At 38.6% G+C, this 72,089-nt stretch overlaps 1 protein-coding gene and 2 long non-coding RNA genes across 4 annotated transcripts; 2 read left to right on the top strand and 1 right to left on the bottom strand.

Moving 5' to 3' along the window:
- Positions 1–14,170: 14,170 nt before the first annotated feature.
- LOC121253876 lies at positions 14,171–16,222 on the top strand. 2 transcript variants are annotated; one of them, XR_005938516.1, is made up of 2 exons: positions 14,171–15,445; positions 16,071–16,222. It is a non-coding gene; the product is annotated as an uncharacterized LOC121253876 (long non-coding RNA). The 2 variants fall into 2 exon arrangements; XR_005938517.1 differs by lacking the exon at positions 16,071–16,222 and adding an exon at positions 15,546–15,794.
- A 24,229-nt stretch (positions 16,223–40,451) lies between these two features.
- LOC121254876 (IAA-alanine resistance protein 1) lies at positions 40,452–66,501 on the top strand. Its single transcript, XM_041155065.1, has 11 exons — positions 40,452–41,140; positions 51,305–51,388; positions 51,508–51,557; positions 57,654–57,705; positions 58,210–58,326; positions 59,305–59,582; positions 59,981–60,130; positions 60,248–60,355; positions 65,754–65,855; positions 65,946–65,990; positions 66,076–66,501. The coding sequence occupies exons 1-11, from the start codon at positions 40,831–40,833 to the stop codon at positions 66,229–66,231; spliced, it is 1,452 nt and encodes a 483-aa protein (XP_041010999.1). The 5' UTR covers positions 40,452–40,830; the 3' UTR covers positions 66,232–66,501.
- Positions 46,637–61,831, bottom strand: LOC121254877. Its single transcript, XR_005938736.1, has 4 exons — positions 61,711–61,831; positions 53,438–53,444; positions 53,252–53,258; positions 46,637–46,648 (listed from the first exon to the last, which is right to left on the bottom strand). It is a non-coding gene; the product is annotated as an uncharacterized LOC121254877 (long non-coding RNA).
- Positions 66,502–72,089: the final 5,588 nt, after the last annotated feature.

Below are 72,089 nucleotides of genomic sequence, written 5' to 3'. Positions count from 1 at the left end.
TGTACTAAGTTAGGATTTGAACTACTACGGAAGATGTTCATAATCAAAAGGGTTCAAAAACTAGTATTTACAAAAATACCCCTAAACTTTCAAAAATTGCCACTAAGGCCTTAATTCTTTCACTATTTGCAAAAGAACTCTAAATTCCACCAAAATTCATAAACCTCATATATTCTATACTCTAAAATCATCTATGCCCTTAGAATTATAAAAATCAAAGTGGAACTAGTCCAAATACACTCAACCCATGGCATGCACTATAGTTGATGTCTAAGTGCACTTTCAACTATTGACCCTTATGAATGCTTGCATATTCAATTTCTTTAACTGCAGTTAACTACTATACTCCTTAAAGGCATGTTAAAAGCTTTATATTAGGTGAAAAAATTCATCATAATACTTAATCATGACTAAAAACCTTAATCTCTATTAAACTAGTCCTTAAGCATGCATGATATCTCTTAGTCTTTTTTTTTTATAAAGAAAAGTTTCAAAAACTGGAAGTAAATCATGCATTTCCCTTCTTATCCCAATAAAAAGGTTTTTAAAATGCTCATATTTCAAGTCTAGGTGAAATAAATCAAAACTTCATAAGTTATGCACAAATTAATCAAAATCGTACATGCTTGGATGATCAACACAAGATAGAATTAAAACCTATCATGACATGCTTTCAACATCAAATTTAAACCCTCCAAAATCATTATAATATATTTATAAATCATAAAATCATACCAACTAATTCCATGGCTAAAAGTTCAACCCAACATAATTAATTCGAACAAAACTTCGAATTTGACCCGGTTTTGAACTTAGCATGCTAAACCATATTTAAAGTTAATCAAAATTCATTCTCATGGCATAAATTAAAACCTAACATGTTGTTCTAATACTTAGCAAGAGATTAAGCAAGAATACTTACAAAAGCATGGCCTAAAATGTAATACCCTGCTCCTTCCTTCTTACGTACATTCTTTCTTTCTGACGTACGTTCCGTCTTTATGACGTAAGCAAATCCCGAGGATAGAGATTATGTGATCGTCTACCCTTCTCACTAGCAACTGCAAGCCTCGTCATGTGTGCCGAACCTTGATGGCGTATCTCTCAAGATATTAGGTGACTTCTAAGGCACGTCCAGTGTTTTAAATGTACTAGAAATATTTATAAGGAGTATTTTCAGTGTTATTGAACTAAGCTTGATTTTAAATATGACAATTATAATATTCTTGAAGAGCTCCAAAAATATTATAATTGTCAGAAATCATTCTAATATCATTATTAAAATGATTTCAACTATTTAAAATATTATGGGATTTAAATTATGTTGAAAGCTTTAATTAATTAAATGGTTTTATTCTCTTAAATATGTTAAGTGAGGCTTCATCATTTTATTAATGATGAAGAATATTATTTTATAAACTAAAGTTAATTTAAATGATATTCTACCTTAATTCCTCTAAGTTCTTTTAATTAAGTTAATGTTTACGCATTTTCAAATCAGTGTTTAAACTCTCATCGTTAGATCATTTTGAGGATCCCCAGACGAAGGGACTGGATTAAATACCCAAACCCCCTCTCTCTTTCCCTCACTTTTCCCCAGCCCTCTCTCTCTCCTCCCTCTCCCCAGCATACGTGATATGCGGCCTCTCTCCCTCGCCGAATGCTCCATGCCTCAGCCCGGCGCCGCTGTGCGTTGGCAACCCTTACCGCCGGCACCAGCTCACTCCGGCGAGCTCAACCAACCCAGCCCCTCTCTCATGCTCTCCCTTTCTCCCTTGGGGAAGTGCAAAGCCCAAATGGGCATGATGCTCGTTGTGCCGCCGTGCTTCACCCAAAGACACCACCACTTCCACGGCAGCTTCTCCTCCCACTGGCCATCACCCTCCAGCGAGCTTGGCCCCTTCCATGCAGCCACCTCCCCTGTCGCATGCATGAAGAGACCCACGCATGGCTTCACCGTGCGTAGCCTCTAGCGCCACCGTACGCGGCCTCCACTACCACCAAGCGCCACCATGAACTCCATCTTCCCTCATCTTCCTCCTCCACGTGACCCATGGCCTGTAGCCCCTCCTCCATCTTACGGCTTCTCCCTCTCTCTAACGCACGGGTTCCCTCACTCCCACCACTGTGCACCACCACCCACGGCATGAAACCGCCACCTCCAGCCTCCTCAGGCCACCACCAAGCCATCCCGACCACCCTTGGCCCCGATCTATCACCCATGCATGCACCCTCTTTCTCACTCTCCCATGGCCTCTCATCCACTTCACAGCCTTGAACCGCTGCAGTGAGCCACCGTGGCTCCACCCCAATGCCACCACCAGTTCCACCGCACCTCCCTTAGTCCAACAAGAGGTCTAAACCACCACTTTGTGTGGTGGCTAACCACTACATGTGATGGACCGTCATTGTGCGTGACTGACCACCACTGCACACTGCCAGATCCGTCGTGTTACGCTCCTTACCACCATCACAAGGCCCACATGAGCCCTTCCAAGACCACACCTAGCTATCCAAACACCCAAACAGTCACTGTACGTGGGTTAACCGCCACGTACGACACTTCCGACATCATCGGCCGTGACGATCAGTGAGCAATGCACGAGTTATCCCGTCGATGGTATAACCCTCTATCCCTTGTTAATTATGTTAGATATTGGTTAGTTGATTAGGTTGTGGATTGTGCTGTTAGTATTGTGGAGTTCACTGTATTGTGATGTGTTGTGTAGTGAAGTGTTGGGCATTCTGTGTAGTGAAGTGTTGGGCATATCTGCGTAGTGTGGTGATGTGATGTGATGTGCCGTGTATGTGAAGTGTTGGACTTATCTATGAGTGCACTGTGATGTGTGGAGCGTAGTTGGGAATTGTGTTGTGTAGTGTTGTGGACTGTGCTGTGTAGTGTGGTTGTGGAGTATGTGCTGGATTGGTGACGTGACAGGTGGAATGGGAACAGTACATGCTGAGTGTACTGTGTGTGGCGTAATGTAGGATAAGGAGAGTATATGTACAATATACCTTCCTGGCTTATGTGGAATGGGAACAGTACATGCTGAGTGTACTCTGTGTGTGGCGTGGTGTAGGATAAGGAGAGTATATATAGAATATACCCTCCTGGCATATTGTGGAATGGGAAGAGTGCACGTGAAGTTTACTCTATGTGGTGAAGTGATGCACCATATGGCAGGAATGCCATAATGGTGATGTGGCATGTATGAAGAGAGTACACGAGAAGTGTACTCTATGTGGTGGAGAGATGCACCATATGGCAAGTATGCCATAAGCCATAATGGTGATGGGTCTTAGTGTGTGTGAAGGGAGTACACGAGAAGTGTACTCCATGTGGTGGAGTGATGCACCATATGGCGTGTATGCCATAGTGGTGATGTGGTGTATGTGAAGGGATTACATGTGGAATGTACTCCATGTGGTGGAGTGATGCACCATATGGCGGGTATGCCATAGTGGTGATATGGCGTAGTGTATGAAGGGAGTACACGTGGAGTGTACTCCATGTGGTGGATTGATGCACCGTATGGCGGATATGCCATAATGGTGATGTGGCGTAGTGCATGTAAATGGAGGACATGCGGAGTGTACTCCATGTGGTGGAATGATGCACCATATGGTGGGTATGTCATAGTGGTGATGTGGCATGTATGAAGAGAGTACACGAGGAGTGTACTCCATGTGGTGGAGTGATGCACCATATGGCGAGTATGCCATAATGGTGATGTGGCGTAGTGTTTGAAGGGAGTATACGCGGAGTGTACTCCATATGGCAGAGTGGTGCATTGTATGGCGGGTATGCCATATTGATGACAGGTTGTAGCGTGTAGAAAGTGAGTATACGTGGAGTGTACTCTATGTGGTGGAGTGATGCACCATACGGCAGGTATGCCATAGTGGTGATGTGACATAGTGTGTATGAAAAGAGTATACATGGAGTGTACTCCATGTGGTAGAGTGATACATCGTATGGCGGGTATACCATATTGATGACAGGTTGTAGCGTGTGGAAAGGGAGTATACGTGGAGTGTACTCCATGAGGCAGCGACACTCCGTGTGGCGTGTCGCAGAGATAAGGATGGTTGTGTGATTGATGGGCGTGGAACATGATGAGTAGTGTCGGGAACTGTGGAACAGTATCTCGAAGTAGTTATGGCGTAGCCTGTAGTCTGAGGTGACAAGTGTCACCGTGATGGACTTATGGCTAGGAGTATGCGTGAAGTAGCAGAACAAGTATAAGAGTACGCAGCGGAACATGACTGGGCAATGTCACGAAGTGACGTGGTTCCTGACAACCAGGCTTATGATGGGTGAAAAGTTATTGTAGAAATGGCGTAGCAGGATCGTGACGAGATGTCACGATATAACAAGAGTACGTGAGGAACCGTACTCGTGATGAGTTAAGGGTTGATATAAGAAATGACATAGCGGGGTGTCAGGTGACGTGACAAGGTCATGGTGTAACTTGGATGTAATCTCGAGCTATATGACATGATATGAGGCGTGGTTGTGAATGGAGCCTTGTCATGTTAAGTGTTAGGATGAACTGTTAAAAAGGATGGATAGCATGAAGAGTCATGCTAACCAGGTTAAGAGAAGGTTGGTATCGGAGTATGACCCTTGTCCCTCCGAGCAGGTGATCAACGTGTCATATGTTGATCTTAGGTGATAAAGGGTGTAAGGTATATGTGTAATCTAGTTAGACGCATGTGCCAGACGGATTCACCATATGTAATGGGTAATCTGTCATGAGCAAAGTTACACAGTGCTTAAGCCTCAGAGTTGGCTTAGAGCCGTGTAGCTTGTATGGATGGGAATAAAGATTTAGTATGGGCTAGGATGCATGGAGGTAGTGACGGGTGTATTGTCTAGGATTGGGATGCGTGGCTTAGTTGGTCTGAGTCATGCATCAAGATGAGTTCAATAAGAAGAATAAGACAAATGTTTTAGTGTCTTAATCCTAAGGTGAATCATGGGTTCACTTTAGTGGATGAGCACTCGAGGCAAGACGTTGAGTTGGAAGATGTGGTGACCGTAAGTGGTCCCCAATGGTTTTAACATAGTAAAGGGCACGTAAGTGCACAGGATAGAAGGAGAGTGTTCCAAGTATAGCGTAATTCTATTTATAGTTTAAATTGCTTATGTACTAGATAGAGAATGACGTTAAGGTTATGTATGCATGTAGGTTGCCAGCTGACACGTGCATGAATGGACTGCATGGTATGAAAGTAGCATGGAGTCCAGGTAAGTGTTACGTTCATACTCTTCTAGAGTCTTCTTAAAATATAAAGAAACGAAACGAAACGCTTTTCTTCACGATGCTTTAAGAAAAGACACGAAAGACGTTTTACAAAAGAAAATGCTAATTGTTTAAAGGTATACGTATGTACGGCCCCTCCTTGGCAGCCCCTTTTTACGCAACAAAAGTATTAATTGTACGCATGTGAATGGATGACTATACACTGTATCTATTATATGTATTTTCTAAGAAAATCCACGAACTGATGAAAATGCACGAAAAGCATGAAACTAATGCTTTTATGGATCCTATGAACCGATGCTTTCATGTGCGCCATGAGGTGATGCTCATGGGTGCCATGAAAGACGACGTTCAAGGTGATGCTTATGGATGCCACGAAAGCTGATGTTTAAGCCATGCATGTTTTTAAATGAAGTTTTCCACGAACGAACTGTTAAATGAAGGATAGGACTGAAAGGAACTGAAAAAAGGAAAGACGATTTTCAGGCTTACGCCCCAAATGATGTTTTCTCATGAAAATGAATGTTTTCTCATGAAAGGACTGTTAAATGAAAGAAAGAACTGAATGAAAGCTCCAGCTCTTTAGAGCTGGCATGAATGAATGAAAGCTCCAACTCTTTAGAGCTGACATGAATGAAAGAATGAAAAGCAAAGAAAGGCATGAAATGTATGAAGATACATAACGGCCACATGAATGAACGAAAAGGGTACCAATGAATGGGCAGATTGCAATGCCGAGTAAGTAGTACTGGTAGTGCACCTAGTGTTGCCACCTGACTGAAAAGGGACTCCCAACCCGTGGCCACGGGCGGAGTCTGGGTCAAAAGGAAGACAGCTAACCCCAGCACACGGGGCGTAACAGTGTGTATTGTCCTATGAAAGTGATAAGAAAGAATGCATGTATGTATGTATGTATGTATGTATGAACACATGTATGCACGTAACGCACGAATGCATGAACTTTTAAGAAATGAAGGCACTGACGGGGGAAACGTTTTACTGAAAGAAAACCCCGTCCAGTGATGTTTTCGAATGAACGCACTTACACAAGAATGCACCGCATTCTTGCAGAAATGAAGGTACTGACGGGGGAAACGTTTTATGAAAAAAAAGTCCCTTTTTAAAAGGAAAATCCCGTCCAGTGACGTTTTCAAAAGAACGCACGTATGTACGTAAGCATGCACGTATAGTATGTACAAATGATGAATGCATGAATGAAAACCTATGTTGTTATATTTTAACCGTATGAAGTAATACTTACGAGTCTTCGACTCATTTTAGTTTTTATGCATGTCCCTCCTCCCTTCACAAGGACGGAATGAGAGGTACGCATCAGGACAGACACGGCCATGGGGAAGAGCACGGAAGTCTAAACACAGGTTTTAATCGTACGAGAGACCCTTTTATTGTAAGATTAATGTTTTCCGATGTAAACCTCTTTTATTGTAAAAGCACTTTTTATTTTATAAACGTAGAGTCTTGCACCCTGGGAAGAAAGTAAAAAGTTTTAAATCGAACGGTAATTCTCGTCGTCCTTTCTGAAAATATTTTATAAAAAATCTCACCACAAGGACAGGCGTTACATCAAAAGCTCTCAAACTCACTCACTTCAAGATCACTCTTACAACCCACTCGACTTCAACTCTCTTGCACACAAGGAGGAGAAGAGCTCTCAAGAATTCAAGAGAAAGCTTGGAGAAGATGTGTGGAGAAATGAGGGAGTGGAGGGGTTTTTATAGGCTTCAAGAGGGGAGGGGGATGCCGGCCTTGGCTGGAGGAGAGCTTTGTGATTGGTGGAGTGAGGTGGTGAAGTTTCCAGCTTTGTGTCATCACTTGTCCAGGTGAATAGTGCCCTATCCCTCGTGATTTGGTTCAGACCAGGTGCTACAATGAGGCAATGGGTGCAAGGGCTAATTTGGTTCAGCATTTCAAAATAAAATGCAATGGATTGTTAGGTGATGTCATGTTAGATGCCGTCAGGTAGGGATCTTCAAGGTTGGCCAGTTTTCAATACTTGCTTGTTTTATTTCCATGGCTTATTTGTGTAGGTTCAATGACACCTCTTGATGGCCTTTCAAGTGGTGGAAGGTATATAGATTGATTGCGAAGATGATGAGTGTGGAGTCCATGGAAGAGGGTGAAGTGGGGGGTTGCCAAGTGATGCTTTGCACCAAAGCCAATAAGCTTTTGGCTCTATTTAGGGTGGCTTGAGTCAAGGTTCACCATGATGACTGGAAGGGCTATTAGGGATTGGAGGAGGAAGGAGGTGGCATGTGGTGGCGGCTCAACCATGAACAGAAGTGCAACCAAACACAAGCCATTCAGTTTGACTTCAACTAGGCCTCCAATGGAATCGATTGGCTTCTTGTGGATTGGTTCCTTGGAGCCAAAATGACCAACACTCCAACTAAACTAAGGGGGCTATTGTGAGGGTTTAAAAGACAAAAAATTCCTTGGGAAAATGGTGTAATTGGCGTGGACTAGGGGCTGACTTGGTCTAATGCACCAAGTAATGTGTGCCGATTGTGATGTTTTGGGCATTGACATGTCTTTACCTCTAATGACACGTGTTGGATCAAGACTAATCTTATAGATTTAGTATAGAATGATGAAAAATAAATAAAAAGAATAAATTCTAGATCAAAAAGATGAGAAATAATTAAAAATGAAATTAAGGTTAAAACATGGTTTAGAGATTGCTAAGGAAGTTAATTAATGCTCTTAACCCAAGTTCCAAACTTAATTTGGGTCCAAGGAAATCCTTAGGGGTGTGGGGTAAAATATGAGCTTGAGGAAACCATTGGTATGATATATGTAGATTTCAAAATGAAGGGTGAAACTGCAAGACAAGGCTTTTGGGCCTTGTTGGGCATAAAAAGGCCATGAGAGGGAGTTGCATGGTTTATGGGGATTTGGGTGTGGATTGATGGGAGACCTTGGGTTCAGATTTTAAGAGGCCATGAGAGGCCGCAAGACCCACAAAAATGGGACTTGAAAGGCTTGCCTTATCATAAATGGGTCATGGGTCAAAGCTAACACCAAGTTAGGCCCAAAAGGCCTTATGCCTTTCTCACACTTAAGCCAAATCTTTCTAAGGCTATCCCACAAACTCTTATAAGGGTTGGTTCAAGACTTCTAAGTCTTAGCCCATAACATTATAAAGATTTAAGGACCTTAAGTGTAGCACTAATGGGCTTGTTTACTAAACCACCCATACTTAACCCTTAAGCTTAACTACAAATGACACTTAAGTGCTATAGTTTAATGGGTAAAACAAATCTAACTAACTCCCTTAAATAAAATAATAATAATAATAATAATAAAACAAATCTAACTAACTCCCTTAACTAACTCCTTTAAACAAAACACAAGTGCCCGGGTTCAAGATCGGGCTAGGAAAAAATCCAGCTCGGATGAACAGTCCTATCTATATTTGAAATTTATAAAAATGTTATTGAAATTAAAAAACAAAATTATGAATTTTCCATTAAAATAATTTGGAATGGATGTAGTCTAAAATGTAAATTCCAAACGGAATTGATCGAAATGGGATGTAGTTTAGAACGGAGCGAAATGAGCATGTATTATACCAAGTATTGCACCATAACGAAAAATTTGGCCATTCTAACTAGAACAAAATAGAATTGAAAATATACTTTTGGTCATTCAACACAACAATTAGCAAAATGGTCTTGTCTTTTAAATGTCACAGTAATTATGTAACAAGCTAAGTAACATGGGCCCAATCCAAGCCATGGACTATCTTTTTATCTTTTTACTACTTTTACCTTTGTGTGCTAGGCCTTAGACTATGTTACTAGATCTTTGGATTGTAATTGGTAGTAGGCTTAGGCCCGTAGCATAAACTAGTTGCAGGTTCTAGTCTTATTACCTTATAGTTACTGTTAGCCCAAGCCCAATACGTGGGTTATATGTACTGAGCAACTTGGCTCTGAAGAGGCATCCAGAACCTTAATACAATATTTTCTTATTTCTGATCTCTATCTTTTTTCTCTTAGAGGCTAGGTCAATCTCGAATCTGATCATTTTCTTTATATTTTCTCTCATATTTTCTAGTTATCCAAACACTACCTATCAGGTGTGTTACAACTGGTATCCAAAGCCAGCCTTTCCTTCGTATCGGCTTCATCAATCCATGGAAATAGAAAAAATTATTTCATCCTTGTTCAACATCAGAGAGCAAGACGAACAATCACAGCAACGTTTGGATGTTATTTTGCAGACATTCAAAGATGTCAAGAACAACCTTGAAGATTTTCAGACCAACTTCAATGAAGAGTTCTCAAATCTGGAAAACCAACTCTATTGTCTGCAAGAAGAGGAAAAATATACAGCACAGATGGAAGAAAAGGAGGTAGTCATCCCCACTCAGCTTACTCTTACTCATGTTCCCATAAATCCCGTTAGAAACCAAAAATCATTTGCTCAATTCTCTGATTTCTCCCTCCAAATCTTGTGTCCTTCCCTTCCTCTTAGAAATCGTTGTCCATTTTCTTCATTTCTTTCGGTTGTCCCTGGCAACAAAGACTCATTAACAATAAGAAGAGAAGGCCTAGCCATCAGATGGAAATCTGATCCCAGTGGCGTCTAGTGTTAGATTCCCGACTCCTCACCATCAAACTGTAAACCCACTTCATTTTCATTTTATTTATTAACTCTTTTTTCCCATTTCCTAGGGCTAAGGCTAAGGTTTTTTCCCATCCTCTCCTCACTCGATCGTGTCTACAGAGATGCAGTTGCCAGTTGGGTTTTATCCTTTCGGGTTCTCCCAAAAAATATGAGAGTTCACGTAACTGAAGGTTCTAAAGCCAGCAAGGAGACATCATACTCAAAGGGACTTGTTGAGAAAGCAGCTACAAATCCTGTGTATACAAAAATGGAGCGGTGCGTGGATGAGAGAGCATTGAAATCAAGTTTGTGTGGAGAGTTGCCGAAGAAATCGACGTAGCAAGAATTGCCAGAGGAACAACTCATAAAAGATTCCCTTTCCGGCTCGTCCTCCTAGGAACAAGCAGGTGATGATGGTTCCAATTCCACCCATTTCTCCGGAATCGCTGACTCTGAGCCTCATCTCACCAGCGAACTTGCCGTTCCTAATGATGATTTGGCAGAACTTGAATGGGTTTCCCACTTTGTTGACGACCCCCCGTCGGGCTTCTCTCTTTCGTATGTCGCTGAAAAACAGAAAGCTAAAACTCTTACTACAAACCAGTCCAAACAATTGGAGAACAGACCAAGACCAAGTTCAACAACACACCAGGCGATGACAGCAGTGGTGGCAACGACAGAAGCAGCAACTGTTGCAAGCTTTTCTGGTATGGATTTAGATCTAACCCTGGATCCAAATGAACCTACTGACTATTTATGTAACCAAGTTAGCTACGGTGAGATGGTTGCTTGTGATAATCCCAATTGCAAAATAGAGTGGTTCCATTTTAGGTGTGTTGGTTTGAAAGAACAATTTAAATGAATATGGAGGACGTGTCTAGGGTTGCTAGTTTCAGTAGATACAAACCTTGCCCCTCAATTGCTTATGTTTTGCCACTTAAAATTAACCTTTTGACATAGGAAGAGAAAGGAATCCTTTGGGAATGAATTGTAATGGAAAGGACACCATCAAGCTATTGAAAGAGCCCAATAAATTTAGAGTGGTGGAGAAGGGGTTGGAAAAGAATTTAGAGTGTGGAGGGGAAAGTGGGTTTGATGTGAGAAATTTAGGAGATAAGAACTTTGTTCCTCAACTACTTGATCTTTTCCCAACTCAAGGAATTTTTTAGCCCTTTGATAGATGAAGAAAGCATAGCCATGTTTACACACCAGACATGGAAGGTTGTAACCTCCTGGAACTTGTGAGGTTGGAAACGAACCTACCAATTCCTAGGTTGTCTGACCATGTTGTTCATATCTTCTTCAATGGGCAATGTTCAGGATCAACTGTTGGGACCTGGGGACAAAGGCAATTCACAATTGTAGGACCAGTCAACCTGCATGCAAGAAGAAATAGAATTGCACTACTCAACATAGCTGTGGGGTTACCAAACTTTGCGTTGCATTATGAGATGTGGAAAATAAGAATCCATGGTCTAGTTTTTCTTTATGGTCTTGATGAAACTTCATTGCAAAAATGGTCCTATCAGGTTGGTTTGAAAGGAGAGGTAATGAATTTGGTCTCTCCTGATAGAGTCCCCTTTGTTGATTGGATCCGTGGGTCACTAGTTGTTCGAAAGCTAATTACACAAGGATTGAAGAGGACTAAAGAAGAGAAGAGTGACAAAATTAGGAAAAATAGCATTCTCATTTTTTACCCTGGTTGTGGTCGCATGTATCTTACAATGGGTTGTTATGGGAATGACTGCTGCTTGTTGGTAGCCTCGTGTAGAAATAAATTGGAGAATATTGGTGGTATTGATGCCACCCATGTGCCTTACAAGACTGTTGATGAGACGGTCAAGTTGATTCTTAATGCAATAGAGCAAGAGGGAGGATTTCATTTGGGACTGCGGAATAAAATATGGGAAAGTCTGTTACAAGGATTGAGTAGTAGAGTTGCATGAGTGCTTCCAACCTTGAGGACAAGGTTCTTGAAGGGGACGGCAATGCAACAAGCCGAGTAACATGGGCCCAATCCAAGCCATGGATTATCCTTCTATCCTTTTACTACTTTTACCTTTGTGTGTTAGGCCTTAGACTATATTACTAGATTTTTGGATTGTAATAGGTAGTGGGCTTAGGCCCGTAGCATAAACTAGTTGCAGATTCTAATCTTATTATTTTTATTGTTACTGTTAGCCCAAGCCCAATACGTAAGTTATATGTACTGAGCAACTTGGCTTTGAAGAGGCATCCAGAACCTTAATACAATATTTTTTTATTTCTAATCTCTATCTTTTTTTTCTCTTGAAGGTTAGGACAATCTTGAATCTGACCATTTTCTTTATATTTTTTCTCATATTTTCTAGTTATATAAATACTACCTATCAGGTGTGTTACAAATTATATCTTTTTTTCTCTTTCCCAACATTTGTTTCATAGTGAATGGTGTAACCACTCTTTTCTTAACAAAATTTTATTTACTCTCATGTGCTGATGAGAAAAAATAAAAAATGAAATTTTTGGGTGTGGGATCGGGGTGTCTACCCGTGTGGCATTTTGTAATTTTGAAATTCATTGCTTTATCTGTTGCGCGTGTTTGGCGTGAAAGAGTTTTTGTACGGGTGGATAGCGAGTTCATTCTGTGCGACTTTTGGTGTCTTCGTTATTGTCATGGAGTACTGCCACTCAGCCAAATATTGTAGCGATTAATTTAGGTTTGGTTAGCATGATTTTTTTCGATTCAACACATTTTATTATTATAATTTTTTTAAATTTTTATATAAAATAAAACAAATATTTTAATTTTTTAAAATTTAAAAATAAAAATAATATTAAAAAAATATATTTTTATAATATTTAATTTAATTTTTAATTTTAATTTTAATAAAAATAAAAGATGCCTCATTAACATCATCGATATTTGGGCTATATTAAATTAGTTAAATTAAATTCATCCATCGTATCAGCTCCAATAAATTCATCTCACAAGTCACAAGTCATATATGATGCTTGTACTATAGCAGAGTCCCCCAAGTATATTTTTATCATGGAAAATGATTTTTCTATAACATTTTGTACAATACATTATATAATAATATGTTAAATAAGAGATATTTTTATAAAATTATATTACTAAAAAGATACTAAGATTTATTAAATTGTTTAATACTATCTTTTAGATTGTAGATTTAATTAAATAGGATATTAGTACTTATGTGATTCCAAATCAATTTAGTGATAGTTATTATTTCATATAGGTCTCAAGTTACGAAGTGTTATTCAAGAAGACATGCAGCGAGGTAAGTAATTTGATCACAAGTTTAGGATCATCACAATTCAGTTTATAGATAATTAGTATTCAAGCCAGTTCATTTCCAGCCAATTATTTATGCTCATGTCATATGCAAACATGTCATCCAGCATAGCATACTATTTTGTCATTCCGCATCATGTTTAAATTCAGAAATTATGATTATGTATGTAATATGTCATGCATCTCATGTGTATAAGACACGTAATCCATCTTAAATTCAAGTGAAAGATAAGATCATATCAGTTAATAAGATGGTAATTCAGATGCATGGTACCAATGCAGTTCAGTTTCAGGGTGGATGTGCAAGCTATGAATTCAGTCGTGGTCTACCATAGTATGCCAGAATACTATCAGCGGCTCGTCTTGCGGTCGCGGGATGTGGGGCCGGTGCATAACCTCGCACACAGGGTTAAGTGTGTTGGCCAGTTAGATAAATCAGATCAGTCAGTTAATTCAGTTGAACAGTCATGCATAGCACAAGCATCAGTATGAATAATCCTGATTTTAAACTCTCAGTATGAAAGTTTTTATAAAAACCTTATATTTAGTATGTTTACGTTGTGATGGATTCCTTGCTGAATCTTCGACTCATTTTTGTTTATTTTCATGTTTTAAACCACCCAGATGATGATGATGAATATGAGCAGGCAGACCAGGAGTAGAATGAGCATTAAATTTTTGTTTAGACTTTCTAAAATAAAACATGTTTTTATGACATGAGTTTCGTTCAATTTATTTCATTTAATATTTTTGGAAGACTTTTTATTAGACCTTTTCTACAAAATAAATTGTTGATTTCATTTGTGAAATTTGAGATCTCTTGCCAAATTTTATTTTTATAAAAAGTACGTGACACTCCTAACCTACGGGAAGAGGGTGTTAAAAGTAATATAATTTTATAAAAATATTCTTCATTTAATATATTATTATATAATATATTATATAAAATATTATAGATATATCATTACTCTTTTATTATTTCCTAGAAACTATACTTCAACGGTTTCTTTCCCGCGGCACGTCATGTTCTCTCCCTTCTCCTGTGCTTTCTCTCCAGCACACTACTCAACTCGTCCCCATCGCCAGGTTCTCCCCAGCCTGCTCACACCGAAGCCCCTTCTCACAAGTTTCATTTTCTCTTCCTCTCTTTCTCGTGTTTCATGTTCTTGGGTGAAATTCGAGTGTGAGATTTGTGAATCTAGAAATTTGGGTGAAATTTGTGCAAGCATACTGTGTTTTGCGATTTGTCTCTCTTTCTCTCATTCTCTGTCTCCCCAACGTGCGCAAACGCCCTGTGTTTTGCGATTTGTGTCATCCAAAACAGGTTACGCTTCTCACATCATGAGTAATTTCTCTCGTTCTGGATTTTTGTCTGTCCCTCGTTCCTTGATTTGCATTGTATTCTTTCTTTGTTCTGATGTTGGTTATATTGGGTTACTTTCATTTTTTCTGAGCTTAATGCTCGGCTATATTAGTTTGTGTTCCATGAAGCTTAGCATCTTTCTATCATCTTTTGTTATTCTTTTCGTTGAATGATTTGAAGACTTGAAATTTCTGGTCTGGGTTTTGTTTCATCGGCATTATATTTGCTTCATTTGGTTGTTCCATAGGAGTAGTTTGCTGATTTTATGCAATTAGTCAATATTCCGATGTTGGATATGATGGAATTCTATGATCAGGACCAATGTCACAAGTAAAAAAAGAAGCTTTCCTTTGGAAAGATTATATTTTGATTTTTCGCTACTATTTGTGTCACTATGAATGCACTTATGTGGCAATTGTATGGTTAGTAGCTCATCAACAGCAAAGAATTTGGCAATTTGTTTCGTTTCCTATCGACGAATTTCGTGATGTGCCCTAGCTGTATCTTCTGATATATATTATTTTTCATCTCCCTTTCTCTTTCTTCATTGATTAACCCTTTAGTTTTTTTTAATAATTCTTTATGTTTGTTGGTTGTGTTTCCAATTCTTGATTTATCTCCAATCTCCAGTTTTACATGGCTTCAATATTTTTCTGATTCAACGGCTATTTTTTTGAAGTCCAAAATCTGATATATTTTTGAAAAGGTTAGTGATCCGAGTTCAACAGCTCGGTTTAATAGTCGTTTGTCATTCTGCTCTGTTATATGAATTGAGCAAGGAAATTGCTTGGAACCCATGATAAGGCTTGTTAATAGGGTCCCTAAACGTGTAGAAGATGGGTATTTCCTCGTCATAAGCTCTCTCACAAGGCAGCTAGGTTGGAAGGAGTGAGCTCCCTCTCCCCCTCTCTCTCTTAACACATGCCATACAATAACACCTTTACACAATAAACTCACAAATTATTCTATATTTGATTGTGTTTTGCAGGGCCATGCGTGCATTGCCTTTGATGATAACTTGGTGTGACCAAATTATGAGAGACTCAATAAAACCCTTTATATCTGAGTTGAGTTAAATGTGACCAATTTATGGGATTTAAATCTATCTATAAGATTTTTTGAAGTAGATTGACTTCTACTGGAAACTAAATTCTGTCTTTTGGTGCTTTTTGGGAGGAATTCATGTACAAATTCGAACTATGATGAAAAATCCATCTGGTTACTAGTTCTTAGTTTTTACGTTTGTAGCCTCTATCACAGTGAATGTTCTAAACATAGAATTTCAGACGCTCTGATGGTAGGTTATATTTTTTAATTTGGGGAAAATTAAATCTGAACATTTCCACGTTGGGTTTGCTGCTCCATAATAGCATGCCTCCTGTTTTCCTTTTGTTCTTTTTTTCCCCATACAATTAAAGAACATATAGAATTTGCTTAAACATGCATTGACAATCTGTTTTCTGTCCTCTGGTGTGTCATTAGGTAACATTCATAATATGCATTTTTGTTGCAGGTTCGGCATGGATGGTTCTATCACGGTCATATGTAGAGTATTGCATCTCTGGGGTTGGCAGAATTTACGAAGAACCCTTCTCATGTACTACACAATGTTAAATCTTGAATTGAGAAGTTTGGAAGATTTCTGTATTAATTTATTAACACAAACCGGTACATGTGTGCTCTTATATACAAGCCAATCTCGGGAAACTGATTGTGAGAATTAACATGAAAAAGCTTAACAAAGCCCATCTTGAATCTTGTCACGGACAAAATGGCAATCGATCTATATGTTTTGTGCATTCATAAAAAACAAGATTGGTTGCTAAACGGATGGCAGCCTTGTTGTCACATTATCAGGCAGTTGCACTTGAATGAGGAACTTGTAAATCATGAAGCAAAGATAGAAGCCAAACTAATTTAGAAACGGTATTAGCCATTGCCCTATATTCAGCCTTCGCTAATGATGAAACTATGGATTGTTTCTTTGATTTCCAAGAGATAAGAGAGCTGCCAAGAAATATATTTTTATGGATCTTATGGTATCATGACACCCTGCTCAATCAAAGTCAGCAAAAGAAGTGAGTTTAAAATTTGAGTTGGAAGACAAAAAAGAGACCCTGACCAGGTGAATCTTTAAGGTACTGAAGAACTTTATAAGCAGCATGTAAATGATGTTGTCGACGGGAATCCATAAACTGACTCAACGTATGAACTGCAAATGTGAGATCTGGTTTGGTAATAGTGAGGTACAACCTGCCAACCAATCTTCTATAAACTTTGGGATCTTCAAGAAGAGGCCATCAGATTTGGACAAGTTGAGGTGTTGCTCCATAGGTGTTTTAACTAGTTTAGAACCTAAAAAACCAGTGTATGATAATATGTCAAAGACATATTTTCTCTTAGATAATGAAATACCAGTAGTGTTCCTTGCTACTTCGAGACCCAAAAAATACCTTAAATGTCCAAGATCCTTATGTTTAAACTTTTGATCAAGAAAAACTTTAAAAGCATTGACAGAATCTATATCATTGTTGGCAAGAAGAATGTCATCGACATATACTAATAACGCCATGAAACTTGAACTCTGAATTTTTGTAAAGAGAGTAATTTGTATTGGACTGTGTAAAACCAAGATCAATAAGTATGGAAGAAAACTTAGCAAACTACTATCTTGAAGCTTACTTCAAGCCATGCAAAGATTTATTTAGGTGACATATCCTCTTATCATTCCTATCACCAAAACCTGGAGGGAAATTCATATACACTTCTTCCAACAAATCTCCATGAAGAAAATCATTGTTGACATCTAATTAAATGAGATGCCAACCTTTGATTGTTATTTTGGAAAAAAAGACATTTAATTGTCACCATCTTAGCAACTAGACAGAATGTATCAAAGTAATCAATGCCCTCTTGTTGTGTAAACCCCTTAGCAACCAATTCAGCATTATACCTCTCAAGTGTTCCATCAGACCTAAGCTTATCTTTATAGACTCATTTGTACCCAATTGTACTTTTACCAGGGGAAGATGAGTTAAAGTCCATGTGTTATTTGTTTCTAAGGCTGTAATTTCTTCAGCCATGGTAGTTCTCCAATGAGGAATTTTAACAGCTTGATGAAAGAATTTTGGCTCAAAAGTAGTGTGATGGGAACTAAGGTGGGTCTATTCTTAAAGATCATTTACAAGTTTCAGATAAGCCAATTACAAGATCAAGAGTCAAGAAGATCAAAGAAACAATGCAAGGATTGGTGCAATCCACTTGGAATGAAGCTGGCAAGAGCCCAACACTTAAGATGGGCTTGAAAGAGTGAGAACCTGTTTTGATCCACTCGATATAAGTTATGGAAGACGTGAGCTAGAGTTATTATTTGGACCTTGTTTAATTTATTAAAATGGATTATTTTATTAGTTATAAGAATTAGTCTAGAATAATGGGGTTTGAGGATGTTTGGCCCACATATGTTTTATGTTTTATGAACTAGGGTTTCAAGAGAAGTTTTTAAGGGTAGTTTAGGGATTGTTTTAATTTGCAATTAGGGTTTCTTTTGAGAAGGCCTTGTATTTAGCCCAAGGGTATGTTGGGAAATGATTTTATGTTAACTTAAGGTTTTTGGGGGATTGAGATATGTAAGTTGTTGTAGCCAAGTACTGTAGCCAAGTACTGTAGCTACGACACTATTCACTCAGGAGTATTTTTGGAAGATGGGGATTTACTTTGGCTAAGGTTTCAATTAGGTTTTGGTTTAAATACTCTTTGTAGGCTCATTTTAATGAGTTTATGAAATTTGATGAATTTATTTATTGTGAATTGAGTTTATCTCCTCTTGTTCTTGAATGAACTTTTGAACTTATCAAAGGTAAATCATAACATTTGTGGCGTTCTTCTTTATAATTTAGGTTCTTGAGACAAGTTCTTCACCGGGTCTAAATTTTCATATAATCTAGGTTCTTGAAACGAGTTCCTCAACAGGTCTAAATTATTCATTGGTTTGATTTTGGCTTTCTTGGGTGAGTTTTCAAATTGATTGTGGGTTCAAGAGATTCTATTCCCACGAGTTCATATCATAGTAGAAAGAGCTATGACAAATGCTTTGTGTTTGGATGACAAATGAGAATATGAAAGTGAATTAGAAAGAGGATAAAGATTACCTGAGACAAAACTAATTGGAGATGAAGGGGAGCAAGCCTATGACGATGCCATATGGCAATAAAAGTTCTGCAAATAACAAGGTGGCATGTGTGCTTGAGAAGATCTTCTAGGAGGAGGAACATGTGAAAGAAAAGGAGTTTCAAATTGGTCTAAATGAACATGTGAAGGCTTAGTAGAATCACATGGATTAGGAATAGAAGGATCAATATTAAAACTGGATTAATTAGAAATAGGCTGAGGAAGGACAACATAAGGAGTCTGAAAGGAATTAATATTGTGAGACAAATTTTTGAAGGGAAAAATTTGTTCATGGAAGACAACATCTCTTGAAACAAAAGCTATATGAGCATCAAGATCATACAACTTGTAACCTTTAATAGCAAGAGGATAACCAAAAAATATGCATCTTCTAGCTCGAGGAGCAAATTTGGACTTGTTATGAGCTAATGTAGAAGCATAGCAAAGTGATCCAAATACTTTGAGATGATCATGTGAAGGACGTTTGTTAAAGAGTAACTCATAGGGACTTTTATTGTTCAACAAATGGGAAGGAACCATGTTGATCAAGTACACAACAATAAGAATAGAATTTGACCAGAAATGTAAGGGAATATTTGATTGAAATAAGAGAGCACAAGCAACACTTAAAATGTGCTGGTGCGTCCTCTCAACTACTGAATTTTGCTTAGGAGTAGCTACACAAGAAAGTTGGTGAATTATGCCTTTAGTAGAAAAAAAAATAGGCATGACAAATTCACTACCATTATCTGTTTGAATAGCTTTGATCTTAGAATGGAATTGAGTTTCAACCATAGCAACAAAATGATCATCTACTATGGTTAAGAAATATTTGAAACCATCTAAGGATTGAGATTGAAATGGCCCCCAAATATTACAATGTATGAGCTCAAAAGAACAAGTAGATTGATTTTGACTATGTGAAGGAAAAGGTAACCTCTTGTATTTAGCAAAAGGACAAACATCACAAGTTGTGAAATTATTAGCAGTATATTAGGAACAATTAAAGACAACAATTGCATTCTAGAAAGAGAGGGATGTCCTAATCTCTTATGCCAAATATCAAAGTAAAATGACTAGACTGTAAAGCAAAAACAAAATTGGAAGACAAATCTTTTGAGCAAGCAACAGGAGAATCTGGTTGTTGCAGCAAATAGAGTCCTTCTTTGGCTTTACCCCTCCCAATCACTCTCCAATGGATGAGGTCCTGTATCATGCAAACAATCACGAAAATTGATTTAGTGAGCTTGTTGACAAAGAGAAGGTTAAAGTGAAATGAAAGTACACATAACACATTGTGTAAAACAAGATGAGGGAACAAATGAAAGAGCCAATATGAGTAACTGGTGCAGAAACTCCGTTTGGCAATTTAACAAACAAGTTATGGACAGGTTGAAAAGAACTGAGGAGAGAAATAGAATGGACCATGTGATATGTGGCGCCAGTGTCGATGATCCATTCATCATAAGGAATTGAATTGACATGTGCTTTGCTAATTGAAAAAACAGAATGTGGAGAAAAGAAAAAAAACTTACCAGAAAGTTGGTGAAGTGGAGATGTTACCAGATTTGCTGTTTGTGAGGGGGAAGCTGAGGACTCAGGATGAAGAAGAGACAAAAGTTGTTGACATTGCTGTGGAGTAAGAGGCATCGAGGGGTTGGATTCAGAAATGGCAACTTGATGTGTAGAATGTATAGGAGGGACAAAATTGGAGGATTTGCCTTTGGATCGATATCCAGGAGGATATCCATGCAACTTAAAACACTTCTCCACAGTATGCCCTAGAATGGAACAATGAGAGCAAATAGGTCTGCGAGTGTAAGTCTTGGCCATGTGAACAGGTTTGGCAGAAGAGGAAAGAGCAGCAAATGGTATGCTTGGAATCAAAACAGATCCTATGTCACATTGTCGTTCTTCCTGAAGAACAAGAGAGAAAACCTTGTTGATAGGAGGGAGAGGTTCAATGAGAAAGATCTGACCTCTTACATGTGAGTAAGAATCATTTAACCCCATCAGAAAACACATGACATATTCCTGTTGATGCATGACCATCAAGGTGCATAAACCTCCACATGAACAAACAGGTAGAAACCTTTCATCTGAGTAAAATAAGCACTAACAAAACGGTCATCCTGTGTAAGAGATGCAATAGATTTTTGCAATTGAAAAACTTGAGGGCCATTACCTTGAGAAAACCTCTCTTTAAGATCAGACCGCATCTCCATGGCATAATCGACATAGATGACACTAGCAACAATCTCTTTAGAAAGAGAATTAAGTAACTAGGAAAGTACCATGTTGTTGCATCGAGTCCATGACTAAAACAATGGAGAAGTATTTGGAGGAGAAGGAACAGAGTCATCGATGAAGCAGACTTTGTTCTTGGCAGTTAATGCCATGAGCATGGAATGGCGCCATGAGTGATAATTATCACCTGTAAGAACCTAAGTAACAAGTATTGATCCTAGACTATCACCATGATGAAGGTAATACGGATTGGAAGGATCTGCAGGAAGAGTAGAAGAAGAAATAGAGGAAGACATGTTTACGCGGGAAAGAATTCAATTGATACCATGTTAAATCTTGAATCGAGAAGTTTGGAAGATTTCTATATTATTTCATTAACACAAACCAGTATATGTGTGCTCTTATATATAAGCCAATTGAGGCGGGAAAAAAAAATATTTTAAAACTAAGTGAACTAATTGAACCTAGTTCATAACTAGACTAACTAGATTTTAACTAAACTACTTCTAATACACAAATTCCGTCTCCTCCCCTGAGGGCTATTTTTAGACCGTCATATGCAATGTGCCCGAATTGGCGTATTTTCAAACCGTCATGTGTTAAGGTCTAACGATTAAGATTGCGTATTTGTATCTATTTATAATTATAATTTGTGATAATGTATTGTGACAATTTGTGATGATGTTGTATGGGGGCAAACACTGTGAAAATGAAATTGAAATTGAAAATGATTGTTAGAGATTATGAAAATATGAAAATAAAAATAAAAGTACTTAAAATAGAAAAACTTGTAGTATAAAAAAAAATAAAAAATAAAAAAGGGATGAACCCAGGCCAGTGCTAGCTGTGATGGGGTGCATCACTTGTTACCATTTCATTAACACGTTCAAGTTATAACTTTTGTTATGCTCCAAGTTTTCAGAATATAAGTTTGGTATTACATTCTTGCTTAATTAAGGTTGTTTTAGTAGGATGCGTAATTGATGTATTTGAATATGTTAAGATACTTTATGCAAGTAAATCGACATTTTTCTTGAAGTGCAGCCTCCACAAAGGAGAAACGTCCGGCCGCATGGAAGCCTTAATTAGGTTATAGTAAACAATTAGTCAAGTCTGTAACAAAGTAGCAGCAAAGAATATTATTTTTTTATAAGCTGCATCAAAAAATTAGTTCATTAGAAGTTAGTTTCTTGTAAATTAAAAGGAGTTGATGGAAAGTCAACATTTGGATGCTCCATTTATCTGCAAACCGGAATTGCTTGCTCTATTTGTTGAACATCAAAAGGAGTTCATCAGGATTTAGGTATTGGAAACCATTTGTTTGCTCCAAATATTTCACTTATGCACATAAGTCATTAGTTTTATGCTCTGTTTGCTCCAGATATTTCAGTTTTTAATATGGTTTTAGTTCTCTTATTTTCTCTCTTTGAATTAATTTATAATTTAGTTAAAGCCTCTAGTTTTGTGTATCAAACGCATAGAAATCAGTGAGTGATTGTGAGTTATCTCCCCAAGCAAATACATTGTGTAGATAATGGAATGCATGACAGATATGATTAAATGCATTGTGAAGTCTGACTTGGATGTAGCCCAAACAGATGCATTATTCGAATCTAGTGTATATTCATAAATTGCACAGGCATTTTTTAGTGACTTTGGATAGCTGTTTCTACATAAATTTACAAACTACAGCTTTGTTGTGGCGCCCTCGACCCCCACGTGTTATTTTTATGGAGTTCGTGACACCGGGATGATGACCACACGGATCACGCACCCCAAAGACCAGTACTCAAAGTGTGTATAACATACATAAAATGTACAGTAATTTTCACAGCGGTGAAAATAAAAGGGACTGTCTTTATTAAGTACCAGAATTGTTCATAAAACAGTAAAATAACTTTACAAATATTTTACAGTCTTCCGTCAGATAGTTTAAAGAAAGCAAATAACATAAGGGAAACAAGTCCCAAAACGCTGAACAACATAACAGCGACTTAAGCTTCTGGCAGAGTCGGTCCTTCAGGTTCATACTCGGGCTCTGCGTCAAACTCTACGGCACCATAAAACGGAACCGTAGGGTAAACACCACTATGAGATTATGACATCTCAGCAAGTAATTAACCAAAATAACATCCAAGAGATTTAAAACACATTTATACAAACACGTGTTCCCATGCGGACAAAATAACAACTTACATTCATTTCCCAAAAATATCATTTTTATTCTTACACCCAAAAATCTCATTTTTTGTCCCAATCATATTTATTATGAATTTACGCATGCACCACGGTCTCCTCTATGGACCTTCCGCACACCCTGGCTCTCTTCGTCACATCACGGGTAACGTCCATGCATGAGACTTCGTAACGAGCAATGCTCGATTCTGCACCCAGCGCGTACATGGCCAAGCATCCTCTAACCTCGCCAGCCAAAGGTCACAGAATCGGTACGAGAGCGTTACCGTCTCGTCCGTTCCCGTTGTCGCCCTGCGACAACTCAGAGGACGTCACGTCAGTCTGTTAAGCTCCCGAGTGACCAGAGGAGCTCCACCGAGATAATGCCCCATCTCGGCTTGGGGTCGTGATACACACACACACCCACGCCATTAATGACAATAGTCTCAATTTCAATAGACAACATGACATCACAGCACAACACAATTTATTATAAACGATAAATATGCATTGCAGTAGTTTATTGGAATAAATATTAAATATTTTATTTATATATAAAAATAAACCTCCATTTACAATTACACAGTTTTACAAATACACGCGTATTCCCGTTCATCACTCCGGCCCAAGGCCTAAATCCAACAACTCCAATTTAAACATACCCAACACTTCAATGGCTCAAGGCCCAATTTCCAACAAAACCAACAGTTCAATAATTTACAATGAACAACAGTTATAAAGTCAATTTAAATCACTTGAATTTTTCGATGGAAAATTACATACACACGATGAAGGGTATATCTGAAAGATCACTCAAAGACGATGCTCAAGGCGGCGGCTCAACGGAACAGTGCCCCAAAAATTGGGTTTTTATTACACCGCAACAACAACCCAACAGATAAATTTTCTCTCTCAATTAAACAAAACCAAGTACAACAGAAATTCAAAGCTCTCGGATTAAAACACCCAAATTCATGAATCACCCGAATCACCCAAACCCACCAATTCAGATATGAAATTCACGGATTAAATCCAACAACACTCGGGTTCAACCAAAACTCACAAATCAATTTCACAATTTAGAAAGAGGTGAAATGGCTTGAAAGAGGATGAGTATTTCCAAAAATAATCTGAGGGAATCCGTGGACTAAATATAGACTAGAAATGGCAGTGTTGAAGAGCTATGCGTCGCTCGGGTAGAGAAAGATGAAATCGGCATCAAGCCGTGGGGGACAGAGATGAAATCACGCGGACATGTGGAGCGGCGGTGACGACAGCTCATTCGGAGTCCAAGCTTAACGCCACCGAGATACTATGGAAGAGTGAGGTGGTGGCGTGGGGATCGGCAGCTCGACAGCAAGGTTTTCGGAGTCACTACCGAAAGACACGGAGTGAAAGAAGCAAGGTGGAGGTGGCGGTTCGCGGCTGGCTTGCGGATTGAAGTCTCGAAGTGGCGTCGGCAGCAACTGCGTGGAGAGCAAGCTACAGGTAGAAGAAGGAAGAAGAAGGAAGAAGAAGAAGAAGAAGGAAGAAGAATCGGGAAGGAGAAGTAGCAGAGTGCGGCGCGAGAAGAAAATAAGATGGAGCCCTAGCTCCATCAAAACGACGTCGTTCCAATAGTAGGGACTGGGTTCTCACGGGCCGCACGGCTGGGCCATGTTCCGCACAAGGCCTGGGCCCCCTGCTGGGCTGGGATAGATCTCGGGTCACCAAAATACACACACACACCCACGGCCCACAGAGAAAAACACATACACACACAGCCCAAATAATAAAACAAGCAACTAATAAGCCCAAAAATAAACACAAGTCCAAAAATAATAACAATACAAATAATTAAAATAACATACTCTAAAATAAATTTAAAATAAAATACCAAAACAAATAACATATTTAATTAACACATTAAAATAACAACATAACACCTCAAAATAATAAGGATTAAAAATTCAAGTTAAACTAGAGATCTCACAACCTCCCCTCCTTAAAAGAAATTTCGTCCTCGAAATTGCCAAGTTCCTAAATTGATTCCAAAACATGATACAATACAAAACTCTAATCAAACTTGAGAAAGAATACAAATATTCAAAACTACCCGAATAAGTAAGGGTAGAACTTCCTCATGTCTGCCTCTCTCTCCCACGAAAAATCCTGGGCTAATGGATCTCCCCAAGATACCATAACTAGAGGTATCGACTTGGATCTTAATTGTTGCTCCTTCATGTCAAGGATCTGAGTTGGAACAACTTCATAAGTGAGATCAGACCGGAGTTGAATGCTCTCTGGATCAACGAAACGTGGCTCTTGCTGACCAAAGCTCTTTTTTAAAGACGACACGTGGAAAACATCATGAATTCCACCAAAATGTTCTGGCAGAGCAATACGATAAGCAACTAGTCCAACCTTCTCCAGAATCTGAAAAGGGCCAACATATCTCGGACTAAGTTTCCCTTTCTTACCAAAACGCTTAACACCTTTCATTGGAGAAACTTTGAGGTAAACCCAATCACCATCCTCAAATAATAAATCTCTTCTCCTCGTGTCCGAATAGCTCTTCTGACGACTCTGCGCAGCTGCCATCTTGTCTCTTATAATTTGAACCTGATTCTTCATCTCCTGAACAATATTCGGTCCAAGTAGATTCCCTTCGCCAACTTCATCCCAAAATAAGGGAGATCGACACTTCCTCCCATAAAGAGCTTCATAAGGGGCCATTTGAATAGTCGCTTGAAAACTGTTATTATACGCAAACTCTATAAGCGACAGATGACTTTCCCAACTTCCCTTAAAATCCAAAACACAAGCTCGCAGCATATCCTCAAGAGTCTGAATAGTGCGTTCTGATTGACCGTCGGTTTGAGGATGATAAGCACTGCTGAATTTCAACTTGGTGCCCAAAGCTGTTTGCAAACTCTTCCAGAAGTGAGACGTGAATCGCGGGTCTCTATCTGACACTATACTCATGGGTATTCCATGAAGACGTACGATTTCCTTGATATAAATCCGAGTCAAAGTTCCCAAAGTATCAGTGTTAGAAATAGGTAAGAAATGGGCGCTTTTGGTCAACCGATCAATAATAACCCAGATTGAATTCTTTCCACTAGGTGACCTTGGTAAACCAATTACAAAATCCATTGCGATGTCGTCCCATTTCCACTCAGGAATAGGGAGTGGTTGAAGATAGCCAGCGGGCCTCTGATGCTCAGCTTTAACCTGCCGACAAGTTGTACATTTCGCAATAAACAAAGCAATGTCTCTTTTCATTCCCTCCCACCAAAAACTTTTCTTTAAGTCTCGGTACATTTTTGTACTTCCAGGGTGAACTGAATAAGGCGCTGCATGGGCCTCTGACAAGATTCTTTCTTTAAATTCTGAATCTTCAGGAATCACCCTATGATTACGGAATAAAAGAATGTCATCTCTGCTTAGACTGAAATGCGCGGGTCCTTATGATTTCTTGACTCTTTCTTTAATATCTAACAACTTAGAGTCATTTTCCTGCAGAGTCTTCAACTCCTCAAAATCAAGAACTCGGATATCAAGAATTGAAGTCAACACCTCTTTCTGCTGAGAACTAGTGGTAAGAAGTCTCCTTATACCAGAAAGAAGAGAGTCTAACCCTGATGACTCAACCTCATCAACTGAATAAGACTTCCGACTTAGTGCATCTGCAACCAGGTTTGCTTTCCCTGGGTGATACTTAATCTCACACTGGTAATCACTGATTAACTCTAACCACCTCCTCTGTCTCATGTTAAGATTTTTCTGCGAGAAAAGATGTTTAAGGCTCTTATGATCAGTGTAAATTTCACAAGTCTCGCCATATAAATAGTACCGCCAAATTTTGAGAGCGAAAACCACAGCTGCTAACTCCAAGTCGTGCGTGGGATAATTCTTCTCATGATCTTTCAATTGGCGGGATGCATACGCCACAACTCTTCCCTCCTGCATAAGCACACATCCCAAACCAAATTTGGAAGCATCACTAAAAACTACATACGGCTTATGAGGTTCCGGAAGTGCCAAAACAGGTGCTGTAGTTAACCTTTTCTTCAGCTCCTGAAAACTCTTCTCGCATTTGTCGGACCAAACAAACTCAACATTTTTCCTGGTAAGAGTAGTGAGAGGTCCAGACAAATGAGCAAAGCCTTCTACAAACCTGCGATAATAACCAGCAAGTCCTAAAAAACTTCGAATTTTGTGCACCGTTGAAGGACGTGGCCATGCCAATACAGCTTCGATCTTACTTGGATCAACTGCTACTCCATCCCGGGACATAACATGACCAAGAAATTTAATCTCCTTCAACCAAAATTCGCACTTGTTCAGATTTGCAAAGAGTTGATGATCTCTTAACTTACCCAAAACCAATCGAAGATGGCTGGCGTGCTCTTCTAGTTCTCGAGAATAAACCAAAATATCATCAATAAAGACTATCACAAAGGAATCTAGGTAGGGTCGGAATACTCTATTCATCATATCCATAAATGCTGCAGGGGCATTTGCTAATCCGAACGGCATCACTTTAAACTCATAATGCCCATACCTACACCTAAAGGCAGTCTTAGGTATATCCTGATCCTTTATCCTCAATTGATAGTATTCCGATTTTAAGTCAATTTTTGAAAAAGTAGTAGCACCTTGAAGTTGATCGAATAATTCATTAATCCGAGGTAAGGGGTACTTATTCTTAATGGTTACCTTATTAAGTTCTCGGTAATCTATACACATTCTGAGGGTACCATCCTTCTTTTTAACAAACAACACTGGTGCTCCCCAAGGTGAAAAACTAGGCTGAATAAACCCCTTATCTACCAATTCCTGTAATTGACTCTTCAGCTCTTTTAACTCTGCTGGCGCCATTCGGTACGGGGCCTTATGAACAGGTGCCGCACCGGATTCTAGATCAATGGCGAACTCCAAATCACGAACAGGTGGCAGGCCGGGCAAATCATCCACAAACACATCAGAGAATTCCATCACAATCGGAATATCTGCTACAGATTTCCTCTCCGGAAGTGCAGATACCACATGAACCAAATAGGCATCTGCCCCGTTGGTCCCAATCTAGCAACCCCAACTCCGTGGCAACTTCCTTAGCTTCTACAGTGGAGTTTTTAGCTTGCTCCAGATATCTCGACACAAAATTCATGTCGTGCTTAAATCTCAAAATCCCCTTAGGGTCCAAAGATGAAACCCCAACATTAGCCTCATTAAGGTTAGCCAAAACTTTCTTGAGACGCTGAGCTGAAACCTTAAGCAATTCTAGCGCGGATTAATGACGAGCCTCCATGGTAAACTCATCCTCCACTATTTCACAAATTCTGTCCATGATTAAGGGTTTTGCGTACCTGGCACAACTTCTACCATTCCGAGCAGGGGAATGATAGTGAAAATTACAATAGTGAGATTTCGAGAAATCTCAGTAAGTAAATAAATAGCATGTAACAGATATCGTAAGCATATGAAAGCAAACTTAACAATGAATGTATGGACATGATACTTGACTTATGCATTTGACCTTTCAAAAGACATCGTGTAAAACATGACTTTCAAAACATTTTCTTTCACAAAACATTTTTTCATTTCATACTTGTTCATTTAACATACTTGTGAGCTCAAGGCCTTTCTTGACTTTTAACGTAAATTTGGATACCTCACAATTCCCCTATACATCATGTGTTCCCCACTAATTACCGCATCAACCATTGGTCACTTTGACAAAGGTGACTACGTTTTATCTTGCATATTACAGCAGCTCGCTTTTCACCTTCATCATAGTACACCTACTAGTTTTAGGTGTGATCCCGCTCCAGTATCCTTTTATTTTAGGAACCATTCAAGATTAGTTGACAATACTTGACAGAGGAATTCCACTAATACATTCCATCGTCCCAGCCTTTGAGATCGTGATAAAAAATTTTCTTTTAAAAAATGACTCTTTTTCTTTTCAAAACATTTTTCACAATCCCAATGCATGTGACATGACAATGAAATTTAGAATTTCATGAGACACATGCAATGTCGAAATGCTTCATCATAACCAAATGACATTCATACGTGCAATTCCAATACATTTCGTGTTATGACTTGAAAATATTTGAACATGTGAACATGTTTATTTATAAAAATTCTAAGGCATTCCATATCAATCAAGAAGCATACGTTCAACAGTTTCCATGCAGTGATCGAAACATATAAGTTCTAGCACACTCAAGAATCGATCTTAGCTCATTACACTTCAATCACAAAAAGATCATATTTTATCCATAGTAATAGCCGAGATCTTTAAACTTGAAAACATGCATTCCAATCAATTTTCATGAACTTAGAATCTTCTAATATGTAAAGCAAAACCTTTAACAATGAATACTCATGGGTGGCCGAAACACCTTAGTGATCATAGAAAAACATTTTCTTAAACTTAGTCTCATACTAGATTCGGTTAAGTAACAAACATTCATATACAAAACAAACATAGTGCAAACCGAACCCTAGCATGGCTTCTTATTCCATTTTCATAACATAATTACAATCCCTAGACCATTCTATTTATACATGAGATAGTCAGTCTAAGAAAAGATCATAACATATGGAAGAAATATCAATGTCACATATAATCACATAAAACCGAATCAACCAACAAGTTCTCATGACATATACCTAAAATATCCAAGTACAAGTTAGATGTTTACTTACAAAAAAATTGTAATAGATAGCAAGCAAGCTGAAAATACATATAGTACTAGTTAGGTTCATCATTCAAGAGAAACCCTAACCCATGTCTTCAAATGTTGTGCTCTAGATATCCTTTTCCAAGAAAAGGCTCCCAATATTCGTACCTTCCTTCCTTGAATCTAAAACTTACCTACAACAAAACCCTAGATCATAGAGATACTAGAGTTGTGACCTTCATCCTCAAAGCATCATGCTTTTAGGCATAAAACAAGTAGGGTTGTATCTATCTTTTTTGAAGAAAAATCCTAATCTAACCATGTGCATAAAAACATTGGTTTATATGGAAAAACCTTTCAAAACATGAGCCAACTCTTTCTAGCTCAAATGTGTGTGTGAGCATAAGTTCTAGATAAACTTTGTTAGAAACTGAAACTCCACCCTTTGAAACTGTGCGTGTGTGTGTTGGAAGGGTGATGTTGGCTTCATACCTTCTATGATTCCCCTTGGAAGTATCTTCTTACTTTACTTATCCTTGAAAGAATGTTTGGGTGAGAAGAGAGTATTGTGAAGAGTGTTTGGATGGTGAGAAAAATGATAGAAAGTTGGAGGAGAAAGGGTGATGGCCGACCACCTCAAGAGCAATTCTTAAAATGACTAAAGGACTAGGATTTTCGGCTCCTCTCCCTTTTATAGGCTCAAAAAACTTCTTGCATGAGCCAAGCTCATTACATGGATGCCAAGTGGTGTGTCACCCCATGACCTCTTCCTCTAGCTCATCATTTGATTGTATTAGAAACCAAATGCACCTTTTTGAACAAGTGGCGTGGCCTCCTGAAAACCGAAGCCTCACTTCCCTTTTCGCCCTTCATTTTGTGTCTTGGCTCAATGAATCTTGTAGCTAAAGGTCTTTGTCAAGCTAACAATCTTCCTCAATCTCCTACATGTGTGCATGTGTGCCAAGTGGCATGTGAGGAGTGTGTGTGTGTGTGTGTGTGTGTGTGTGCATGGGCAACATCCCTCTCTTCCTTAGGAGATCTTCTTTCACCAACTTTTTGAACAAGCATGTGATCGGTCCAAAATTGCACAACTCCCTTTGCCCTAGCCATCTATCTCAATGTATCTTACACAATGTTCTTCTAGAAATCTTTCTAGACGTGTAGGCCTTTCTTCCCAATCTTGATTTTGCCATTTTCCAAGACAAACTTTTTACCTACTCTTTTGCATGCATGACACATGGCAAAAAGTAAGAATGTTTTCTTCCATTTTCCTATAGTTGTCATGGAAGGCCCTTGGCTTTCCCTATACTCCACTTTTCCATAACCTTATCATTCCTCTTTTAGAAATTTTGTCCCATAGTGACAAGTGTCACAAAACTTCTGCCCACAAGCAAACCTTCTTGCCTGCGTGACACGTGGCAAGAAGATGGATGATCTTCTATGGTTGGCGTGTAAGATCAAACCATAGATCTTTCTCACTTTTCTTCCCTCATTTCCATCTAGATTCATCAAGTTCTAAGTATAAGCTCTATTGGATAACAAGTGGCATGTAAGAACTTGAGTTGGGCGTGAGCCCTAATTCCATTGGGCTTCAAACCCCAATTTCCTATGCAGGCCAAAACTCTTATGGGCTGCTGTTGTAATTAAAAAAAATATACGCAAAAAGCCTAGAAAGTCTTGTCGTCACAATTACATAGGTGCTTTTACATTTTGCTGCTCTTGAATATTGCTACTCTATGCTCTAGTAGTGACCCATTCTTTTCTATTGTCCTTCCAAATGACCCTTACACGTCCTTCAGTTGAAGCATATGTATTTTTCTTTTTGTCTCACATGATTTATTTGCCATAGCACAAGATCTGCCTTTTCGGTTTCCATGTGGTTAGAATATGTTTTTCAACAGCCCACTAGAAATTCACTGGTATAATTTTTATTGACCTTAGGAATCTCGTGAAAACCCTATAAGTTTTTACGAATCAACCAATTGCTCAGGTTTTAGTCTGTCAGCATAATCAGTGTTATCACTCACTATGGTGCTAGAAATATGAGTTTAATTATTTGAGGTAGTTAGAAGTGTCAGAATGCATTATGGTCTCTGCCATTAGTCTCAGTGGATTATTTAGGATTTTATGGTGCAATAGTTCATTTTCATAATTCCGAACAAAACGTCGGTTGAAAATTGTGAAATGATTTTTAGGGGCACTTCGGGATTGAATTTCGGTAAACGATTTTCATTATAGGTTAATATGAATATTTAGTATTTTTCAATACTAAGTTTTTTATGCATTCTATTAGAGTGAATAGTAATCTCGATAAGCGCACCCACTACAGTGTTTTCAAAATCACAGTGTGGAATGTCCAAATTAGGTTAGAGAAATCTTATTTGGACACTTGGCAAAATCTTAGCGACACATAGTGAATGGTATTAGACACTTGACACAAAGAGGAACCCTTAGATAGATTTGTGAAGGAAATCAAGGTGTGAGATCATGCTACCTAAGTAAAGCTTTGTTTTATCTGTTCAACCAAATTGTGCTAGACTAAAGAAGGTTTCAATCCTAGTGAAACCCAAAATGGTTGGAATCCAATTGAAACCCCAAAAGTTTGGTTGAAATCGAAACCCTAAACGGTTTCCCAAACCCTAAAGTTGGCCTCCAAACCCTTTATAACCTGATTTCTAGCATTGTGTTTAATCACTTGATTAAATCACTTCTACATGTTTTTAATTAATCAAATCCTTATTATGACATCATTATCCAACTTTTTAAATTTTGAAAATTTGATTGGGCCAAGAAAAATTGGTTTTGGGCTTGATAGCATCTCAAACCCTAACCAAACTCCCTTTAAACCCGAAATTGAAACCCACTTGGTTGGGGCCCACCAAGGCCCACGAATTTGGCCACCTTGGCAAAACTTCTTGAAGAAGTTTCCTCCCCATATGGCAGACCATCCACTGCCATTGGCTGCACCCATTAGTGTCTTGATGTGAAGGAGAAATCCACTCCATCAACCTCCATCTTTTACAGCTGCTGCAGGTAGTCCTTTGCCCTCATTACTCTCCACTTTATGTCACATAGTCAACTCCAATCAAGGGTCTTTCAAGTCCATAACTTCTCTCTCCAGGAGTCTAAAGTCGTGCAAGACACACTTCCCTCCATTTTATCACTTATTTTCCCCCGTTCTTAGAGAGAAACCCAAAAGAGCTCTCTCGAGCAGATTTATGGGTCTTTTTACATAACCATTTTCGACCCTTTATATGTATTTTCTCACAATAACTCCTTAATAAAAGTTTTTCATATTTGTGTCTAGTTTCCGTGAATATATTATTAGTCTCATTCCATACTCATTTGTCGATCAAAAGTATTTTTAACTATGGAAATGTCATTTTGTGCGTGAAACAGGAGAGTATGATATGTTTTGGAATTTTTGACCAAGTTAATGGACATATCGTGGTCCGAAAATTTTATGGAATGTTTTTAGCATGTGCATATGAAATATCATTGAGGTTTTGTTGCATGAATAAAACTTTTGATGATAGATTTCCTTAGTTTTAGAAACTTGAAAACTAGAAGTGGAAAAAAAGTTTTTGTTTTGTGAAAGTTTAAATATTTCATGGTTTAATCTTATTCCAAAGGCTTTGATATTTTTATATTATGATCCTAAGCCTCTCATATACATGCTAGGATGTTATTTTGAATATATTTAATATTAGTTTTAAAGATATGATTTTCTATGCAAGAGGATTTTGGTTTGGCCGAAGATTTGATGTTGTTTGGCCGAAGATTTGATGTTTTTGGGTTAGATCCATGCTTTGTTGAATTTTAGCATGTGATTTTAAGTTTGATGATTGGATCTTCTTTAGGACAAATTTTTAAACCATGAGATGTTTTAGTTTGAAGATCACATGTCTTTAAGACATAGATCAAGAGATTGATCAAAGTTAGTTGAGAGAAAAGTTTTTGTTTCGGATTAAGTTTAAAACCAAAAACTCTAAGTGTTGTTTTGTGGTTTTTGGTGACTTTTGTTTGATATTTTAAGTGTATGGTTGATCTTAGGATAATGTTATGAATATGTTAGAAATAAGATTTGATTTTTTTATGAATTCTTGGAGATGTTTTTATTAAAGTCAAAAATTGTGATTTAAGGGTTTACTTTTGTAGTTTGGGTCTTTTTACAAAACGTTTGGTATTGATGATTAGCTTTTCTTAATGGATATTTTAAGTATCTTTTTAAACTTAGGATAGGAAGATCTTTATTACAAAATTTTGGTTTAATCATGAGTTTTGAAACTTGAAAGAATTGCAACCAAAATCAAGATAAATGGCCTATGTAGGTTTCGGCTCTAGTGAGTTTTATATAGTTATAAATGGTTTTAAATTTTTTTGATTTGATATTTGAGTTATGACAAAATTTACATGGGGAATGTAAATTTTGGTAATTTTTGGGGTTAGGATGTGAAATCTTTAAGTTAGCGGTAAAATAGTCATTTTCTCACATATAGAGAGTAAAATTACCATTTTACTCGAAGTTGTCTCTTTTCACATTTTTAATTGTTAGTAATTAAATTTCTAACTTTTAGAATACTCTCTTACAGTTTCTCGTGTTTCGTATTTTTTCTCATAGAATGCGACTATCGAGGTAAATTAGCTCTTAACTTATTATCAGGTTACTGTGTATGTGTGATGGGTAAGGGAACTACAGTTTATGTTCGTATGTTGTTTTATATGTCATGTCATACTATGTCATCTCATGTTTATCTATTACACGAATTATTCTGTCACGAAATACTTATCTGTTAGAGCATCCTCATTTGATTCTCCATCTCTCCCCTATCTTATAATTTAGGGATTATTTTAGGGTTTTGGAGAAAACCCCTCTCCATCCCAATCCCCATTTTGCAGTTTGTCTATACAGTATCTACAATCGTTCTCCATATATGGGGAACTACTGTACATCCCATTGCCATTCGACGTCTTCTTCGTCCTGCGAAAGCCTTCTCTCTCGGTGCCCATTCCCTCGCAACACCAACAGACGCAACCCCTCTCCATCAGCAATTTTCGTAAGTTTGATTTCGGTTTCTTCAAAATCAAAACTGTTTCACTTCCCTCATTTTCCCTCATTTTTCTTAGAATATCTCTCTCCTTCTCTATTTCTCTCTTCCCATTTTTCTTTCTCTCAACGCCATGATCAAGGTAAACATAGAAGGTCTTCAACTCTGTCTCTACCTCGGTGATGTCTTCGCTGTTTGACTGCCGAGAAAGTTATGGGTCACTTCCAATGATTTGCATTTTGTTTTGATTTTTCTCACTCAGATTCAGTTTATGATTTTGGGTTTTGTTTGAGGAAACCGCTTCTCATTTTTATTATTGCATTGCCATTGATTTCTCGTGCTAATTTTGGCTCTCTTCATTGTTTGGTGGCCAAGAAACACCATGGAATGATTTGTAATTTTTTTTCACTCTCATTTATATTTATGATTTTGGGCTTTGTTTGAGGAAACCGATTCTCATTTTTATGACATACGTTGCTATTCATTTCTCTGTATTATTTTGGCTCTCTCGAGTGTTTGGTTGTTAAGAAAACACTGAAAAATTATCTCTATTTTTTTTAATTACTCTATTTTTCTCATTGCTGTATTGACTGTTGGCTGTGTTGAGTGTTGAAATGTCGAGAATTTGATGAAAAAAATCACACAAATTTAAGGGATTTTTGGGGAGAATTTGGTGGAGTTTGTGGTTATGAAATGTGTGGAGTTTTTTGTTTTGAGGAGAATTTGGTGGAGTTTGTGGTTATGGAATTTGTGAGGTTATTGGTTTTGAGTAGAATTTGGTGGAGTTTGTGGTTATGGAATGTAATTTATCATTGTTTGTGGTTATTCATTCATTAATTTGTTAATTTGTTGGGTTCTTTGCAGTGTTTTGTATCTCTCGGGAGAGGGGGCTGTTATTAGGTTGTGATGATGATGTTATAGTGCGTGTTAATTCACAAGTGTTAATAAGATCCTATCGATATGACGGGATAATCCTTACCCGGATTGTCATATTGCAGTTTCTGGTACTTTCCAAAAAAGGCAATGGACGTCAGGTGGGGTTTTGTAGCCATCCGATATGAATGGCTCCTTGCTTACGTATGATGTCAATATTTCCACTATTCTGAGCCTCATTTATTTATAAATTCGATATGAAGGAACCTGATGGGAATGCTCTTATTTGGCATTATTGTGATTTGCATTGTTGTTTGGTTGTTGTTTTGTGTGAATATGTGAATTGATCAGTTCTGTTAGATTTTTTTTTTTTGCTGTGTCATTGTTTGAGAAAGTTATGTTATGATAACAAAATAATATATAAATTAAACCCCATCGGCTGTGATGATGACAAAACCTAGTGGGGATACAGGAAATTTTTGGTCATTTCCTCAATGGCTAGGTAACCCAGACGGCCAACAAATAGTGGCAACCGGTTGTTGCAGCCATGAGAGGGTGGCCAAATTTCGTAGATGTCACCATTTGGTTCCTAAGCCGGTGATTGGAAAAATCCCAAACTTCATACTTACGTGTCTAACATTTCAATGCATTTTTAGAGATAGATTCACAAGACCCTGGACATATGTACTTCACCAACCTCCTGAGTGAAGATCGTCAACTAGACCCCACTTACGGTAGACAAAGTGGAAACTCTCCTATGACTGTTGATGACTCTCCACCCTTACTCCATAACGATCTTATCGGCATTAGGAAATCAGTCAGGGGTGCGAGCTTCACCCTCGAGGAAGACAAGTTACTTGTCTCCGCATGGCTTAATTGTAGCCTTGATGTCGTCCAGGGAACAGACTAAAAGCACTCCAAACTGTGGAAAAAAATTTATGAATACTTCCAGCAATTTAAAAAAACCACAAATGACCGGACCATCAAGTCTTTAATACATCGGTAGTCGGTTATACAAAAGGCCACAAATAAATTTTGTACGAAACTAGCTCAAGTTGAAGGATTGAATCAAAGTGGTATGACCGAACAAGACAAGGTAAAATATCTACACTCTTACTTGTTTTATGAATATTTAATTTTTTTATACATTGGTTTAACATAAACTTTTTTGTTTACATGCAAGTTTGACAAGGTGAAGGTTATGTACGCATCGCTAGAGAAATGCTCCTTCCAGTTCAAGCATTATTGGCACCTGTTAAAGGACCAACCTAAATGGATTTGGCGTTCCACAAAGGAGAATCCAAAGTGAAGGAAGACGATGTCCCCGTCCTTGATCCTGACTCGATGTTCGGGCACTACAGTGGATTCCGTTTTTGATCTAGAGACAGATAATGTGGTAGATAATGACGTGATCAAATTGGACCAATAAATGAGAAGGAAAGCTTAGAAAGGAAAACGAAAGGCCCAAGCCACGTCAGCACAGGAGATTGTTGGGCTCAGCAAGCTGAACTATATGCTTTTGGAGGAGTCATGTGCTCAAGAGAAAGGGTATTTTCGTCTCAAGGCTGAAAAAGATGGAGTATGACAAGGAGAAAGAGCTAAATTTCATCCGTTTCGAGGATAAAAGACTGAGGTTGGACGCCGAGAAGATGGAAAATGAGAAGGAAAAATAGTTAAATAAAATCTGTTAAGAGGACGAAAGACTGAGGTTGGAAGAGGAAAAACTAGAGCTGGCCAAGAAGGAAGCGGATCGGCGCATTATGATGATGGACATGAGTGCCATGCCAGGACTGCAACGATTATATTTTTAGCAACTGTAGAGGGACATCATGGTGAGACGCAATGATGTGGGACATTTGGATTGATTTTATTTTATTTTTACATAAAAAGTTTATTTCTTTATTTACATATTAAAAAAATTACTATTTTTATAATACTGATTTTGGTTTGAAAAATAATACTGTATTTGGTAGTCAAAATCGTATAAGTATTTAGTAGAATGTGATATTTGAAAAAAATGAAGATAATAAGACAAAATAGTTAGTAGTTAAGATTGTAAATGGAAGTGAGAGAAAAAAATAATAAAGAAAGAATAGAGAAATATTATTTATTAGAATAGAGATAGGGATGGGGAATGAGATGTAGAAGATTTTTGAAAGATGAGTAAAATTTAGGAAAAAATTATAAGAAATATACTTTTTAGTTAAATTATAAGAAATTTTATGGGGAACCCAATGTGAATGCTCTTACACAATATATTCTGTCTCATGTTACTATCTGTCATGTCACGTAATATTTACTGTCACATGTTATGCAATCTTACAAAATATTGTCTGTTACATGTTATGTCATATTATGAAATTTTGTCTGTTACATGCATGCCATTAAGAAATATTGTCTGTTATATTCATGTCTCAAAGTATGTTATGTTTGTCGTCTTACGTTCATGTCACGTTATGCTATGTTAGGACTTCTGTCTTTCTGTATTCATGTCATCTCGTCTCGAATACTGTTTGTGTATCTCGAGAACAGTCTTGTTAAGTTATTCATGTCAATCACGACCCTAAGTGCTAGGATGAGGTAATATTCTAGTGGAACTCTTTTGTTCACACTGGAGTTTCTAAATAGGCGTGAAATTCCTTTGGTTGACGAAGTACAGTTAACAGGTTGAGGCCTAACTGTATGGTCACCGTAACGCACCAACCACTAACGCTGATGAAGCCATACTTTATTTTACGTGTGTCTACAACAAGTGTGGCACAAACAATTGATGTGGCCATAACAATTGTGGAGCATATATTACGTGAGATACAACAATTGTGACACGTAAAATATGTAGGGCCATAGCAACTGTAGAGTACATATTAACGCACTCACAGCTGGTATAGATACTTGTGTTGTGATGCGGTAATAGGCAGGGATACACGACTCAAGGGGACCCATGTAGAACCCATATGATCACTTTATGATTAAGTCTACTGAATAAGATTCTAAGTTCATGTATTTCACGTTCAAGTCATGTTTCACGTTATGTTATGTTCAAGTTTACGTTCATGTCAAGTTTCAAGTTTATGTCACGTCAAACTAAGTTTCAGTTCAAGTTATGTTAGCTCATGCCATGTTATGTCAAGTCATGTTATGCTTATTATTTCATGTCATGTTATGTCAGGTTATGATATATTTACTATTAACTTTGATTGTACATTCATGCTTTTATTGTCATGCATACATCATTAACCTGTGTGTAGGTTTTTTTGTTAACTTGCTGATATTTGTAATCAAATCTCACTGTGGTAGTCCTAACTACCATTCCTCCCGAATGATTGATCTTGTTACAGGATCAGAAGGAGAACCGGGAATCAACCAATTGGAAATGATCGACTAAGCAAAGGTGCGACGTAGATGTAGTTACCTCAGGTTACTACTTGTATTTGTAGAGTTCAATCACTATCACTCTTTTGTTTACAACCATTTTGGACTAGTGTTGTGATCTTAGTTGTTTAGTATGTCTGTTTTAAGTATTTGGAATAGTATAAGTTTGGTGCATAGTATTGCTAAAAAAAAAATCACTGCGAATATTACATAATGTTAGATGTATGTTAGGAACATTGAATCTTATATGTCATGAACGGGAGCAGGTAACCTTGTGTTGTATGTTCCGACGCCTCAGATATCCGTCTGATCCCAAGCGAAATCTGTGGGTGTCACATGTTTTGTGTTATATATGGATAAAATGTGTTTTGTGTTATAGTTGGATAGACAATATAGTCTCTTGTATATTTTGTCATAATATGTGGGTAGCAATTATATGCTTGTTATATGTGGGCAAAATGTGAAGAATCAAGAATGGATAATTTGTGATAATGTCATATGTGGGAAGAATATGTGAGCAAAATGTGTTGGTGGATAATTTGTGATAATGTCATATGTGGGCAGAATTTTGGGAAGCAACTATATTGTTGGATTGTAAAAATGAAAATGAAAATAGCACGATCTGTTGCTCAATTAGAGATGTTAATTGTATAGATTGCTGGATTGTGAAAATAAAAATGATTGTTTGAGATTATGAAAATAAAAATAAAAAGTATTTAAACAAATAAAAAATTGCATTAAAAATGAAAATAAAAATTAATAATATTTTATTATTATAGATAATGCAATGACTAATCTAACATGGAGTTCAAGTTTTGAGTAGTTAGCCAAAAGGTAAAAAGTGGCATATTATTAGCCAAATTTTGACTTTTTGAATAGCTAATCCAATACTAATACTCTAACAACCATTTCAAAAAGTAATGAATAATAATAAAAAATAATAAATTACTAAGAAATAGTAGTGAATTATTAATGAATAATAATGAATTGATTACTTTACTTACTAAATACAACTTAAAAATGACCAGAATATATGATGGTTAGGATAAAAAATAAATAACTAAATAAAGGAAGGAAGGAAGGAATACATTCCTCTAGAAAATTGAGATTAAGGTTGTATTTAGATAGTGAGATGATCTCAAATATTTTGTGAATAATAATAAAAAAATAATAATAAATAATAATAAAATATTAAATAATAGTGAATAATAATAAAAAAATAAGTAAAAAGTAACAACTAATCCTAAAATCGAATAAATTATAGAGAGACAAATAATTCCAAAAGCCAGGAGTGATTCATCGTAATGTGAAAGGAGGGCAGCAGGGAGTGGACCGAATGAGAGGCGGTGGGGATGCTGTTACTGCAATCAAATGGTTAAATTGTTTTCCTTCACTTTACCATAGGTTTATGAATGAGAATCCTGCCCCTCTTCTCTCTCCTTCAGAAATCAGATATAGATACTCTTTTGGCACTTCGAGAAAGGGAAAAAATTAATAATAATTATAATAAAGAAAGAAAGTTAAATTTGAAGTACAAAATGGATGTCGTAACGTTCGGAATCATAGTCGGCATAATCTTGCTATTTTTATGCATCATTTGCTTCATCACCATTGAAGGCACCTGCAAGCGCCGCCACTCTTAAATCCCCTCCGCCTAACGGGCTCCCTGCTTTCTAGGGCCCTGTGATTTACAAAATCCTACTACTTGGAAGGAATGGCGTGCCCTAAGTGTCAGATCCGTTGTTTGCTGTTGTTTCCGGCTTTGGTTTTTGCGCTATTCTCGGATCCGAGCTTCGGCCACTCTGAAATTTCTGCGTCGCAGGTTCATGATTCCCATAGTCATCACCACTGCGATCACGGACACGACCATGCTCATCACCATCATCATCATGATGTTTCCTTGAAGCTCCCGGAAGAGTTGGCTGAGGAGGAGGATCTGAAGTTGGACGGGTTCGGGTTCGGGTTCGAACACGACTACGAACATGGTCACGAGCATTTTGCTGCTTCGGAGCTCTCGGGCTTAGGTAATCTGCCGAATTGTGCTTTTCGTGGTGCAATTCTCGATCCCTTTGGTTGACTGTTTTGCTTGAAACTGTGTGTTTGGTTTTTGAGAAAATGATTGGGCAAAGGAAATTAATTATAGCTTCCGGGCAATAAGGCTAGTAAGTCAACAGAGCTGAAGTTTTATAGTTTCAGAAATGCTAGGGTATTTTTTTAAATGTGTTGTGGCCATTGTCAAGTAATGCACTACTGCAATCATCTCCTTCTCCTGGACGACGCCTTTCGGTCTTTCGGCTGTCATATGCGACTGGGTTACCTTGTTCAACTAGCGTACGGCCTGCGACATAGTCTGACGCATCCGTTTGTTTTCAAATGGCTTTATTTGATCTGACAACTGCTATACGGGGCCATTCATCACTGCCTGCATTAGGTCCTCAAAACTATTTGACACTCCTCCGATCAATGCACAGTAATAATCGCATCATATGTCTTGTGGGATATGTTTGATTGGAGTAACCCTCTTTGATGAATCAAGTAATAATCCACTAAGCTCACAAGTTCCACATTTCATTTCAAGTTGAATGCTCCGCCCCTTCATTTTCTAACTTGATCTGACGTTTCTATTGCTTGGACTTAATTTGATAAAATGGGGCTATTGGGTGGGCTAATGGCTGTAGTCATTCTTCTAAGAAGCCAGCCTTTACACACTACTTCTCCCTGGAAGATCATCATTTGACATAGATAGCGAGGTCCTCCTTCCTAAACCCCACTATGGTATTATAGAAGGTTTTTTTATGTTTAAGTTGACAATAAAAGAGTTTAGCTACTCTAAACCCCACTCGGTCATTATTTGCTTGTACTTTTATATACTATATTTTGGGGCTTATATAATGGATCCGTCTAAGTAGGCATTGTACCGAAAACATGCCAATCTTAACATTTGAAAACCACCTGCCAAGATCTTATAAGTGGGGTTAGCCTTTGTAACCCTGGAGCCTACGTACAATTTTTTTTTTTTTGTCAATAAATAAGAATTTTATTTATTATAGGCAAAGCCGAGTACACGGGACATATACAAGAGCCACACCTAGGTATGACTGTTTAAAGATACAAGAAAATCATATATGTTCATGCCATTAAAGTCTATTACAATCAACCAATGGAATAAAGTGCGAAGAAAACAAGTTTTAAGCTCATCCATTGTCTGTTCATGATCCTCAAAACACCAATTGTTCCTCTCCATCCATATGCATCACCATAGGCAGGTCTATATCATCTTCCACATAACTGCAATTTGAGAGTTACTCTGGATGCCTTGCCAACTGGCCAAAAAGTCAACAACCCTTCTTGGCATTACCCAAATAAGTCCCACTCTTGCAAAGATATCGTTCCATAAACTCATTGCTACATCACGATGCAATAATAGTTGATCAACAAACTCACTACTTTTCTTACACATGTAACTCCAATTTAATACAATGAGTTGGTGTTTCTTTAGATTATCTAAGGTAAGAATCTTCCTTTACGAAGTTCTCCAACAAAAAAGAAGTTTCTAGGGGGCCTTCTTCCATATGTTCTTCAATGTGAATGTTCTTGTAGAGTGTGTCATAAGAGACTTATAGTATGACTGTAAAACAAATCTCCCCTTCTTGGATGGTGACCACATCATCTGATCCGCTCCTCTAGTCACTCTATAATGTGCATGAGATTGAAGAAATCTGTACATGTGTCAATTTCTGAATCTTGGGCATCTCTAGGGAAAATGATGTTCCAAGGGGGAGAGCCGCTAGTAATTCCATAAGCTCTGCTATTGAGGCCGCCTTTCTTTTTGCAATGATGTATAGTATTGGGTAGGCTTCTTTGAGGATTCGATCTCCACACCATAAGTCATTCTAGAATTTAATTCTAGAGCCACCCCAACTACAAAGCGTGTTGATTGATGGAGATTGGTCCAACCTCTTCTTATGAATTTCCAAAGCCCCACTGAATGTGGTCCACTCACCTCATTCGAGTTCCATCCTCCCCACAATCCACCATATTTTAAATCTTTGATCACTCTTCATAAAGCTCCTCTCTCTTCGTGATATCTCCATAATCATTTACCCAATAAAGTCTTGTTGAAAACCAACAAATACTGAATTCCCAACCCGCCTTCGCGTATAGGGGTACAAACCGTAGCCCAATGCCACCCTGCATGGTATTGGAAACAAAGATAAGAAGTAGGCAGGTTGGATAGAGTACTTTTGATCAATGTAACTCTACCACCTTTGGACAAATGAAGCCTCTTCCAACTCGCTAGTTTGAGCTCCATTTTTTCCAACAAGCCATCCCAAATAGACTGCAACTTAAAGGAGGCACTCAATGGAAGACAAAAAATCTTCATTGGCAGAGTGGAGACTTTGCATCACAGGATATTAGCCAAGCTCAAAACACTTGGAACATTTCCAACCGGAACTAATTCTGACTTGGTAAGATTCACTTTCAAGCCTGATGCTACTTCAAAGCAAAGTAAAAGAGCCCGCAAAGCTTGAATGTGATTATGACTAGCCCCACAGAATACAAGAGTGCCATCTACAAATAAGAGGTGGGTCATCTCAAGTGTGCCGATTCTTGCATCCCCAACAATAAAGCTGGATAGAAAATCCCTTTTACACGAGATCTGCGATCATTTTACTAAAAGCTTTCATTATGAAAACAAATAGTAATGGAGATAAGGGATCACCTTGGTTCAAACCCCTCGAACTTTTGATGAATCCCATTGGGGTACCGTTTACCAAAATCGAGAAACATATGGTGGATATGCAAAATTTGATCCAAGAACACCATCTCGCTCCAAGTCCACATGTGATACCCCATATGATATGGAAAAGGGTAGGTGGTGTATGGGATCCCACATTGCTTGGGAAGGAGAAGTTCTTGCTCTTTATAAGGTTCCAATGAGGCTCCAATTGTATCATTGACTAGTCCTTTTGGAGCATAGGCCATGTGGTTTGGGCTTTCCATTGGGGCGTTACAAATGGTATCAGAGCCTATCCCAACCAGAAATGTGGGACTTGAGCCGTGCCACCTATAATGGACAGGCCCGACGAGGACGTCGGGAATTTAAGAGGGGTAGATTGTGATACCCCATATGATATGGAAAAGGGTAGGTGGTGTATGGGATCCCACATTGCTTGGGAAGGAGAAGTTCTTGCTCTTTATAAGGTTCCAATGAGGCTCCAATTGTATCATTGACTAGTCCTTTTGGAGCATAGGCCATGTGGTTTGGGCTTTCCATTGGGGCGTTACACCACACCTCTCAAGCATGTGAAACAAAACAATCCAGTTTACGCGATCGTATGCCTTCTCCATGTCAAGTTTGCATAATAATCTTATGTGATAATCCATATGATGTGTAAAGGTAAGTGGTGTATGAGATCCTACATTGCTTGGAAATGAGAAGTTCTTGCTCTTATAATGTTTCAATAGGGCTCCAACTGTATCATTGACCAATCCTTTTGGAGTATACGCCATGTGGTTTTGGCTTTCCATTAGGGCATTACATCTTGGTTCACTCGACTTGATGCGACTCTCCAAACATTCTTTGATAGTGAGCAACAAGTCAAGAATTTGCCAACCTTGTATGAATGTATTTTGGGGCTTGGATATGATCTTCTCCAATACTGTACTCAATCTATTAGCCAATACATTCGAAAGGATTTTGTACATTCTGCTCACCAAGCTAATAGGACGAAAGTCTTTAATCTCCACCAACCCCGGCTTCTTTGGAATACGAGCGATGAAGGTAGCATTTAGGCTTTTTATAAACTTGCCTCGTTCATGAAACTCATGGAAGAAGCTCATGATGTCATCTTTAACTACCTCCCAACATGCCTTAAAGAAGGCCATAGTGAACCCGTCTAGACCTGGAGCTTTGTCACCTGCCATACTTCTTACCACCTTGCGAATCTCCACATCTTGAAATGGCCTCTCTAGCCAACTTGCTTCTTGCTAGTCAATCGACTAAAAAACAAGGCCATCCAAACATGCTCTCCAAGAAAACTGCTCCGAAAGTAGTGCATAGTAATTGGTAACGTGATCCGTGATCTCAGTCGGATTCGATGTAATCCTCCCACTACCATTAAGGAATCAATAATATTGTGTCTTCTATGCAAATTAGCCATGCGATGGAAGAACTTGGTGCATTTATCCCATTCTTTAACCATAAAGTGCTCGATTTTTGTCTCCATGAAGGCTCACCCATTAAAGCCAACTTTTCAATATCCAAGATGGGATGCTTTTTGTGAGCCTTTTCTTCTTCTAAAGGCCCTTTCCTCCTCCACATCCTCCAAGCCCTGTAATTCATCGAAGATAGACTTTTTTTGATGTTCCACATTCTCGAAAATATGCTCATTCCACTTCTTTAAGTCCACTTTGAGAGCCTTTAGCTTACAAGCCAACACATAACTCGGGTTGCCTTGTATGAGATAGGAAGACCACCATTGTCTAACTCGCTCAATGAAGCCTTTTGATTTCAGCCACATGTTCTCAAACTTCAAATATATATTGCCTCTTTGGATGCCTCCACAATCAATGAGAATGGGAAAGTGATTTGAACATTACATTGGAAGCAGTTTTTGGATTAGGTCTAGAAAATGTGCTTCCCAATCTGGCAAAATAAGGAAGTCTTGACCAAGCTGGATGCTCTGTATTACTAGACCATGTGAATGTGCCACCCATTAGAGGAATGTCCATAAGTTCTTGCTCATAAATAAATTCAAAAAAATTTGTCATTGTTGAGCTAGAGCTAGGACCTCCTATTCGTTCGCTTGGAAAGCGAGTGACATTAAAATCTCCCCCAACACCAAGGAAGGCGCCATAAGCTACAAGACCAGCCAATTCATCCCGCGAGCCTCTTCTCGATGTATTAGAGGTTGGACTATAAACACCAACAAAGGACCATTGATAACTACCTTCCACATTCTTGAACGAAGTAGCCACCGTATATTCCCCACACTCATCCATCTTTTACACCACCCTTTTATTCCACATTACCAAGATGCCTCCCGAAGCCCTCTTAGACGGCAAATAAAACCACCCCACATGACAACAATTTCACAAATTCCATATGGTGCTACGGGAGATGAATTCTAGTTTTGTCTCTTGTATACATACAACATCGACTTCCTGCCACGAAGTTGATTTTATACTTTGGTGCATTTCTCTAACTCATTCAATCCCCTAACGTTCCACGAGACTATCTTGAGCTTTATAAAAACACCGATTTTGCCCTACCCTTCGTTCCACCACGACTCGCACTTCCTTCATAATTTATCGAAGGAAATATAGGATAACAAAAAGGGAGACTACTTACTGAGGAGAAGCAAGCACAGAAAACTTTGCTGGTTGCAGATCTTGAGAGAATAATTCTAAAAGAAGAGATGTCATGGCGCCAGAAATCAAGAGCTCTTTGGCTAAAGGAAGGGGACCGGAGTACAAAGTTTTTCCATAAATTTGTAAACTCTCATAGAAGAAATAATACCATTGAGATGCTGAAAATTGAGGGGGTCGAGTGTAGAGAAGAAGAGGTAATAAAAGATCACGTGGTTGGTTTCTTTGGAGAGCTCCTCACTGAACAGGTGGGGTGGAGGCCTACTCTGAATGGTTTGGTTTTTGACACTATTGAGTCGGGGGATGTTGCTAGGATGGAGAGGGCTTTCAAAGAGGAAGAGGTTTATGATGTAGTAAGGAAAATAGCAAAAGATAAGCCCCTCGGCCCTGATGGTTTCTCTATGGGTTTTTACCAAGAATATTGGGAGGTGATAAAGGAGGATCTTATGAAGGTGTTTTAGGAGTTTTTCTCGGTAAGGAAATTTGAGAAAAGCCTCAATACCACTTTCCTTGCTTTAATCCCTAAAAAGGTAGGGGCTTTTGAGATTTCTGATTTTCGGCCTATTAGCCTAGTGAATGGTACTTACAAGATCATTGCTAAAGTGCTTGCTAATCGTTTGAGTGGGGTCTTGGGGAAGATTATTACTAAGCCTCAAAATGCCTTTGTGAAGGGTAGACAGATACTTGATGCGGCTCTAATTGCTAATGAATGTCTGGACAGTAGATTGAAGGCTGGCAGCTTAAGGCTTATGTGTAAGTTAGATATGGAAAAGGCGTATGATCATGTTAATTGGGTTTTTCTGCTATGTTTACTGGGTAGGTGTGGATTTGGAGAAAGATGGAGGTCTTGGATCAGATAGTGTATATCCACGGCAAGATTCTCTGTGTTAATCAACGGCAGCCCAGAGGGTTTCTTCCCGAGCTCTTGTGGTTTGAGACAAGGGGATCCATTATCTCCATTACTTTTTGTTATTGTTATGGAGGCACTAAGCAGGATGATCTCGGCTTTAGTGACTAATGGTTTTATTTGTGGTTTTCAAATTGGATTGCCGAGTAGGGGTATCACTACCATTTCACATTTGCTGTTTGCAGATGATACGCTTATTATGTGTGAAACCGATCCAGATCAGTTGAGGGCTGTGAAGGCATTGCTACTTTGTTTTGAAGCAGTGTCTGGTCTAAAAGTGAATTATGACAAATCTAAGTTGGTGCCTATTGGAGAAGTTCATAATTTGAGAGAGTTGGCTGGCATATTGGGTTGTAAGATAGCGTCTCTCCCTATGAGCTATTTGGGATTACCACTGGGTATAGCCTCGAGGGCGCGCTCTATTTGGGATACTGTGATTGAAAAAGTAGAGAGGAGACTGGTAGGTTGGAAGAGAATGTATTTGTCAAAAGGGGGCTGGACTACGTTAATTAAAAGTACGCTTTCTAATCTACCCACTTACTTCTTATCCTTATTTCCTATACCGGCAAGTGTGGCAGGTCGTCTTGAGAAGCTACAAAGAAATTTTCTGTGGGGGGGCTTAGGTGAAGAGTTTAAATTCCATCTAGTTAAGTGGGAGATGGTGTGCCGTCCTATCTCCAATGGCGGTTGGGGTATCAGAAATGTGAGGGTGTTCAATCAGTCATTACTTGGCAAATGGTTGTGGCGATATATCAAGGAACCAGAAGCCTTATGGAAGACTATGATTGAGAACAAATATGGTGGTTTAGGGGGGGTTGGTGTACTAGAGAAGTTAGAGGGGCCTCTGGAATGCTATGGAAACACATTAGAAGAGGATGGGTGGTTTTCCATCAACACACAAGGCTGCAATTGGGTACAGGTTCCAAGATCAGATTTTGGAAGGATGTTTGGTGTACCACTAGTACTCTACAAGACTTGTTTCCCACACTGTTTTTGATTGCAAATGCTAAAGATGCCATGGTGGCGGAGGTAATGGAAGTCGTAGGAAGGAACATCCATTGGAATATATCAACTTCAATCGGGCAACATAGGATTGGGAGATGGAGAGTTTTGTAGATTTTTATAGTCTTTTGTATTCTTGTCGCCCAAATACCCAGCATGCAGATGATTTGTGGTGGAGACCAACAGGGAAAGGGTTGTTCACTGTTCGCTCTTTTTACAAGGTACTCACACAAGTTATTGAGATACAATTTCCCTGGAGAAAGCTTTGGCGTAATAAGGCTCCTCCCAAAGCTTCCTTCTTTGTGTGGACAGCGTCTTTGGGAAAGATTCTTACTACGGATAATCTAAGGAAAAGAAGCATAATCATAGTAGACTGGTGTTATATGTGTAAAATAGGGGGCGAATCGGTGAATCATTTACTTCTACATTGTGAGATAGCCATGACTATTTGGAATGAGGTGCTCAGCAGAATGGATTTAGCGTGGGATATGCCGAAAACTGTGTTGGATGTTTTGGTTTGCTGGACCTCGATTCGAGGTGTGCGATAGATCAAAGCGGTTTGGAAGATGATTCCTATCTGTATTATGTGGTGCTTGTGGCAGGAGCGCAATGAGAGGATTTTTGAAGACAAAGAGAGATCTATGGCGAGCTAAAAATGTTATTTTTTAGGACCCTTTGTACTTGGGCCATTGCTGTGGACTTTAATGGCATGGACTTTCATGAGTTTTTAGTTTCTAATGCTCCTACATAAGTAGGGCATATTCTGATTTTGTAATTGACAGTTGTTTGGATGAATATATACTTATTTTACTTATAAAAAAAAAAAAAAAATTCCCTTTCCCTTTTCTTGGCCGAATTGGGCTGCCCATCTTCAATGGCAGTAAGGCCAAGAACTGATCTTCATAACCAATACATGGAAGTCCAACGCACAATTGAATCTTCTTGGCTTTATGTAGAACCTAGTCTGATGCTAGTATTTGTTCTTTCAGTAAGGACATTGAATTGTAAGGAGTCGACTCATCCCAATGATAATCAACACCAATTTTCCTTCTTATTAATGTGTTCAGAGACTCCCCCTCATTTTCAGAGGCTCCAGGCTTGAATAAAACTAAGCTACCAGCATCGGTTTGGGAGTCCTCAACACCCAATCTCTCATAACTATTCTCCATTGGCATCGTAGTGTCCATTTGAGGCTCCCGTGCAAGCACGAGCTATAGGACTTTCAAATTGTGATAGAGAAGGTCGATGTCTCATTGTGGACCTCTTCCTCTGTCTGAGAACCCCTTTTACGTTTGAAATGGACATTCCCGGCTTCAATCTCCACCGGCGGCATCACCTTTAGTAAGTCGTTGACCATCAGCCCACCCACTAGATCTCCTGCTCCTGGCGATGGGTTCTGGGTTGTCATTGGCTCCTTCTGGCCCTTTTCTGTTATCGGCAAGCCTCTCATACCTTCGAAACATATTGCCTCGGCTACGAATTCCATCGGCGTCATCATCTTCGGCAACCCATCATCCAGGGCTTCACCCATTGGTTCGCCTTCTCCCGTCAACGAGTTTTGTGTGGTCACTGGTCGATACTTAGATGATGACGGCATATCGTTGCCGATGGGAAGCACACGACCCTTTTCGGGAGGCCTCGGGTGTTTAGCCCGCCAACTTTTGGGCCTGGGCTGGGCTGGGCTGGGCTGGGCTGGGGCTTTCCCTTTCTCAGCTCGAGTGTAATGCCTCTCCTGGCCCATTCTATTTTTTGGAAACTTGAGGATGATGGGCTCAAGCCCAAGCCCAATCGATTATCCACTCTTTGAATCATAAGATTTACTAAGTTTTTTAGCTATAGCAAATCTTTTTTAAGGAAAAGATCTTTATCCCTCACGTGTATCCTCTCGGTCAAAGAGCTTCTTTCAATTTCAGTGTTATTTCTGCACACTTGAGTAAGCGGCGCACGTCTCCTTCCGTCTCCCTTAACACTATCTCCTTTGCTTTCAACATCCCAGAATTGCCCTCCACCCTGGGTATCACTGCTGCTGCAGCTCCCCAAGCTTTGTGACTGCCGGCAGCAAGCCCCAATGACCGAACCACCTCTGCGTAAGACTTAGGCAGAGTGTTGAGTTTTGAGACCTTGACAGCCCAATCTTTCTCCCCTTCCCCCCCAATCTGCCATAAACTTCCAGCAGTGCAACCACCATTTTGTTCCCCCCTTTCCCCTCCATGTCTTCCGGTATGATAATGAAATTCCATCAGCAACCATTGCCATATAATATTCCACTAACACCGTATATCTACCCTGAGCATTGGAGCATCTCTGGGCAATGTAACTTCTGGTACCATCCCAGTAGGTTGCAAAGAACTCCTTATCTCCAATCGAACATGCCTCAAGGGCTCTAAAGAACTAGTTCACTGTGGACATCTCCAGGACTAATGCTTTTGTAACCTTCCAACTTCTTTCTGTTATGCGAATCCATCGGCTACCCTCCTCATTTAATTCAAAAACTCTAGATTCTATAAAGAATCTGTTTCGAGAAAACCATGATTATCTCGTAGGTAAGCAGCAGAGATGATCATCTATGAGAAAGTGTACGGAGAGGAAACCGAGAAAGATTAATAGAACATAAGTATGTAGAAACTCATTAGGACATTTGTGTGAAACAAGCACAACGTGTCAAGAGGGGTTAAATCATTGACATGAAATTAACCACTGTAGGAATAATATAGTAAATAGCCACATGATATCTTATTGTAGCACTTAAAAGATTTCTATTTTGTTTCACTTGGACTAATAGGGCTAAGTTTGCCTAACCCTAATGAATAATCTTTGCATATTGTAAAAGAAAGTCTTCTAGAAAGTATGCTTACTTCAATTTGAGGTGAACTTCATATTTATTTTTGTTATTTTTTTCAACTCATAGGTCTTTGGGTACATGCACTGGGTTGCTCTTTTTTGGTGAGCATGGCTTCTCTTGTATGCCTAATTATCCTGCCAGTAATATTTGGTAAGTGCATAGTTATCAATCGATATTGATATATCTTATCCTATATTTTTGTGATGGTCTTTTCTGAAACTAACGCTCCTATCCCAATGACCAATGACTGAACACTACGAGCTTTGCAGTACAAGGGAAACCGTCCAAGGCCATTGTTGATTCATTAGCTTTATTTGGGGTTAGTTTTTTAACCGTATTAATTTGGTTTATAAATCCTAAGTAATTCTTTTAATTGTGAAGTTTGTGGTATATCTCATATATTCTCTATTTTAATTACACAGGCTACTGCTTATCTTCAGTATTTTTGTCTTCACTAATGCTTTTGATGCAATTGTGAATTATCATCTAATGGATTTTCATAACTTTTGTAAATCTTTTGAAGTTTTAAAAGAAAACAGAATACTTACTTAGGGGGTGCTTTCCTAAGTGAACTCTCAATGTTATTACATATGAGATTGCCTTGCTTTCTTTGATGATACAAGGAACAGAATGACTAGATTCTTTTCTGCATGAAATTAAGTCTGACCACAGCAATCAAATGATCTGTGATTATAGATTTTTCTGATTAAGTAAAATTTTATTAATATTAATAGGTATAGCCAAGTACACAGGGTGTATACAAGATAAAACACCTAGCTAGGAAGAAGAAATACATAAAAGCAAATAATGAACTAAGCCTTTTGAAATCTAAAACTATTGCCCAGAAAAAAAAACATGTTGAAACAGAATCTTCTGAGTTCCTCTAACAAATGTTTCTTGTCTTCAAAGTTGTGTTGTGATCATTCCTTTCCCCTCATATGCACCACAAAAGGCGTATGGGAACCATCCATATTGCTGCGATTTGTGGGATACTTATGAAGACTTCTCCAGCTTGGCAAGAAGATCGACCACCCTCCTCAGCATAACCCAAGCTAACCCAATTCTGCCAAAATAATCATTCCATAGGACCTTGGCAACCTCGCAATGAAGTAACAAGTGGTCACACATACAACACCAGTCAATTAGAATAATACAGCATTTCCGTAGATTGTCCAGGGTCAGGATCTTCCCTAATGTCGCTGTCCATATGAAGAGTTCTATACTTGTTAGCTGGCATAGGGCCTGCAATCCTGGTTTAAATGTGCCCTGTATATCCCTTTTAACGGTGCCATGATTACCAATATTAGCTTATTGGTTCATGTAACTGAAATCAGAATGAAAGCAATACGATGAATGATATTTTTTTTGTAAGGAAAACAAATAAATAAAAAATCGTTAGTATAGGATAACTAATATTAATTACAAATATCCTTCTTTTATAGGATGAATGATATTTTACACTTTTAAGAAATTTGGACTCATTTAACTTGTTTGTTACAAAATAAGAGGGTAAAAATGTGATACACTCAATGTTCTTAACATGACCCTGGATAGCAAATGCTTTGAATTGGCCCATTTCGTTCGTTTTCCGTTGATCTTCTATCGAAGAAATGATTACATTTCTTTATGGGTTGAGTTTGCAGAAAGTTTTGCTTATAAAAAAACCAATGAAGTTTACAAGAAGTTTTCAATGCATAGGTGGCTCATGCTTGCTTTAATGTTTGATTGATGTTCGTCACAATTAAGGAAACTTCTATATATTATATAAAATGCAAGGTTTAGGCCATATTTGGGAAGTGAGATGAGTTGAGAACATCTCATCTCAACTCAAACCTTCTCATAATTTCATTCCCAAATGTCACTCAAATACAAAACACTTTTCAATTTTAAATTTTCAACATTTTCATCTAAGAGAAATGATATTTGCTGTCTTAAGAGTGTGCAAACCCTATGCCCTCCCTTCGAATGGTGGATCCCACTTTTTTTTAAAGGGAGTGTGCGGGGTTTGCATACTCTAGCACTGTATCTAGTATTACTTTTCATCTAATCATGACCTAATCATTACAACATTCTACTTCCAAACAAAACACAAAAAAAAAAAAAAAAAATTCAAATTTCAAAACAAAAATAATATTCAAACAATTTTTTTCACCAAAACCGAGAAGCGGACATTTGAAATACAATGCATAATCCATGAACACCATTTCTCCCCCAAACCACATCTACCAAGTAAATAGCACAAAAAATCCCAATTCCAATGATCATACGCCATTTCCATATGAAGTTTGCATAATAAAACCGGCACTCCAGCTTTGAGTCTGCTGTCCAGGACTTCATTGGCAATAAGAACCGAGTCCAGGACTTGTCTATCTTTAACAAAAGCATTCTGAGGCTTGGAAATAATACCCCCCATAACCATACTCATACGATTGGCCAGAGCTTTAAAGATTATCTTATAAACTCCATTCACCAAACTTATGGGGTGAAAGTCCTTCACATTTGAAGCCCCAACCTGCTTGAGAATAAGAGTGGCATTAAGACTTTTCTCAAAATTAATTATAAAAAAAAAGGACTTTCCTCAAACTTACCAAAAGAGTAAAGTTTGTGAAAAGCCTTCATAATATCCTCCCTAATCACATCCCAACAGTCATGAAAGAGAGCCATGGAAAAACCATTCGTACTTGGAGCTTTATCCTTAGCCATCCCACTAATTACTTGATACACCTCATCAACCTCAAACGACCTTTCAAGCCAAATAGCACTGAAATGATCAGTAGTATGAAAAGCCAAACCATCAAGTCTAAGCCTCCAAGAGAATTGCCCCGTGAGAAGCCTTTGTAATAATTGACAATTTGATTCTTGATACCATCGTGATCAGTAAGAACATGCCCATCCGCTTGTAGCATCTCAATGACATTGTTCCTTCGATGAGAATTAGCCGCCCGATGGAAGAACTTAGAGCATCTATCCCCTTCTTTTAACCAAAGAGCCCGAGATTTCTGTCTCCATGATATTTCCTCCATTAGAAGCAAATTTTCAAGCTCCGAGGTAATGAAGCATCTTTTAGAGATCTCCTCGACAGATAGAGAACCCATCCCCTCCTTGCAAATCATCAAAAATAGATTTCTTTTCAGTAGCAATATTTCCAAAAACATCCTCATTCCACACCTTCAATTTTAATCAATTCTAAATATGTTTATTATCTTTGAAAAGCTTAGACTTGTTATGTCTCGTCTCACTTTCTCTAAAGTCTTCTTTTAGGGGTGTAATTGAATTGAGCTGGTATGAGATTTGAGCTTTGCCAAACAAGCTGGATCTCACCTCATGAGAAAATCCTCAAGCTTGAGCTTGGCTCGATTGGGTTTCTTTCAAATGATGAGCCACTCAAGCTTGATCTTGAGCCTAGGCTCCAATACATTCTGGAGCTATTGTTCAAGTTGATGAGTTATTAAACTAAAAAGGAAATTGCTCAAAACTGTGCCTAAGATGAAAGATCTATCTTTTTTGCACCAATTGAATTCTGTACTGTTTGAATAATTCTATTTAAGATCTATCTTTGTTTTTACTTTTGCTTTAGGGGAAATTCTCGCACAATTTAAGAAAGGAGCATGTTAATGTCTTGATTGGTGTTGCATGTGTAAGAGAAGTAGGGAAATTTTAGGTCATCTTTACTTCATTGCAAGGTTGCTTGTGATTGAAGAAACTCTATTCTCTGTCTCTCTGGACTTGTTTGTTTTATGCCTCGGATCTTTGTATGTTGGAGAGGAAAATTTGGTAGTGTTCAAGGCAGTGTTGGTGAAAGTGCTAGGTGTAGTTAAGCGCACATGCCGTCTAGAGCCTAGGTGCAAAGCTCAAGCAAGTGACTGATTGAAGTAGAGCACACATTTTTAAAAATGATGCGTAATATAACAAGAAATCTGTAAAAGACAAGAAATAAAAGTGCATATTCAGATAGTTGATGCTTGTTTACCAAACAACCGTTAATCTAGGCTTCAGCTTGGCTTGTTTAGAATACAAGACCACCTGAGTCGAAGTTGAGTCAGGCTGCTCATGGGCTGCTTGGCTCATTTAGAGCACTATGCACTATTGTTTTTTTTTTTTTTTTTATGAGTAAAAATATTATATATATCAATAGGAGTTCCTTGCCGAGGGCTTGTGTACCCCCAAGATTAGTTGGGACGCTGTTCCCGGACACCCGTGCCAATAAAAAATATATATCAATAGGAGTAACCAAGTACACTGGAAGTATACAAGAAAACACCTAACCCATACTAGAGAGCTCTTAATGACCCAAAGAGCCCGTGAAAATTAGAATTCCATCTGAAATAACACCAAGCCTGAATTGGAATAGAACACACCTCCCCATCCCCAACCCCCTGTTTCCCTTAAGACTAATACTCCTCCCGAAACTCCCTCTACAATGATGTCTTCATAAAGCCCTCCCTTTAGTCTATCCTCGACTTAAGCTACCTCCATTAGTGTCGTAGTTGATTGCCCAAGAAAGACACTTTAATTCTTTGCTTTTCTTAAAATTTGATTTGGTTGCAAGTGAGTGTCCCGCCTCAATAGCAGTGACTAGTGCTTTAAATTGGTCTTCACATCCTCCATATGAAAGCCCCACAATATGCTAAATCTCGTTAACCCGTGAGATCTCTCACAAATAACAAGAACCATGGCAATAACAACAACAACAACAACTACAATACTACCAACCACATCCATTACAATAACAATAGTGCATTTATATAATGCACAATCCATGAGACATCCACTCAATTCTTGCTATGCCATCATACCCAACGTACCCACTCAATCTTGCTGTGTTGTCGTTGTCGTCGTCGAACCATCAGAAGTCTGAACGTGCAGCCCCCGCACACTGTAGAGACCAGACGAGAGAGAGAAACGAGATCTGCCAGGCGCCGTCGAACTTGTGTTCACCACAAACAAAACGGACGGGCTCCGGTGACCCCTCGGAGGACACCCCAGCAGCGGACCTCCCTCCGGCGACTGGGATCCTCACAGAAAGCCTTCCTTTAGGCTTCGTCGACGCTGATCTGGTGCGCAATGCAGATCTGGTCCGTCATAGACAAGGCTGAGCTCTGACAACACACTTCGGCGTCAGATCTGAATTTTCTGTGGAGGGGATTTTATTTTCTCAGATCCTTCTTCTTCAGCCGCATTCCTCTCGGTTTCCTCAGAGATGCGTAGAAGGCTTGTGCATGTAAAATGTTGCATGCTCTTGTGGTTTTTTCTAGAGCTGTTTTGATGGAGGGTGATCTACTTTCTATTCCCGTATAGAAAGTAGATGGATGATCTTGTGATTTGGGATTAGAGGATGACGATGTACGATGTACGATGCGGATTTGTCTCAGATGGATGGTGAGAGGTGGTTGAAGGTGGAATAAAAAACTTGCGTTTTTACGAAAGAGGGAGGAAACAGTTTTCGCATCTCTGAACGTAGTAAAAGGATGGCTAAGTTCATGTGTCTACGTGGGACGATCGCTTTATGGGTGGCTAAGGGGATAGAGGATTGCTTAGAACTTATCTGTCATAAGGGATTCTTCAGGGAGCCAAGGATGGGTAATGACCTTATCATTATTCAACATCATATTAACGCGAGGGGTAGTTTTTTGCAGCTCTTAGATTTTCGGAATGGAAGGAGGAAAAGTTTTTTGGTGATCTTGGAAGGCGCAAATGACATCGGATGGAAAGGTTTTCTGTATCCCATTCAAAGCATCATTGGGCCTAAAGCCGTTGTTATGAAGCATGCAAACAAATGGGAGTTTGTTGATGGAAAGACAATGGGAAGGCCTCCCTCGGTCAACGGTGCCTTGTACACCTCAGTGTTGAGGTCACTGACTGGTAGTCCTGCAGAGAATAGCTCCGCGGTGGAAAGAAAGGGTAAGGCACTTGGAGGAGACAAAAGTTGTCATGTGACATTGGGAGAAGAGGAAGGTAAGCATCATGTGTTGTAGGGTGGAATGGTTGCCTCTATCAGGTGTTTGAGGGTGGGAGAAGTGGAGGGAGGGGGTCTTGTGGGTTGTAGGAGCTATAGTTCAAACTTCCGATGGTCCGACGACAACAACGACAACACAAAGGGGTTTGACGACACAGTAGGATCGAGTTGGTATGTTGGGTATGACGGCACAGCAGGAATCGAGTGGATGTCTCGTGGATTGTGCAGTATATCTATGCACTATTGTTATTGTAATGGCTGTGGTTGGTAGTATTTTTGTTGCTATTGTTGTTGTTGTTGTTGTTGCTATAGTTGTTATTTGTCATTATCATTATTTTTGTCATTTTTATTTATCAAAAAATTATTTTATCATTGTTAATATATTGCTGTGTGGTTATTGCTCCCTTCATATATATATATATATATAATCAGGTTAATTTGATATTTTGCCATGAACAGGCAGGAGCTATGTTAGGAGATGCTTTTCTTCATCAATTACCGCATGCTTTTGGTATGATTTTGTTATACCATTTTTCTCCTATAATGGGGCCTCCACTTGCTTACAACTTTAATTCATGTCAATTCGTTGTGTAAAATTTAAAAAGATGCTTGCAATGGTATCGTGGTAGATTGTAATCTCGGTTGAGTTATCTGGGGCATTGAAGGATTTTTCTAGGGTTTATCTTTGTCTTATCGGTTTTAGGTTTATTTTAACTGTATTGCCTATATTTTTTCACTTTGTATACGTCCAGTTTCATTTTGACTCCTTCCTCTATATCTGTCTCTCTATTTTTCTTTTAGCAGAGGAAGTTTTGGCGGCTTTTCTATTCTGTTTTGTTGATGCCGGAAGGTTGTGATATGAAGCTCGCAACATTATAAAAGCTAATTGAACTTTGTATAATTGCTTCTCTTGTATGGTTTTGGGTGGTTATTGCCAAATATTAAAGAATAAAAGTTTTTCTGGATAAACTCTGTCATTAACTGGGACATAGTTTCATATAAGTATATTTTGCAGGTGGAGAACATTCCCACTCGCATGATCACCATGCAGACAATGTCTATGATGCTCATTCTAGTGATCTCTTGCATTCACATTCTTTGAAGGACCTCTCTGTCGGAATGTCCATTCTGGGTTAGTAGTCATATAGTTGATGCTTATCTTATTAACCCTGTCAACCATATGACTGCTTGTTTCGACTTACTCATATATGTATGAATGTGTGTACATGGATGTAAATGGATAAGGAACTTATATATCTCTACTAATTAATGGGCCAAATTATTATAAAAGGATAGTCAGACACTTTTCTGTATACTTCCATAGTTTCATTGTTACTGCCACTGGCAAAGGGAAAATGTGTGCTTCTGGCCTGCTGCACATGACCTGGAAAAACACATCTTTGTCAAAATAATAAGGTTCACATTTCCAACCTAGGGAAGGCTTGTCTACAACTTTTTCTAGGTAGTTTAGTATTGGAGATACGTTTTACTTATCAGAAAAAGGTATTGGTGATATGCTTATGTAATAGTCGTCAGCCTGGATGTGATGCTTGACATTAAATTACTTGTCCTGCATATTGTCTGGCATTATTTGACGGATTTTACCTACTAAATGGCACAAAATAATTATAATAAGAATAGTTATAGCAATAGAAATAGTTATAATAGTAGTAGAAGTAGTTAAAATACCAATAACATAAAAAGGGAAGAAAATGTTTGATTTTTAGCACCTGAAATTGGCAATTGCGTCTCATTATGATGACGAAGGGTAGTTTTTGAAGGATTGATTTAATGCAAGTCCAATTGAAAACATTTGTTGTATGACCGGGCTAGATTGGAGGGATTACCTATAACCTTCATTAAGCTAGAATTGATTACTTCATGGTTGAGGGTCTTCAAGTTTTAAGCTTTTATTATCTATTGTAATTTCTACCCTCAAAAGAAAAAGGAAAGAAAATGAAAAGTGCTATTTAATGTCTCATTATCGGTGTGTCTTTCCATCCTGGTTGAGTCTGTGGTGGTGTACCTATAAAAGCGAAGTATATTAGAGGCATTGCAGATTTGGGTGAAAATACCTTGAATTCTTACTGTGATGTTATGATTGTTGCAGCTGGCATTGTAGTTTTTCTTCTTGTAGAGAAGGCAGTGAGGTATGTGGAAGATAACTCTGGAGGAACTCATGGATGGAGTCATGGCCATCACCACCATCATAATAAAAGCAGTAAGAAATTGAAGGGTGATAATGATGCTCATGACATTGTGCAGTCACAATCTTTGAGTGGAAAAGGAGAGACGATGGAAATGTCAACTGAAGGAAAAGTTTTATGTGAAGTGTCAAATGATTCTTCGAATGGAGATGATGTGACCCAGCATGAATTTCTTAAAAAGGTGAGGAGTTTTTATTTTATGTGTATATTTGGTCTCTTGAGATCCACTCTGATTTAGGACCATTCTAGTGGGTGGGGCATGGTAAAGCCAGAATTAGGCATGATGGTTGATGCTTAGGGGCTGCCTAATGGTATATGCCTGTTATTGTCATACAGGAAATCTGTGCACTCTGTTATGCATAGAAGATTCTTACTTTATAGTAATAATTAGTGTGCAGTTTCAAACCAACATTTGTGGTGTAAAATTTTCAAAGTGAAAACATTAAGGTCCTGCACTTTCTTTTTATTGCCTTGAACAGAATCCAGGAGATGGAGTTGGCTATTCTACTACAAGATCTAATTTGGATGGTGTTATAGGAATGAATATTGAACGTTGTCTTTCATTCTTTCATTCTGCAGAGAAGCACTGGTGGTGGTGCTAGAGAAGATAAAGCCATTGTAGATGCTACAAATAGCTTCACCGATAATTCTTATTTCAAAGAAAAAGATCCGGATCGATCGTCAACAAATCTTGTGTTTGGTTATCTCAATCTCTTTTCTGATGGTGTTGTATGTGGGCCTTATTATTATAATTATTATTATTTTCTATCTTTTTTTAAAATCTATTCTTAATTATATGAAAGAAAACCGATTCAAATGATACAGTTTCACACATTAATGCTGCAGCACAATTTTACTGATGGAATGGCTCTGGGAAGTGCTTTCCTTCTTTATGGATCTGTTGGCGGGTGGTCTAGAACTCTATTTTTGCTTGCACATGAGCTTCCTCAAGAGGTTCAGATCTTTTGTTTTTTTTTTTTTTGTTTTTTGTTTGATGAAGTCTTACCTTTTTTTTATATATATTTTACAAGTATAATTTTATTCCTTTTCTAGGACCGATGTCTTTATATTTTGAACCCATAATGTATTCAGACATAAAAGTTATATATAATGTTTAGGTTGTTGGAAGTCATTTTTATAGGGTTGATCTGTGTCAGTATGTCTAAAAGATAGGGGTGGCACATTTTGGCTGACGAAAGAAGTGATTCTCAATGCTTGCTTGTTAGGTCTGCAGAGCAGGGCCTTGAGCTAGTGAAGAGGTTTCTTTTGATCCCAGGCACACACTTGTTTGTCAATCACTACATAAGAGAGCAACAGGGCATGGTAGCTACTATGGCATCAGTTTATCATATGTGGAAGGCAAAAAAGATGATGCTACGAGAGAAAGAGACAGCTGTAAGAATTGTCCTGGATCTAGTAACTGCAGGATGGAGTAGATGTGAGAGTGATGATCCCTGGAAGTTTTTAGCTGGTTATGCTTCTGTTTCCCCCATGATTTTGATTTATACAAGAAGATGGAGACAAGTGATGACCATGCATCTGTGGGTACATCTGAGAAGCTATTCTCCAGTGGGAGGAAATGCAAGGTGGAAAAGGCAGATCTAATGGTGACCTTTTCTTAAAATATGGCTATTGTTTGTGTTTTGTCCCATCACTATAAGATATGCCTGAGTGGACGGATAAGGATACAGAGATCCAAATTGGTGTCATTTTTAGGGTACAAATTGTAGGAGCTTTTCTAGTGATACTGCCAGTTTGGCTTTTAAACTGTTAGGTGCTTTTTTTGTTCCTTTTTTTTTCTTTTTGATAAGTAATAATATTATATATATATATATATATATCAATAGGAGTAACCAAGTACACTGGACGTATACAAGAAAAACACCTAGCCCATACAAGAAAGCCCATAATGACCCAAAAGCCCATGAAAACCTACCCAAAATACACTAAACCCGAATTGGAAAACTATCATTACACCTCCCCGACCCCATCCCCTAGATTCTGTAAAACTAATCCTCAACCTGAATATCACAAAGCCCTCCCTTTAGCCCTTCCTCGACTTGAGCTATCTCCCTTACCATCGTAGTTGATTGCCCATGAAAGATTCTTTAACTCCTTGCCTTTCTTAAACTTAGATTTGGTTTCAAGTGGGTGGCTCACCTAGATTGCAGTGAGTAGTGTTTAAATTAGTATTCATATTATCCCTATTCTCTATATGAAAGTCCCAGGGTTTGTAGAAACCCATTATCTTTATTCAAAATCCAATTCGAAGTTGAACCCGCTATATCGTTCATCGGAGGAAGAGAAACCAGGGAAACGACATTATCCCCAGCCACAGTACCCGACTACACTCCCGACTCTAAACCTTCCCCCACACGAGGCACCAATGACAAATCGATAATTTCCTTCCCGCCAAATGGTTGCTTGACATCTATATGGTTGTTGTCCCTTCCATCTGTTACCATTACAAATTCCTCCCCTCCATCAACATTGTGTGTATTTGCTCCACCCCTCAACGATCCTTGCCGTGCCACTTTGTCTGACCCTACTGCTTCCTCAAGAGGGGAAGCACTACCTTCTTTTGCCCCCTTTGCATCTTCTAAACGAGGCTCGACTGTTTCTTCCAAAATACTCGAGACTTTGGAGGGACCCCCGTCTCCAACTACAAATGAACCCTGGACAAAAGGACCAACTTCATCTGTAGCTGGTGCCTGAGATCCTACAGCTCCCTCAAAAGGCATAGTAACACTGGCATGAACAAAGATGCTAGTGTCCAACGACCCTATCGTTGACACACACCTTTTGCCTGCACACTTTCCGGCACAGTTGTACCCACGACTAGGTCTAGCCCCTTATCCACTTTAATCATTAGATCTCTTACATAATCCATAACTCCCTTCAATTGAGATTTGACATGCCACTAGACTCCCTCCAACTCTCCTAATGTCACCTGAGGTCTTTTGTCTCCTACAAGTGCATTGCCCTTTCTTTCTACCGCTGAGCTGATCTCGGCTTGACTACCCGCTAGTGACCTCAACATCACTACGTACGAAGCACCTTTGGTTATGGAAGACCTTCCCACTATTTTTCCATCAACAAACTCCCCACTTCTAGTAGTGGCTTTGGATTCAGTGACACTTAGAATGGATTGCAGAAAGCCTTCCCATCCAGTACCATTTGCGCCCTTCGGAATCACCAACAAACCTTTCCTCCTTCCATTTTGGAATTTTGAAAGCTACAGAAAACTGCCCTTTGCATTAACATGATGTTGAATGTTAAAAACTCCATTACCCATCCTTATCTCTCTGAATAAACCTTCATGGCATTTAAGTGCTAAACAATCCTCAATCCCCTTAGCCACCCACGAAGCTGTCGTCCCCTTTAGATACATGAACTTAGCTATCCTCTTGCTACGTTTAGAAATACAAAAGATATTTTGTCTCTCTTTCGTAAAAACGAAAGTTTTTTATTCAACTTTCAACCACCTCTCACCTTCCAACTGGGACGAAACCGCATCATGCTTCGTCGCCATTGTCAAAACCCACTGCAAAATCTGTTCCCATTGCTCCCTACTGTTCCCGCTTCATCCTCTTAAGGTAAAAAAACACAGATCTGAAGGAGGCCCTGAGTTAACGGATTTCTTGCAAAAAATCCCTTGAGTTAACGGAGAAAACTACTAGTCGAAGGAGTCTATCGAAACAGTCTGTAGTGGTGGCTAGTGGAAAGGCTCAAATCATAGTTTGCAGGAGGAGGTAACGGAAGAGTAGCAGAAAAATCCTAGTCGCCGGAGAAGGACTGACGTTGGAGACCCCACAACGGAGTTGTCTGGGTCAGTCGATCAGATTTGTGACAGATTCAAAGTGCATAGTGACCGACGCCGACAAAGAAGAACACAGAAAGAGTTTGCTGGCAAGAGAGGAGGGTTAAGGGTTTTTCTCAACTCACTGTTCACATGGGTTAGGGCTTCGTACGGAGAGGAAATTGGTCACTGTTCACACGTGCCTTTTTTTTTTTTTTTTTTTTTTTTTTTTTTTTTTTTTATAAGTAATAATTTTTATTGATGTGAATGAAATTAGGCGATATCCAAGTACACAGGAAGTATACAAAGTGAGACACCTAATTACATTCTAGTAGGCTAGAAAGAAGATAAAAACTCATGAACATTCCCTCCCTTCAATACAATAGTAGAAAACCACTGGAAAAGAGAGAATACAAAAAAGTTCTAGATTTCCCCTGCTGTACGCTCCTTGTTATTAAAGCACCTGTCATTCCTTTCCAACCATAAACACCACATTAAGCACAAAGGAATCATCCGCCACACGGCTACTAGTTGGACACTACTATGAGATCTATTCCAGCATGCTAATAGATCCATCACACTCTTAGGCATAGCCCAACTCAGCCCAGCTCTACTAAGAATACCAGCCCATAACTCCCCAGCCACCTCACAATGTAAGAGCAAGTGATCTATCGATTCCCTACTCTTTTTACACATGTAGCACCACTCCGTGATCATCATACCTCGCTTTCTTAAATTATCAACCGTCAAAATCTTCCCATGAGCAGTTATCCAAGTAAAAAAAGCAACTTTAGATGGAACTAATTACCTTCCATATACTCTTCCATGGAAAGAAAGTGGGCTGTAGGACTGTCAAGACCTTGTAGAAGGATTTAACAGTAAACTTTTCTTTCCTCGTTTGAGTCCACAACATACGGTCACCCCCATTGGCCCCTAGCTTTGCTAAATACAAGTAACTGTAAAAAACTGCCAGCTCTTCTAGTTCCTAGTCCTGAGCATTTCTTGTAAAAGTGACATTCCAAGTGACCATTCCATTGGCACGACATAGAACTTCTGAAACTGGAGCTTGCTGATTTCCAGCCAAGTTAAAAACAACTGGGAAAGCCATGCAAAGAGGACTCTCCCCACTCCATAGATCAAACCAAAAGCGGGTCCGTGTTCCATCACCCACCTCAAACTTGAGATGTTTTTCAAACGTGTTCCACCCCAAGTATTTTATTGATAATAGCAATAGGCGTAGCCCAAGTACATGGGTCGTTGTTAATGTAAAGTAGAGATTCTATTTATAGAAATCTATGCTTTATCTAACGCAATGTTAATTTCTGGCCTAAGCATGCATAGAAGACCCAAAGTGGGTAAGAGGATGCATGAGGAATTGTGATGGCCTTGCTGGCCATTCAGACTATAGGAAAAATGTAGGAAGCACTGTTGGCTGCATGATTTGCTTCAAATGAAGAGGACAAGTGTTGTACATGGGATATGACTATTGCTATCAATAAAAGTTCTTGCTTAACTGATAAAAAAAAGGGTCTTGCTTACCTATTAAAAAAACGAAGGGGACAAGTATTTGGTGTTGGGTGGTGTTGTTTTCCTTAGCAAGCAAGCATAAATTCATGCTTTGGGCTTGGGTTCTATATTTGGGAGAGTGAAATTTGAGTTTACAAGGGAAACAAACAAGAGGATTTCATCTTTGCATCCATCTCCCCAGGAGAGTTGTCTAGGCTTCCTTATGGCCATGACTACATGTCTTGGGAATTTTAACTGTGGTCACCCTTCAAGAGCCTTTTTCTGTGCCTCGTCAAGGATAGTTATCATTTGGAGGTGCTCAAGCCATAGAAGCTTAACATTCAGGAGATTTTTCTGGTTCTTTTGTACTCATCAAGGAGAGTTGTGATCCAAAGCCATGGAAGCCCAACTCTGTACATGACTAGCCATGGACAAAGGCAAAGGCTTAGATGTGCTTACTGGTTTATCATCTCCCACCCTAAATGTCGTGATTATTTGCAGTTGAACTTCTGTATTTCACTGTAAAGATTCATTTTCCATCATAGGTGAATTCAAAGCTTTGGTTATTTGCATCTTTTCTATGGTTAGCAGGTGTCATAATGTCATATTCCCCATGCAGTGGAGTTGGCCAAATGGGAATAATGCATTCCGTGTTTACCCCTTGTTTCCCATACCAAGCGCTGCAATTCTTCAATCTTCTCTCCCCCACCCCCCCCCCCCCCCCCCTTCCCTCTCTCATGCTAACGAATTATTTAATTCATGTGACAACATGCAAAAAATGCATGCATTCCTACATTGTGATGTGGTTTCAGAAAATTGTCTTCACATGCTCCAGAATATTATTTTTAAGTTCCCTGTATAAACCTTGAACCAATTCGCTCTTTATCAACCATCTAAATGAGTTTGCTATGACTGTGTGGTATATTGTCAAAACTGCTTTCATCACTTGTTGAGGACTATTCATTATTTTTGTCGTTATGATTATTCTTTTTCTTTTGTTCTTGGGAGTTGACAGCTTAGTTCATTGGCTGCTTCTGCACTGTGCAGATTGGCGATTTTGGCATTCTTGTGAGGTCTGGTTTCAGTGTCTCCAGAGCCCTCTTTTTCAACTTCCTATCTGCACTGGTGGCTCTAGCAGGAACTGCAATGGTGAGTTTATCTTCCATGGATGGGAAAACCTATGCTATTAGCATCTAAGACGTTTTGCTACCAATCTATTTACTCCTATTGCTGTGGCAGGCTTTGCTCTTGGGGCAAGATCCAGGGCAGTCGTCTTTCATGGAGGTGAGAAGCACTGGGAAGAAATGTGTTGGTTTAAGGTTTTTTTTTTTTTTTCAGTCACGATTTCAAGGAACTGTTACTGTTGCAGGGATTTACTGCCGGTGGATTTATATACATTGCAGTTGCTGGAGTGCTTGCAGAAATGAATAACAACGCCAAGTCCTCATTGAAATGTACAGCAATCCATATAACCTCACTAATACTAGGCATGGGTGTCGCCCTCTGGATTTCCCTTGTAGAATGAATATGTATCAACTTTCAATGCAAGTGACCGAGGCACATGTAAAGTATTGATGCATATATCTTTTATACCTTTCAACAGCATCCCGGGCTTTGAAGCACCCTACCTTTGTGAGGTTCACGTAATATTTATAAAGCTATTGTATTAAAAGAGGATAACAGATTGGAAATTGGTAGAGGTGAAACCTTGCCCTATTTAGACGATCTTACATGCCGATTGACATATCGTGTAATATGTTGATTTGAGTATAGAAAGATGCTGAATATGTGATTCCATATCGTTTGGGAGGGGAAAGGTTTTTGCTTTTGTGATGATTTCATGAGGTTCAATTGTAGCCCTAGTTTGAATAGTGAGATGAGATGAAATGAGATGGTTTTAGATAAAAGTTAAAAGTTAAATAAAATATTGTTAGAATATTATTTTTTAATATTATTATTGTTTTGAAATTTGAAAAAGTTGATTTGTTTATTATATTTTGTGTAAAAATTTGATAAAGTTGTAATGATAAGATGAGATGAGTTGAGATAGTTTTTCAATTCATTGAGTAGTATGTAACTCTAGATGTTAAGTTGTTATATTGGTCTTGAGAAAGGTATCGAATCTCAAATCTTCTTTCCAGCTTTCTCTCACTTGATATTCGCAATGTTGATATGATAAATATAAGATTACAAGCTTGAGGATCAATATAATAGATTTATAAGAACTTTAGGCGTAAATAATAGTAGAATACTATAATAATAATAATAATAAATAGTTGACCAGGTTGGCAATGCAAGAATTGATGTAATCAATGCTCTCGTGGAAGTTATCCATTTTTGCTAAACAAGTTATTTTTTGTGTTTTATTTGAAAGTTTAAAAAAGTTGTAATGATTAGATGAAAAAGTTGACGATTTAAAATTAAAAAGTGTTTGCGTTTAAGTGATGTTTGGGAAAAAAATTATGAAAATTTTTGAGATGAGATGCGTTTCCCAAACAAGCCTTAATCTCTATGGTTATGTAGATGGACTGTCCCTCCCTTCTTCTCACCACTCCCACCAATCAATGTCCCTAATCGTGCTTATACAAATTGGATTATGTAGGATCAGCTTATTCTCAATGTTTTAAACCGTGCATGGCTACTCTGTTCTACTTCTTCTAGTTTGCTTCTATATTCCTACTTAAACTACACTTTGTATTTTATGTTTATAAATTAACAATGCTGCACTATAGAGTGTATGATGAATTAATTCAATCAATCTCATTATTCAACTATCAACATGGTATCAGAGCTGCCTAACTCACATCATTTTTTTCCATGGAGGGCCAAGCCTCTCAATAGTTTGATTCCAATATTTCTTCCCCTGTTTTCACTCGTATCAAACTCACCCATGATAACTACTTTCTATAGAAGGCACAAGTTGTTTCGTATCTCAAGGGACTTAATCTCCATGCATATGTAGATGGATTACTCCTTGTCCCTCCCTTCTTCTCACCACTACCACCAATCAATTTGTCCCTAATCTCGCTTATACACATTGGACTCTACAGCTTAAGTGTAAATAGTGGATTATATATGCATGTACCATGTCAAGAAAACGCTGAAGAAACCCTAGCCAAAAGCTCTCTCTCCATTTTCTCTCTAAAGAGCCGCCCCAGCAAAAACCCAACCTAGGAGTGGGGGGCAGAGCTTCGGCTCCTCCCTCCCTCCTCTCATCTGGTTAGACCAGAGATTGTGTTGGCCTTTATTTTCCAGTTTTATTTTTTTCCCATCCAAAGTATGGCGAAATGCCGATTTGCTGTTTTCGAAAGCCCAACGACCATCATAGAAGCTTCTATTGCTTCCAAGTGCGGCGTTTCTAGGACCAAAACCTCAGTTTCTTCAGACTCGATTGTTCGCCACACTCCTAGCGTGGCGCATGTCCCTCACATGCCACCACAGTCTTTTTGTTTCTTATATTTTGCTTTCCTTCAAGTTGAAAATTCGGATCTACAGTTGTAATCTGTCATTTTCACATCTATATTTATGTTTATTGTTATTTCCTTTTGTTTTGGTAAAAATAAAAAAGAAATAGTCTCTTGGACATTTTGTCCATAGAGTGAGTCCTATCCTTTGGAGGTGGGGTTTGAAATCTCTGCTTTAGACAGAGTGTGGTCTCTCAGACGGTTTGTCTGTAGAGAGTTATATAAGTTAAAACCATACCAGTTACAAAAGAATTTGTGTACTGGTGGAGTCTCAACCGTGAGTAGTTGGCATGTAATCTAGGATTTTTCATGTATGTATTAGGTCACAGCTATATCTTCGCTTTCTTGAATGAATGAAGTCTATTTCCTATAAAAAAAAAGTGTAAATTGTAGAGTATGTATGAATGTATGATGTATCTACATATGATGATATAAATTATCATATAATTTGTGATATATTATTAATTGATAACATATATTATTGAACATTTTACATGGTCAATGATAATAGATTAGATAAAAATTACATAATTAACTTATACAATTACTATATAAAAATATTTTTAAAAAATATATATTGTTCAGTTGGTTTCGGTTCGGTTCAATCCAAAAATCATAGATCCCGAGACCGGACTTAAACCCATTCGGTCCCATAAATGGAGGACCGAAACCAACCAAACAAATTTTATGTTCGGTCTGGACTGAACCATTGCCTCCAGTCAGTTTTTCTGATTTGGACCAAAAATTGTACACTGCTACTAATGTCTTCATTCTTGATAACGTAGAATATAATTGTCCTTGACAAAACACGGGCTGTGGCAAATAAATACCAATATAATCTAGTGTTTGACCTTGAGCCTAATTTATTGTCAAGACAAAGAGATCAATCGTATTGGAGATCGAGTCCTTTTGAATGGAAAATGGACATTTTTAGTTTAAATAAGCAAAAATGATATTCTTGGTATGAAAATTCTTTCTTCACAATATGACTAATAGAAATCTTAGCATTTAGAACATTCGGTTTAAATACTCGACAAATTAAGCATGTGGCATTGCATAGTAGTCCTTGAAATGGGTTGATATATATATATATATATATATATATATATATATTTTTTGAAACAGAAACTTCAATCTGTATTACCTCAATTCTAGAACATTACAAGACTTGTCCTGTATTGCAAAGGAGCTAATGCCCAAAGGCCCCCTTCCATCTAGATAACCTCATCTTCTATACTTAAACTCAATTTAGCCAATGTATGAGCTACTCTATTACTTTCTCTATTGGTATATTGTACTGACCAACTCACTCTATTGTATAAAATTGATTTTTTGTCTTTAACTATCTGTCCATGCCACTTCTAACAACAAACCTGCCTATTTGCAGATTGTATAATCACCAAAGCATCGCCTTCAAAGATGACCCTAGGCTAGTTCAGTTCTGCACATAGTTGCAACACCCTCCAGAAAGCCTGTAACTCTACAACAATTGGGGTACTAATACCTGCAACAGACTTACACAGAGACACCAACACTTCACCTTCTTCATCCCTCACCGTAACCCCACCTCCATTCTTTTATTCCCAACATCCAAGCTAGCATCCCAATTAACCTTCACATAACCACTTCTAGGTTTCCTCCACAATGCAACTTTCCTCTATACCCTTAATCCCCTACTGTCCCCCTTCTCAACTTCAACTTCTTCAAACTCAGTAATACAGTCTTGAGCTTGTAAGAATAGCTTAGATGGTCCTTTAAATTTTGCCTCGAAGACAAACACATTCCTTCTCAACCACATATTCCTCATCTCAATTGCCACGAAGTCCAGTTCTTTACTTGTCAACATCTCAGACAACAACAACCATAGATCCATGAAAGTCCCCATCCACTCGAGGCCATTTCTGAACTGGGCTAGCTATTTCAGCCCAAACATCACCTGCTGCACTGCAGCTCCACAATACATGACATACTGATTCATTTTCCCTACCACACATAGGACACAAGGGGTTATCCACCACTTTCCTTTTGTACAGGTTCATTCTGGTGGGTCAACTATTTACAAAAACTTTCCACATAAACATTTTAACCACCTTAGGTATATTAAGATTCCATAGTCTAGTCCAGACCTCCTTTCCCATTTTTGTCTTTGATGAACTCCCTTTTACCCGTCTTCTTCTATTCCTCTTCAAAAGATAACCACTTTTCACATTGTATAAGCCATCCTTTGTGAAAGTCCAAATCCTCTTATCAGGTGCATTAGCTGGACTAACAGGTAGGCCACAAACTATCTCAGATTCCTTTTCCATCAATATGTTTCTCACCAGACTGTGGTTCCACCTTCCATCAATTAGCAGCTCTTTAACTTTGGGCTCAGCCCTTAGCTCTCTTCTTGGAGATTGAATACAGAATTGAGTAGGTTTTGGAACCCACTTGTCCCCCATATACACACCTCCTGTCCATTCCCTACTCTCCACACTAATCCCTCCTTAAGTCAAGAGACCTCCACAAACTCCTCCATATTTTCGAAGGCCAACAGCCAAATTTTGCCTTCAGTAACTCAGTGTGTCTAAAATATTTATCTTTGAGTACTCTAGCAGCAACTGAATTTGGCATGGTCAGTACCTTCCACCATTGCTTAGCAAGAAGAGCACTACTATTAAAGCTTTGGAGCTCCCTAAAACCAAACCCCCCTTTGATTTTGCAGCCCTATCTTCGCCCAACTCTTCCATTGAATCCTTCTATCATTTTTCTAAAATCCCCACCAGAACCTGGCCATTAACGCAGAAATCTCCTTGCACAGTTTCACAGGGAGCCTAAAGACATTCATGTGATAAGTGGGCACAACTTGTATAATAGCCTTCAGCAAGACTTCTTTCCCTTCTGGGAAAGAAAAAGATTCTTCTAGTTACGGATTTTATTCCACACCCTATCATTTATTCTTCTAAAAGTATTATATTGTGATTTCCCTACCATCACAGGCAACCCTAAGTATTTCTCACAACTGTTATGGATCCCCCCACTCCCACATTATTTCTGATTCTCCTCCTTATATCTTCATCTATATTAGAACTAAAGAACAATGATTTTTTTGCCTATTCAGACTTTGCCCTGATGCTTTCTCATAAATCTCAAGCAGCTCTTTAGTCTTCACCCATTCCTACAATGTAGCTTGGCCAAACACCAAATAGTCATCTACAAAAAGCAGATGTGTGACTCTTTTCCCTTATCGAGCCACTACAACCCCTCTCAGCTCCCCCTTTCTTTCGGCCTAGTTTATAAGGGTACTCACCCTTCCACACAAAGGAGGAAAACGTAGGGAGATAAGGGATCTCCCTGCCTTAACCCTCTAGAAGGAACTATAGCAGTACCAGGTTTTACATTTACCAAGATGGCATAGGAAACAGACTGCACAGACTACATTATTAGGCCCACCCATCTTTCACCAAATCCCATTTTAACCATCACTGCCTTTAAGAAACCCCACTCAACTCTATCGTATACTTTTGAAATGTCTAGTTTTAAGGCCATACTACCCTTCTTGCCCTTTTGCCACACCTTCATGGAGTGAAGAATCTCATAAGTTTCCACTATGTTGTCTGTGATGAGTTTCCCATGTATAAGATATCACATGATTACGCACTCCTTTATTTTTTTGCTAGAGTCTTTGCAATAATTTTATACAAAACATTACAAAGACATATGGGCCTGAAATGCCCCACTGTTTTGGCTTCCTTTACCTTAGGAATCAGGACCACATGAGATTAAATGGCATTGACCTGCCATCCCCTTTAAGAAAGCTTAGCACTACTTCAATCACCTCTGTCCCCACTACCTTCCAATAGGCTTGATAGAATGAGGCCCCAAATCCATCTGGACCTAGAGATTTCAGAGGCCTAATCTAATGTATTGCTTCCCCCAC

Source organism: Juglans microcarpa x Juglans regia, chromosome 3D (assembly GCF_004785595.1).
Source record: "Juglans microcarpa x Juglans regia isolate MS1-56 chromosome 3D, Jm3101_v1.0, whole genome shotgun sequence".
NCBI classification, from domain to species: Eukaryota; Viridiplantae; Streptophyta; class Magnoliopsida; order Fagales; family Juglandaceae; genus Juglans; species Juglans microcarpa x Juglans regia.
Note: the sequence above shows the minus strand (reverse complement) of the source record. Positions and strands in the feature narration are given on the sequence as shown.

Coding starts and splice junctions, on each gene's coding strand:
- LOC121254876 (XM_041155065.1), top strand. CDS start 40,831: ATGGCGTGCCCTAAGTGTCAGATCCGTTGTTTGCTGTTGTTTCCGGCT. Junction 60,131..60,247: donor ATCTCTTTTCTGATGGTGTT/GTATGTGGGCCT, acceptor TTAATGCTGCAG/CACAATTTTACTGATGGAAT. Junction 65,991..66,075: donor GGCAGTCGTCTTTCATGGAG/GTGAGAAGCACT, acceptor TTACTGTTGCAG/GGATTTACTGCCGGTGGATT.